This window comes from Oncorhynchus masou, chromosome 20 (assembly GCF_036934945.1).
Source record: "Oncorhynchus masou masou isolate Uvic2021 chromosome 20, UVic_Omas_1.1, whole genome shotgun sequence".
Classification (NCBI taxonomy): domain Eukaryota; kingdom Metazoa; phylum Chordata; class Actinopteri; order Salmoniformes; family Salmonidae; genus Oncorhynchus; species Oncorhynchus masou.
Genome location: NC_088231.1, coordinates 9593107 through 9645468, shown reverse-complemented (window position 1 = coordinate 9645468; position 52362 = coordinate 9593107). Strand labels below are relative to the sequence as shown.

At 42.5% G+C, this 52362-nt stretch overlaps 3 protein-coding genes across 4 annotated transcripts; all 3 read left to right on the top strand.

The window, feature by feature from the left end:
• Positions 1–10494: 10494 nt before the first annotated feature.
• Positions 10495–26158, top strand: LOC135506892 (myoneurin-like). 2 transcript variants are annotated; one of them, XM_064926318.1, is made up of 6 exons: positions 10495–10974; positions 11335–11465; positions 21195–21356; positions 22318–22429; positions 22651–22769; positions 25134–26158. In XM_064926318.1, exons 1-6 carry the CDS (start codon positions 10710–10712, stop codon positions 25908–25910), a joined length of 1566 nt encoding a protein of 521 aa, XP_064782390.1. In that variant the 5' UTR covers positions 10495–10709; the 3' UTR covers positions 25911–26158. The 2 variants fall into 2 exon arrangements, with proteins under 2 accessions (XP_064782390.1, XP_064782389.1); XM_064926317.1 differs by lacking the exon at positions 25134–26158 and having other exon boundaries at positions 22651–24614.
• Positions 26159–30961: 4803 nt separating this feature from the next.
• On the top strand, positions 30962–35024 carry LOC135506888 (zinc finger protein 235-like). Its single transcript, XM_064926309.1, has 3 exons — positions 30962–31487; positions 31852–31982; positions 32184–35024. The coding sequence occupies exons 1-3, from the start codon at positions 31205–31207 to the stop codon at positions 33417–33419; spliced, it is 1650 nt and encodes a 549-aa protein (XP_064782381.1). The 5' UTR covers positions 30962–31204; the 3' UTR covers positions 33420–35024.
• A 6179-nt stretch (positions 35025–41203) lies between these two features.
• Positions 41204–50343, top strand: LOC135506887 (uncharacterized). The gene is made up of 7 exons (XM_064926308.1): positions 41204–41486; positions 44680–44810; positions 44987–45163; positions 46928–47092; positions 47332–47443; positions 47596–47723; positions 48167–50343. Exons 1-7 carry the CDS (start codon positions 41204–41206, stop codon positions 49034–49036), a joined length of 1866 nt encoding a protein of 621 aa, XP_064782380.1. The 3' UTR covers positions 49037–50343.
• The last annotated feature ends 2019 nt before the right edge of the window (positions 50344–52362 follow it).

Genomic DNA, 52362 nt, shown 5'->3' with positions numbered 1-52362 from the left:
ACTTTAGTCAGGGTTGTCTGATGACAGGGTTTTTTCTGCATATATACAGTACCAGTATATATACTGTGAAAATCATCAAGCGCTACGATGAAGCTGGCTCTCATGAGGAGCACTAGAGGAAAAGAAGACGCAGAGTCACCTCTGCTGCAGAGGATAAGTTCATTACAGTTACCAGCCTCAGAAATTGCAGCCCAAATAAATGCTTCGGAGTTCAAGTAACAGACACATCTCAATATCAACTGTTCAGAGGAGACTGCATGAAATCAGGCCTTCATGGTGGAATTGCGGCCAAGAAACCACTACTAAAGGACACCAATAATAAGAAGAGACTTGCTTGGGCCAGGAAACACAAGCAATGGACATTAGACCAGTGGAAATCTGTCTGATGAGTCCAAATTTGAGATTTTTGGTTCCAACTGCCATGTCTTTGTGAGACGCAGAGTAGGTGAACAGATGATCTCTGCCTGTGTGGTTCCCACCGTGAAGCATGGAGGAGGAGGTGTGATGGTGTGGGGGTGCTTTGCTGGTGACACTGTCTGTGATTAATTTAGAATTCAAGGCACACTTAACCAGCATGGCTACTACAGCATTCTGCAGCGATACTCCATCCAATCGGTTTTGCGCTTAGTGGGACTGTCATTTGTTTTTCAACAGGACAATGACCCAACACATCTCCACACTGTGTAAGGGCTATTTGACCAAGACGGAGAGTGATGGAGTGCTGCATCAGATTACCTGGCCTCCACAATCATCCGACCTCTAACCAATAGAGATGGTTTGGGATGAGCCAACAAGTGTTCAGCATATGTGGGAACTCCTTCAAGACTGTTAGAAAAGCATTCCAGGTGAAGCTGGTTGAGAGAATGCCAGGAGTGTGCAAAGCTGTCATCAAGGCAAAGGGTGGCTATTTTGGGTGGCTCACAAATAAAATATATTTTGATTAGTTTAACAATTGTTTGTTTACCACATTACCACATGACTCCATAAGTGTTATTTCATAGTTTTGATGTCTTCACTATTATTCTACATTGTAGGACATAGTAAAATTAAAGAAAAACCCTTGAATGAGTAGGTGTGTCCAAACTTTTGACTGGTACTGTGTACATATACAGTGGGGCAAAAAAGTATTTAGTCAGCCACCAATTGTGCAAGTTCTCCCATTTAAAAATATGTGAGAGGCCTGTAATTTTCATCATAGGTACACTTCAACTATGACAGACAAAATTAGAAAAAAAAAACAGAAAATCACATTGTAGGATTTTTAATGAATTTATTTGCAAATTATGGTGGAAAATATGTATTTGGTCACCTACAAACAAGCAATATTTCTGGCTCTCACAGACCTGTAACTTTTTCTTTAAGAGGCTCCTCTGTCCTCCACTCGTTACCTGTATTAATGGCACCTGTTTGAACTTGTTATCAGTATAAAAGACACCTGTCCACAACCTCAAACAGTCACACTCCAAACTCCACTATGGCCAAGACCAAAGAGCTGTCAAAGGACACCAGAAACAAAATTGTAGACCTGCACCAGGCTGGGAATACTGAATCTGCAATAGGTTGGTTTGAAGAAATCAACTGTGGGAGTAATTATTAGGAAATGGAAGACATACAAGACCAATGATAATCTCCCTCGATCTGGGGCTCCACGCAAGATCTCTCCCCGTGGGGTCAAAATGATCACAAGAACGGTGAGCAAAAATCCCAGAACCACACGGGGGGACCTAGTGAATGACCTGCAGAGAGCTGGGACCAAAGTAACAAAGCCTACCATCAGTAACACACTACGCCGCCAGGGACTCAAATCCTGCAGTGCCAGACGTGTCCCCCTGCTTAAGCCAGTACATGTCCAGGCCTGTCTGAAGTTTGCTCGAGAGCATTTGGATGATCCAGAAGAAGATTGGGAGAATGTCATATGGTCAGATGAAACCAAAATAGAACTTTTTGGTAAAAACTCAACTCGTCGTGTTTGGAGGACAGAGAATGCTGAGTTGCATCCAAAGAACACCATACCTACTGTGAAGCATGGGGGTGGAATCATCATGCTTTGGGGCTGTTTTTCTGCAAAGGGACCAGGACGACTGATCCGTGTAAAGGAAAGAATGAATGGGGCCATGTATTGTGAGATTTTGAGTGAAAACCTCCTTCCATCAGCAAGGGCATTGAAGATGAAACGTGGCTGGGTGTTTCAGCATGACAATGATCCCAAACACACCGCCCGGGCAACGAAGGAGTGGCTTCGTAAGAAGCATTTCAAGGTCCTGGAGTAGCCTAGCCAGTCTCCAGATCTCAACCCCATATAAAATCTTTGGAGGGAGTTGAAAGTCCGTGTTGCCCAGCAACAGCCCCAAAACATCACTGCTCTAGAGGAGATCTGCATGGAGGAATGGGCCAAAATACCAGCAACAGTGTGTGAAAACCTTGTGAAGACTTACAGAAAACGTTTTGACCTCTGTCATTGCCAGAAAGGGTATATAACAAAATATTGAGATAAACTTTTGTTATTGACCAAATACTTATTTTCCACCATAATTTGCAAATAAATTCATAAAAAATCATAAAATGTGATTTTCTGGATTTTTTTTCTCCTCATTTTGTCTGTCATAGTTGAAGTGTACCTATGATGTTTTTCAGCAGCAGGAACTGGGAAACTAGTCAGGAACGAGGGAATGATGAAAAGTACAGAGAGATCCTTGATGAAAATGTGCTCTGGAGCGCTCAGGACCTCAGACTGGGGCGAAGGTTCACCTTCCAACAGGACAACAACCCTAAGCACACAGCCAAGACAATGCAGGAGTGGCTTTGGGACAAGTTTCTGAATGTCCTTGAGGGGCCCAGCCAGAGCCCGGACTTGAACCCGATCGAACATCGCTGGAGAGACCTGAAAATAGCTGTACAGCAACGCTCCCCATCCAACCTGACAGACTTTGAGAGGATTTGAAGAGAAGAATGGGAGAAACTTCCCAAATACAGGTGTGCCACGTTTGTAGCGTCATTCCCATGTAGACTCGAGGCTGTAATCGATGCCAAAGGTGCTTCAACAAAGTATTGAGTAAACATGATATTTTTTTTTTTTTTTTATACATTAGCAAACATTTCTAAAAACCTGTTTTTTTCATGATAGGGTATTGTGTGTAGATTGTTGAAGGAAAATTTTTTTTAATCAATTTTAGAATAAGGCTTTCACTTTCCGAATGCACTGTATATAGTACCTTCAGAAAATATTCATAGCCCTTGACTTATTCCACGTTTTGTTGTGTTACAGGCTGGATTCAAAATGGATTAAATATATTTTTTGGTTTCACACAATATCCCATAATGACGAAGTAAAAACATGTTTTTTGACATTTTTACAAATTAATTTAAAATTATATACAGAAATATCTCATTTACATAAGTATTCACCCCCCTGAGTCAATACATGTTTGAACCCAGTAACATTTAATGTCTTCTGGTAAGCAACTCCAGTGTATATTTGGCCTTATGTATTAGGTTATTGTTGCTGCTGAAAGGTGAATTTTTCTTCCAGTGTCTGTAGGAAAGCAGACTGAACCAGGTTTTCCTCTAGGATTTTGCCTGTGCTAAGCTCTATTCTTTAAAAAAACTCCCTAGTCCTTGCCGATGACAAACATATACAGTAGAAGTCGGACATTTACATACACCTTAGCCAAATACATTTAAACTCAGTTTTTCACAATTCCTGACATTTAATCCTAGTAAAAATTCCATGTCTTGGGTCAGTTAGGATCACCACTTTATTTTAAGAATGTGAAATGTCAGAATAATAGTAGAGAGAATGATTTATTTCAGCTTTTCTTTCTTCCATCACATTCCCAGTGGGTCAGAAGTTTACATATACCAAATACTAATTGAGTGTTATTGTCTTTAAATTGTTTAACTTGGGTCAAGCCTTCCAAAAGCTTCCCACAATAAGTTGGGTGAATTATGGCCAGTTCCTCCTGATAGAGCTGGTGTAACTGAGTCAGGTTTGTAGGCCTCCTTGCTCACACACGCTTTTTCAGTTCTGCCCACAAATGTTCTATGGGATTGAGGTCAGGGCTTTGTGATGGCCACTCCAATACCTTGACGTTGTTGTCCTAAAGCCATTTTGCCACAACTTTGGAAGTATGCTTGGGGTCATTGTCCATTTGGAAGACCCATTTGCGACCAAGCTTTAACTTCCTGACTGATGTCTTGAGATGTTGCTTCAATATATCCACATAATTTTCCTCCCTTATGATGCCATCTATTTTGTGAAATGCACCAGTCCCTCCTGCAGCAAAGCACCCCCACAACATGATGCTGCCATCCCCGTGCTTCACGGTTGGGATAGGTTTCTTCGGCTTGCAAGCATCCCCTTTTTCCTCCAAACATAACAATGGTCATTATGGCAAAACAGTTCTATTTTTGTTTCATCAGACCAGAGGACATTTCTCCAAAAAGTACAATGTTTGTCCCCATGTGCAGTTGCTAGCTGTAGTCTGGCTTTTTTATGGTGGTTTTGGAGCAGTGGCTTCTTCCTTGCTGAGCGGCCTTTCAGGTTATGTCGATATAGGACTTGTTTTACTGTGGATATAGATACTTTTGCACCTGTTTCCTCCAGCATCTTCACAAGTCCTTTGCTGTTGTTCAGGGATTGATTTGCACTTTTCATCTCTAGGAGACAGAACGCCTCTCCTTCCTGAGCGGTATGACAGCTGCGTGGTCCCATGGTGTTTATTATTGTGTACTATTGTTTATACAGATGAACGTGGTACCTTCAGGCATTTGGAAATTGCTCCCAAGGATGAACCAGACTTGTGGAGGTCTATAATTGTTTTTGGCTGATTTCTTTGGATTTTTCCATGATGTCAAGCAAATAGGCGCTGAGTTTGAAGGTAGGCCTTGAATACATACACAGGTACACCTCCAATTGACTCAAATGATGTCAATTAGCCTATCAGCCTATCAGAAGCTTCTAAAGCCATCCTTTTCTGGAATTTTCCAGGCTGTTAAAAGGCACAGTCAACTTAGTGTATGTAAACTTCTGACCCACTGGAATTGTTATACAGTGAATTATAAGTGAATCAAATTAAATGTATTTATATAGCACTTTGTACATCAGCGGATATCTCAAAGTGCTGTACAGAAACCCAGCCTAAAACCCCAAACAGCAAGCAATGCAGGTGTTGAAGCACGTTGGCTAGGAAAAACTCCCTAGAAAGGCCAAAACCTAGGAAGAAACCTAGAGAGGAACCAGGCTATGAGGGGTGGCCAGTCCTCTTCTGGCTGTGTCGGGTGGAACATGGCCAAGATGTTCAAATGTTCATAAATGACCAGCATGGTCAAATAATAGGTCTGGGACAGGTAGCACGTCCGGTGAACAGGTCAGGATTTCATAGCCCCAGGCAGAACAGTTGAAACTGGAGCAGCAGCACGGCCAGGTGGACTGGGGACAGCAAAAAGTCATCATGCCAGATAGTCCTGTGGCATGTTCCTAGGGCTCAGGTCCTCCGAGAGAGAGAAAGAAAGAAAAAGAGAGAATTAGAGAGAGCATACTTAAATTCACACAGGACACCGGATTGGACACGAGAAGTACTCCAGATATACTACACAAACTACTGCAGCATAAATACTGGAGCTTGAGACAGGAGGGGTCAGGAGACACCGTGGTCCCATCCAATGATACCCCTGGACAGGGCCAAGCAGGAAGGATGTAACCCCACCCACTTTACCAAAGCACAGCCCCCACACCACTAGAGGGATATCTTCAACCACCAACGTACCATCCTGAGACAAGGCCGAGTATAACCCAGAAGGATCTCCGCCACGGCACAACCCAGAGGGGGGGCAACCCAGACAGGAAGATCACATCAGTGACTCAACCCACTCAAGTGACGCACCCCTCCTAGGGACGGCATGAAAGAGCACCAGTAAGCCAGTGACTCAGCCCCTGTAATAGGGTTAGAGGCAGAGAATCCCAGTGGTAAGAGGGGAACTGGCCAGGCAGAGACAGCAAGGGCGGTTCGTTGCTCCAGAGCCTTTCCGGTCACCTTCACACTCCTGGGCCAGACTACACTCAATCATATGACCCACTGAAGAGTCTTCAGTAAAGACTTAAAGGTTGAGACCGAGTTTGCGTCTCTCACAAGGGTAGGCAGACCGTTCCATAAAAATGGAGCTCTATAGGAGAAAGCCCTGCCTCCAGCTGTTTGCTTAGAAATTCTAGGGACAATTAGGAGGCCTGCGTCTTGTGACCATAGCGTACGTGTAGGTATGTACGGCAGGACCAAATCAGAGAGATAGGTAGGAGCAAGCCCATGTAATGCTTTGTAGGTTAGCAGTAAAACCTTGAAATCAGCCTTTGCCTTGACAGGAAGCCAGTGTAGGGAGGCTAACACTGGAGTAATATAATACAATCTTTGGGTTCTCGTCAGGATTCTAGCAGCCGTATTTAGCACTAACTGAAGTTTATTTAGGTACCCGGAAAGTAGAGCATTGCAGTAGTCTAACCTAGAAGTAACAAAAGCATGGATTCATTTTTCTGCATCATTTTTGGACAGAAAGTTTCTGATTTTTGCAATGTTACGTAGATGGAAAAAAGCTGTCCTTGAAACAGTCTTGATATGTTCGTCAAAAGAGAGATCAGGGTCCAGAGTAACGCCGAGGTCCTTCACAGTTTTATTTGAGACGACTGTACAACCATCAAGATTAATTGTCAGATTCAACAGAAGATATCTTTGTTTCTTGGGACCTAGAACAAGCATCTCTGTTTTGTCCGGGTTTAAAAGTAGAACGTTTGCAGCCATACAATTCCTTATGTCTGAAACACAGGCTTCTAGCAAGGGCAATTTTGGGCTTCACCATGTTTCATTGAAATGTACAGCTGTGTGTCATCCGCATAGCAGTGAAGGTTAACATTATGTTTTCGAATGACATCCCCAAGAGGTAAAGTATATCGTGAAAATAATAGTGGTCCTAAAACGGAACCTTCAGGAACACTAAAATTTACAGTTGATTTGTCAGAGGACAAACCATTCACAGAGACAAACTGATATATTTCCCGACAGATAAGATCTAAACCAGGCCAGAACTTGTCCGTGTAGACCAATTTGGGTTTCCAATCTCTCCAAAATAATGTGGTGATTCGATGGTATCAAAAGCAGCACAAAGGTCTAGGAGCACGAGGACAGATGCAGAGCCTCGGTCTGATGCCATTAAAAGGTAATTTACCACCTTCACAAGTGCAGTCTCAGTGCTATGATGGGGTCTAAAACCAGACTGAAGCATTTCGTATACATTGTTTGTCTTCAGGAAGGCAGTGAGTTGCTGCGCAACAGCCTTTTCAAATGTTTTTGAGAGGAATGGAAGATTTAATATGGGCAGATTGTTTTTTATATTTTCTGGGTCAAGGTTTGGCTTTTTCAAGAGAGGCTTTATTACTGCCACTTTTAGTGAGTTTGGTACACATCCGGTGGATAGAGAGACGTTTATTATGTTCAACATAGGAGGGCCAAGCACAGAAAGCAGCTCTTTCAGTAGTTTAGTTGGAATAGGGTCCAGTATGCAGCTTGAAGGTTTAGAGGCCATGATTATTTTAATAATAACTTCACTATGCTCAAAGGGATATTTTGCCCATCTACCATCCCTTATTTGCAAGGCATTATATAACCTCCCTGGTCTTTGTGGTTGAATATGTGTTTGAAATTCACTGCTCAACTGAGGAACCTTACAGATAAATGTATTTGTGGGGTACAGAGATGAGGTAGTCAGTCAAAAATCCTGTTTAACACTATTATTGCACACAGGGTGAGTCCATGTAACCGATTATGTGACTTGTTGGAGGTGTCCTTAAGAAAACAAACACAAACTCGGCTAGCAATGCTCCGTTCTGCTCCTATAGTTGTGATTCAGAGAGACTGATGGTGCCTCAGGTTAACCCTCCAACAGGTGCTGCCTTCTGCCTGCCTTCTATAGGATCTATCAACTTGAACATGGACCCTGTGACATCACAGACACTACCTGGCCTTCATCCTCCTCACACTCTCCTGATGTTAAACCAGACCTCAGACAATGCCAGTGCCTCAACACTGAGTGGCTACACAAGCCCATTGACAAATGACAGTAGTGGAGACGGAATGAGTATAGGTGGCAACGCCAAAGAGAAGCGCTTCCTGTGTTAGTTCTGTGGAAAAGCCTTCAGTTTTTCAGGTGGAGATCCACCAGAGAATGCACACGTGGGAGAAATAGTTTGGCTGCCTCCTGTGCCGGACCAGTTTCTCCAACTAGTTTAACCTAAAGAGGTGTCAGAGGGTCCACACAGGGGAGAAACCCTTCAGCTGATCCAAGTGTGAGAAGAGGTTCCCTCGCCAGCACCAGCTGAAGATGCACCTGAAGGTCCACACAGGAGAGAGTTTGTTTGCCTGTACGCACTGTGGGAAAAGGGTCTCAGAGAGGAGCTACCCCAGGATACACCAGCAGAAAATGCACACAACAGTCGTGTATAGTAATGCAGTACTAGTTAGTTTGTAATTAATTCAGTTGGTTTTGGATGTAGTAGGGAACTGGATGAGGTGAACTGAGGAAAATAATGAGTATGATGAGGCAGAGTAGATGATATGGTGATAGTTGGTGTGATGATGTCGGTAAAAATTATTTGATAATGAAAAGTGACAACCTTTTCCTGTTGTTTGATGCTTGTGTTTTATATAATATAATGAGGAGTCGATAGTGCCTTAATTAATGCTTGGGTGGGGGGGGTCTTATAGTTGTCCTGTTTCACTGCATGTACACGTAGGTAGCCTGTAATAGTGTGAAATGTGTTTTGTGCATTTCCCAACTCCCCCTGAGCCTGGGGTCAAGGCCAGGGATCAGCCATTATTGACAGTGACACTGGAGCAATTAGGGTTCGGTGCTCAAGGACACATCAAAATATATATATATTTTTTACCTAACGACCTTTCACTTAGTTACCAAACACTCTTAACCACTAGGCTACCTGCCTACCTCATGTTTACTTGACATGAAATAGTGAAAATGTGTGTAATGTAATGACAAACCTTTTCCAAAGTATTTTACAATTAATTTTATCAAAGCGAGGGTACAAGATTTACAGAAAATGTAAAGTGTTACCATAGTGAGAAAAGTTATTCTACTTGTCACGTATTGTGACAAAAGTACTGTACATCACGTTATGTGAGTGTATGACCATTTTGTTTTTGCAGAGTTTCTGATCTCAGTTGAACCAAAACATCATACTTAATTCTTGAATCAACAAATATATACTTTTTAAATGTTTTATAATTACCTCCAATGGCTCCATATTGTTAGGTACTTGTGTTAGAGATTAGATTGTGGTTAAGATTTTATAATATCATGTTTGTGTGTGTACAGCAAAGATTTTCTTATATAAACCTTTCTTATATAAACCTTTACAGTCTGCAGTCAATGAGGACCTGCTGATATCCAGTGTTGCTGGTGGGAGAGACTGGACCTCACAAAACATGGCCCTGGATCAGAACCCTGGATCAGGAACCGTCGTTCTTCTTTCCCGAGTTGGAACCGGGACCCAACCACGAGGGACAGAGACTCCACCAACACACAGAACACACGCAGTGGACAGGTGGACTGAACAACCTCAGTCCTGGTGGTCATCAGAGAGACAGAGGCTCCAGTCTGCAGCCCAGACCCTTCTCTTCACAGTCTCAGTGCAGGGATGAAGCAGGGCTTGGGGCTGATAGACCCTCCTGTTCCTATCTCTATGATACAAACACTACAGTATCCATGATGAACAGAGCAGGTCACCCTGGGGTTCAGCCTTCACAGAGAGTGGTGGGAGACCCCCCTGGTGGTAGTCTATCAGTAAGTCTGTCTCGTCCTTCTGGATCTCATCTAATTCCTGGTGAATGGGTTAATAGAAGGCCTGGGTCTGGACCAGAGTCTAGTCTTCCTCAGTTACCTCATGGTTATCCCACCAATACAGACAGGGTCAGCATGGGTGTTTACCACAAGTGGTACCTAGCCTATAACACAGCCCATAATCCCAACAAAACCCAAACAATGGCAAGAGGTCAATTAGGGAGCTCAAAGTTGAGTTTTACGCAGGGGATATCTGGAAACCAATTTTTGGCTGACATATTATAGTTATCATGTGAAGTGTCTTGGGGTGAGTGGGGTGAGAGGTAATTCAATTCACACCCCTCATTAGCTTGTTACCTGAAACAGGCTTGTGTAAATACCTGTTTTTTGAGAGACCGTAAACTGAGGCTAGAACAAGGATAGCTTAATATTTACCGTACTGAGGTGATGTAAATGGAATAAGTCATATTACTTTCTACACTATTCTTGTCAATACAGTTATTTTTAAAGAAGTCTGTGGTGAGCTTGAAATATACTGATCATAGTACATTTGATTTGTAATGTAATTAGCAGTACCGTAATTCAAAGAACAGCCCGCAAATATTTTTCATTTAACCACACCCTTTCAGCAACGACGCCAACCAATAATATCCTTTCTCTTCTGTGTAAACAAAAGTGAACAGTGACTTAGAACAATTTCCACATTAGCGTTTTTATTGTTGTTATTTAGAGGTTTATTAACACCCTGTAACTTAAAATATGACTAATTTAACTGCACAACTTCGCATACTTACCCCCAGGTAGTGTTTAATTCATGTTGGAGACAGGACTTGGTTGATAGATGTTATCTAGGTAACGCTAGCTAGCGAACAATGGCTAACGTTAAATGTATGGTTTTTCACACTCAAATAGCCTCTATCATGGAGGTGCTAGCGAATGCAGCCGTGGAAGATATCTGCAAACTCGTAGACGACGATTATGCAGTGTTTCGTTTGGAAATAACTCAAAGCCAGAAAGAAAACCGGGTATTGCGGAGGAAACTACAGGTTCAGGAACAGAAGGTATCACGGGAGCGCTTCCTCTCCAGTCGTCCCAGAAATGTCAAGATCCTTGACAGATACAGAGGAATGGCTAGAGGTAGGCCCGTTCCCCTCTGCGCATGTTTGACTTCAGATGTGTTTACCACAGATATGGTTAACCAGAATTGGGTCTTGGTCAGTTTTGGGATAGTATGCAATAATTCCCTTGATTACTAAACTAACAAATATCATATTCTAACCAGATTCTTTATTTAATGCATTTCCTATTATTTACTCAATGAAAATAATGTGATGCTTGGAACATAATGCATTGATCAATACATAGTATATCAAGAAGTTATAGGAATTGTTACCTTACATCCTGGCCAATTCTAGACAGTGTCAATAGTGTACAATATATCGTTGAGCATTGATAGTAGTTAACCCAACCACCTCTTCTTCCCAATCGCTCTCTCAGTTGAAGGACATCTCACTGGAGGCCACAGGAGCTTTTTGAAGCCAGCGGGACACAATACATGGAGAGATGACCAACCAATCACCGTTGATGAGGGGACTGGAACCTCAACCCAGCACGTTATCATGATAGAGGTTAGTGTAATAGTAGTATATCAAATGTGGCCAGTTTATTTCAGAAAGGCTCACCGCAGCTATTCACTTGCTTACACGTACATCCTTATTTATCTGCCATAGGGGAGCTTGGAGACTTCCCAACGACATTGTAATCCAATTAAACTAATGTACCGGTAACAGATGTGACAAATGTAAAGCATTTGTTAATGTTTATACAGCCATGTTTTAAAAACTAATTTACACAATAAGATAAAAATCCTGTAATGTACAATGCAGATATGGTCCTGCAAATGACCACTAGGGGGCAATGCAGTTCAGTATACCGCAGTCATGGCTACCAAACAGCACTCACCTCACTGCTGTCCCCCACCCACTCAGCAACGATGGTAGTTAATTCCGTTTTTTGGTTCTCTGCTGTGTGCCTCTCCACATATGGACTTGGTATTTTACTAAATAGGGCTACCTTCTGTATACTAGGGCTTTCCAACCCTGTTCCTGGAGAGCTACCCTCCTGTAGGTTTTCGCTCCAAACCTAATTGTAATTAACCTCATTCAGCTTATCAACCAGCTAATTATTAGAATTAGGTGTGCTATAGTACTGTTGTACAAACACCTACAGGATGGTAGCTGTCCAGGAACCGGGTTGGAGAGCCCTGCCTTAGAATGTAAATTGTCATAGTCGAGGCAACATCACCCTGACCCTCAACACAGGGGCCCCATAGGGGTGTGTGTGCGCTTAGTCCCCTCCTGTACTCCCTGTTACCCACGACTGAGTGGCCACGCACAACTCTCAACACCGACATCAAGTTTGCTGGCGACATGACGGTGATAAGCCTGATCACCAGTGACGATGAGAAAGCCTACAGGATGGGGGGCAGTGACGTGTGGTGCCAGGACAACAACCTCTCCATCAACGTCAGTAAGGCCAACACGCCTCCATACACGTCAATGGGGCCGAGAGCATCAAGTTCCTCGGTGCCAAATCACTAAAGACTTAAAAGTAGTCCACTCACGTGCATAGTAGTGAAGAAGACTCTTTCCCCTCAGGAAGTTGAAAAGGTTTGGTATGGGCCCACAAATCCTCAGTTATAGGTACGCTTGTAATTGTTAAGGACTGGGGAGTTTTTCAGGATAAAAAATTAATGGAATGGAGTTAAGCACAGTCAAAGTCCTAGAGGAAAACCCTGTTCAGTGTGCTTTCCACCAGACACTGGGAGAGGAATTCACCTTTCAGCAGGACAATAACCTAAAACACAAGGCCAAATCTACACTGGAGTTGCTTACCAAGAAGACTGAATGTTCCTGAGTGGCAGAGTTAGTTTTTACTTAAATCTGCTTGTAAATCTATGGCAAGACTTAAATGTTGTCTAGCAATGATCAATAACCAACTTGACAGAGCTTTTAAAAGTAATAATGTGCAAATAGTGTACATTCCAGATGTGCAAGGCTCTTAGACTTACCTAGAAAGACTCACAGCTGTAAACTGCCAAAGGAGATTCTAACATGTATTGACTCAGTGATGTGAATACTTATGTAAATTCAATATTTTTAAAGGCACTGTATGTCTAGATTTCTTTGGTTGTGTTGTTTTTATTTCACGTGTGTAGTTCAGTCCTTGAGCTGTTTTGTGTGGTCCCCAGGAAGAGTAGCTGCTGCTTCAGCAACAGCGAATGAGGATCCTAGTAAAATACTATCTGCATTTACCCAATTGAGCTAATCATTAGCTAGATCCCAAATGTGATCTTTTTACTAGTTTGCATCATATAGAATTGTATTACCCAAAGAACGAGCATAAACACAGTGAATATAATGTAGGCTAGTGATGTGCGGGTTGACTCATAACCCGCAGTGCCCGTGGGAGTCCGACCGATATTGATTTGATTGGGCCGCCTAACAAAAGAGATCAAGGACAAAGGAGGGCTATTATTATTATGCATAATTTCTGACAATTTAAAACGGTGTAAAAAATTGGTATTATATAATACCCGAGAGACTGTTATAACAAACAAAAAAGTGTAAAGCTTTTATTACAGCATGGCAAAGATGATAAAACAGGCAAATTTGTAAAATTGTTGCTTGAGACTTGGTGCTCACGGAATGATTTGGCTATTAATTTTAATTTTTTCTTTTACCTTTATTTTACTAGGCAAGTCAGTTAAGAACAAATTCTTATTTTCAATGATGGCCTAGGAACAGTGGGTTAACTGCCTGTTCAGGGGCAGAACGACAGATTTGTACCTTGTCAGCTCGGGGATTTGAACTTGCAACCTTTCTGTTACTAGTCCAACACTCTAACCACTAGGCTACCCTGCCGCCCCAAACAAACACTCAAAGCAGGATCTGTATTATTTCTGTAGAAAGACAGTACCTGTCAAGTTTGGACACACCTACAAGGTTTTTTTCATTATTTTGACTATTTTCTACATTGTAGAATAATACTGAAGACATCAAAACTATGAAATAACACATATGGAATCATTTAGTAACCAAGAAAAGTGTTAAACAAATCACAACATGAGATTCTTCAAATAGCCACCCTTTGCCTTGACATCTTTGCACACTATTGTCTCTCAACCAGCTTCATGAGGTAGTCACCTGGAATGCGTTTCAATTAACAGTTGTGCCTTCTTAAGCTAATTTGTAATTTCTTTCCTTCTTAATGCATTTGAGCCAATCAATTGTGTTGTGACAAGGTAGGGGTGATAGCCCTATTTGGTAGAAGACCAAGTGCATATTATGGCAAGAACAGCTCAAATAAGCAAAGAGAAATAACAGTCAATCTGGAAAGTTAGAAGAACTTTGTAAGTTTCTTCAAGTGCAGTCGCAAAAACCATCAAGCGCTATGAAGAAACTGGCTCTCATGAGGACCGCCACAGGCAAGGAAGACCCAGAGTCACCTCTGCTGCAGAGGATAAGTTAATTGGAGGTACCAGCCTCAGAAATTGCAGCCCAAATTAATTCTTCAGAGATCAACATCAACCGTTCAGAGGAGAGAATCAGGCCTTTGTGGTCGAATTGCTGCAAAGAAACCACTACTAAAGGACACCATTAAGAAGAGACTTGCTTGGGCCAAGAAACACGAGCAATGGACATTAGACCGGTGGAAATCTCTCCTTTGGTCTGGAGTCCAAATTTGAGATTTTTGATTCCAAACGCCATGTCTTTGTGAAACGCAGAGTAGGTGAATGGATGATATCCGCATGTGTGGTTCCCACCATGAAGCATGGAGGTGGTGTGATGGTGCTTTGCTGGTGACACTGTCAGTGATTTATTTAGAATTCAAGGCACACTTAACCAGCATGGATACCACAGCATTCTGCATCAATACGCCATCCCATCTGGTTTGCACTTAGTGGGACTATTATTTATTTTTCAACAGGACAATGACCCAACACACCTTCAGGCTGTGTACGGGCTATTTGACCAAGACGGAGAGTGATGGAGTGCTGCATCAGATGACCTGGCCTCCACAATCATCCAACCTCAACCCAATTGAGATGGTTTGGGATGAGTTGGACCGCAGAGAGAAGGAAAAGCAGCCAACAAGTGCTCAGCATATGTGGAAGCATTCCAGGTTAAGCTGTTTGAGAGAATGCCAAGAATGTGCAAAGCTGTCAAGGCGAAGGGTAGCTACTTTGAAGAATATAAAATACAAAATAATATTTTGATTTGTTTAACACTTTTTTAGTGATTTTAGTGATTGTTATTTCATAGTTTTCATGCATTCACTATTATTCTACATTGTAGAAAATAGTCAAACCAAAGAAAAACCCTTGAATGAGTAGGCGTGTTCAAACTTATGACTGGTACTGTATATGGATGATTCATAAAGCCAGGCACATTTAACAGTTAGGCTGTTGATTATAGACCTAATTAATTTAGTTTCCTCTCTCCTCACATTTCTTAGACGATTAAGTCAAGGGCTTTTTTCTCATCTCCTATCTCTGCTGCTGCCTCCGCCACATTGTTCTCAACACCAATATGCTGGTTAATTGAGCTATTATGCACATACAGTTGAAGTCGGAAGTTTACATACACCTTTGCCAAATACATTTAAACAGTTTTTCACAATTCCTGACAATTAATCCTCGTAAAAAGTCCCAGTCTTAGGATCACCACTTTATTTTAAGAATGTGAAATGTCAGAATAATAGCACACTGTTTTTCTTTCATCACATTCCCAGTGGGTCAGAAGTTTACATCCACTCAATTAGTATTTGGTAGCATTGCCTTTAAATTGTTTACCTTGGGTCAAACATTTCAGGTAGCCAGCCTTCCACAAGCTTCCCACAATAAGTTGGGTGAATTTTGGCCCATTCCTCCTGACAGAGCTGATGTAACTGAGTCAGGTTGGTAGGCCTCCTTGCTCGCACATGCTTTTTCAGTTCTGCCCACAAATGTTCTATGAGATTGAGGTCAGGGCTTTGTGATGGCCACTCCAATACCTTGACTTTGTTGTCCTTAAGCCATTTTGCCACAACTTTGAAAGTGTGCTTGGGGTCATTGTCCATTTGGAAGACAAATTTGCGACCAAGCTTTTAACTTCCTGACTGATGTCTTGAGATGTTGCTTCAATATATCCACATAATTTTCCTACCTCATGATGCCATATATTTTGTGAAGTGCACCAGTCCCTCCTGCAGCAAAGCACCCCCACAACATGATGCTAAAACCACTGTGCTTCATGGTTGGGATAGGGTTCTTTGGCTTGCAAGCCTCCCCCTTTTCCTCCAAGCATAACGATGGTCATTATGGCCAAACAGTTCTATTTTTGTTTCATCAGACCAGAGGACAGTTCTCCAAAAAGTAGGTACCTTCAGGCGTTTGGAAATAGCTCCAAGGATGAACCAGACTTGTGGAGGTCTATAATTTCTTTTCTGAGGTCTTGACTGATTTCTTTTGATTTTCCCATCCCATGATGTCAAGCAAAGATGCACTAAGTTTGAAGTTAGGCCTTGAAATACATCCACAGTTACACCTCCAATTTGACTTTTTCCACATTTTGTTTCGTTATAGCCTTATTCTAAAATTGTTTTTTTTTTTAATCCAAAAAACCTCAGCACACATCGTGCCAAAGGAGATAGCAGCAGTTTTACAGGCTCCTAACCAATTGTGCCATTGTGTGTGTTTTTTGCAAGTTATTTTGTACATAATATTTCTGCCACCGTCTCTTATGACTGAAAGGAGCTTCTGGATAACAGCGATTACTCACCTGGTACTGGACAAATATTTTTTCTTTAACATGTCAGATGCAATGGATTTACTTAAGCCACTGAACATGGCCCAAATCCCCATCATTCGCATGAAGAAGAGATGGAGATATAGGGGACGTAGGTCAGGGATCCTTGTAAGAATCTGACAGCGAGTGAGTAATCCCCCGCCTACCATCAGTCCTATTAGCCAACGTGCAATCATTGGATAATTAACTAGATGAGCTCTGATCAAGACTATTCTACCCAAGGGACAATAACTAATATATCTTATGTTTCACTTAGTCACGGTCGAACGACTGGGTTTTCCTTGGCATTGGCAAGATAGAACAGCTGCCTCCGATAAGACAAGGGGTGTCGGTCTATTTGTCAATAACTGCTGGTGCACAAAATATAATATTCAGGAAGTCTTGAGGTTTTGCTCGCCTGAGGTAGAGTATCATGATAAGCATTATTTCCCAAGAGAGTATCTATATTTTTCGTAGCTGTCTACTTACCACCACAAACCGATGCTGGCACTAAGACCACACTCAACAAGTTGTATATGGCCATAAGTAAACAAGAAAATGCTCATCCAGAGGGAGCACTGTGGCCGGGGACTTTAATGCAGGGAACCTTAAATCTGTTTTACCTCATTTCTAACAGCATGTTACATGTGCAAACCGAGAGAGGGGGAAAAAAACCCTCTAAAATCTGAACATAATTCTATCCTCGTGATTGCTGTTTACAAGCAAAAACTAAAAAAGGAAGTACCAGTGATTCGCTCAATATGGAAGTGGTCAGACGACGCAGATGCGTAACTTCTTATGGCTGCAATCCCGTTAACAGGAGCAATATGACAACAGCCAGTCAAAGTGCAGGGCGCCAATTTCAAAACATAAAAAATCTCATAATTAAAATTCCTCAAACATACATGTATCTCATAACATTTTAAAGCTAATCTCGTTGTTAATCCCACCACAGTGTCCGATTTTCAAATGTGCTTTACAGCAAAAGCACCACAAATGATTATGTTAGGTCACCACATAACCACAGAAACACAACAGTTTTTCCAGCAAAAAAAATTCCAGACAGAGTCACAAAAACTACAAATAAAGATAAGATTAATCACTAACCTTTGATCATCTTCATCAGATGACACTCATAGGACTTCATGTTACACAATAGACATGTCAGATTTAAAAAAGGCTTTTTGGCGAAAGCATAAGAAGCTATTATCTGATGATAGCATAACAGTCAAGAGGGTAGCATATTTCAACCCTGCAGGTGCTACACAAAACGCAGAAATAAAATAAAAAACATGCATTACCTTTGGCGAGCTTCTTTTGTTGGCACTCCAATATGTCCCAATAAACATCACAATTGGTCCTTTTGTTCGATTAATTTCGTCCATATATATCCAAATGTCAATTTTATAAAGCGCGTTTGATCCAGAAAAAAAAGTTTCCAAAATGCGCAATGTGACTACAAAATATTTCAAAAGTTGCCTATAAACTTTGCCAAAATATTTCAAACTACTTTTGTAATACAACTTTAGGTATTTTTAAACGTTAATAATCAATCAAATTGTAGACTGGTCTGTGTTCAATACAGGAAGACAACAAACCATGCTACTTTTCACGTCTTGCACACTCTCAACAGTGTTACCCAGTTCCTAGATGGCCGTAATTCTTCATTGCACAAATGAATAACCTCAACCAAATGCAAAGACTGGTGAAATCCAGTGGAAGCGGTAGGAACTGAAAACCAGTTCCTAATAAATATCGTTTGCCAACGAGAACTCACTGAACAGACAGGGACCTAAAAAAAAGACAATTCTGAACGGTTAGTCCTCTGGGTTTTGCCTGCTACATAAGTTCTGTTATACTCAGACATGATTCAAACAGTTTTATAAACTTCAGATTGTTTTCTATCCAAATCTACTAATAATATGCACATCTTATATTCTTGGCATGAGTAGCAGGAAGTTGAAATTGGGAATGCTATTTATCCAAAAGTGAAAATGCTGCCCCCTATCCCAAAGATGTTAAACAGAAATACTCATCATAATCTGAGATGGGGCTCAGAAGTAAAAATCACAATAGCCGCCACGATGGCGTCAACATAAACAAGAAATTACATACATATTCCCTTACCTTTGATGATCTACATCAGAAAGCACTCCAGGAATCCCAGGTCCACTATAAATGTTTGTTTTGTTCGATAATATCCATTATTTATGTCCAAATACCTTCTTTTGTTAGCGCGTTTGGTATACATATCCAAACGCTCATTCTGGTCAGCGTTACATCGGACAAAAACTTCAAAAAGTTATATTACAGGTCGAAGAAACATTTCAAACTATGTACAGAATCAATCATTAAGATGTTAACATATAGCTTCAATAAAGTTCCAACCGGAGTATTCCTTCGTGTCTTCATGAGCAATGGAACACAAGTGGGTACCATGAGGAATAACCGTGATCAGAAAATGGGTGCTTCTCAGACACCTGATACATTCTGCTCTCATTCACTCCCACAACAACGTGGAAGTCTCATTCAAATTTCTATTGATGGTTGACATCTAGTGGAGCGCCTAGGCAGTGCAACATCATTCATATCTCAAGGGGATTTTCATTGGGGACTTTGTATGGTGAATGCATACAAAGCTCAGATTTCTCACTTCCTGTTTTGATTTCTCCTCAGGATTTTGCCTGCCATATGAGTTATGTTATACTCACAGACATCATTCAAACAGTTTTAGAAACTTTAGAGTTTTCTATCCAATACTAATAATAATATGCATATACTAGCAACTGATACTGAGGAGCAGGCCGTTTACTTTGGGCAACTTATTCATCCATGCTACTCAATACTGCCCCCCAGCCATAAGAAGTTAAGCTACAGGACTGTTTTGCTAGCTCAGACTTGAATATGTCCAGGGATTCTTCCGGCATTGAGGAGTACACCACATCAGTCACTGGCTTCATCAATAAGTACATCTGACGTCATCCCCACAGTGACCGTACGTACATACCCCAACCAGAAGCCATGGATTACAGGCAACATCCGCACTGAGCTAAGTGGTAGATCTGCCGCTTTCAAGGATATGGACCCTAACCCGGACACTTAAGAAATTCTGCTATGCCCTCCAACGAACCATCAAAAACGGCAAAGCGTCAATACAGGAAGGAGTAAGATTGAATCCTACTATACCGGCTCCGAAGCTCGTCAGAGCTTGCAAACTATTACGGACAACAAAGGGAAGCACAGCCACGAGCCACCCAGTGACACGAGCCTACCAGACGAGCTAAATTACTTCTATGCACGCTTGGAGGTAAGCATGAGAGCACCCGCTGTTCCGGACGACTGTGTGATCACACACTCCGTAGCCAATATGAGTAAGACCTTTAAACAGGTCAACAGTCACAAGGCCACACAGCCAGAAGGATTACCAAGACATGTACTCCGAGCATGCGCTGACCAACTGGCAAGTCTTCACTGACATTTTCAACCTGTCCCTGACCGATTCTGTAATACCAACATGTTTCAAGCAGATCACCATAGTCCCTGTGCCCAAGAACACCAAGGTAACCTGCCTAAATGACTACCAACCTGTAGCACTCACATCTGTATCCATGAAGTGCTTTGAAAGGCTGGTCATGGTCAACACCATCCCAGAAACCCTAGACCCCACTCCAATTTACATACCGCACAAACAGATCCACAGATGACGCAATCTCCATTGCTCTCCACACTGGCCTTTCCCACATGGACAAAAGGAACACCTACATGAGAATGCTTTCATTGACTACAGCTTAGCATTCAACACCTTAGAGCCCTCCAAGCTCATCTCTAAGCTAAGGACCTTGGGACTAAACACATCCCTCTGCAACTGGATCCTGGACTTCCTGACGGGCTGCCCCCAGGTGGTAAGGGTAGGTAACAACATATCTGCCACACTAGTCCTCAACACGGGGGCCCCTCAGGGGTGCATGCTGTACTCCCTGTTCACCCACGACTCCAACACCATCATTAAGTTTGCTGACGACAACAGTCTGATCACCGACAATGATGAGACAGCCTACAGGGAGGAGATCAGAGACAACATCTCCCTCAACGTGTTCAAGACAAAGGAGATGATCGTGGACTACAGGAAAAGGAGGGCCAAGCATGCCCCCATCTCATCGACAGGACTGTAGTGGCGCAGGTTGAGAGCTTCAAGTTCCTTGGTGTCCACGTCATATCTGATCTCACCCTATTCTGCATACACCAGACAGCGCTTTATAGCCAATATACACTTACTAAATATACCTCCACACTAGACCTACACACGAAACACCTACTGTACACGTCAAAAAAGTTGTCAAATTTGTCTGATGTTGACGTGACTTATTTTTACCCACATCATTTACGTCCACCATGATGTATTTAACAACAAAGTAATTATGTAACTACCATATAGGACTCAAACGTGGTGGGGATGGGTAAACACTCCATGTTTATTATATGTGTGTATGTACCGGAGGGAGTGTAATCTGGATCACCTCTCTCCTCCAGGAGGAGGGTCCAGAGGTGGTGCTGGTGAAGGAGGAGGGGTGTGAGGAGGGTCTGGGGAACCCTGAGGGGACCATGGTCATGGAGGACAACCAGACTACACCACCTCCTGAACTCACAGAAGAACCAGCTGAGCAGCACAGGACGACACACAGTCTCACTGAGGTGAGCCCACTGAACTACTGTCTGAATGGTTTTAGGTCAGGGCTCGTATCCACAAAGCTTATTAGATCTTGATTAATTCTGTCTTATCAAACCATTAAAGAGTGTCAAGTAAACCAATCAACTAACATGTTTGCATAGCAATTCCTCATTGCCAAATCAGAAGATACTCCATAGCAGGGAGCAAATATAATATTTTGGTAACACTTTACTTGACACCTAGCATCGTAACGTTATAACACGGTCATATCTATGTAATATGTCATAACAGCTGACATAACTTGTCATATGGTCATAACACTGTCATGACACACATTTACACCTGACATATTACATTTTTGTATGGCACATAAATGTAAAAACCCACATTTATTCAACTGTGTTTTTTGCCAAGTTTCTTTTTAAACATTTTCAAACATCCTTTGTCATGTTTTAAGTAACTTGTAGAAAATACACTGACACGGTCATGAGGCATTATGACCATCATGTGTCACTTTACTTGGACTAAGAAAAAACACTGACAAGAAGCTTTATGACCATCAAATAAGCCAGATAGGCCTATCATGTACATGCCCTTATGTCAGTCATTAGTCAAAAACAGGGTGTCTTGTCCTGCTCCTAAAATCTGCTCCTGTATTCATCCCAATCATCAGCAACAGCGCATTGGGGAAGGTGCATGTCTGACATCAATGTGTGCGCAATTACAATAATAATTTAATTTGGTCAATTTCAGAAAATGTTCTAGGTAGGATTTGTGCGTTTTGACACTCGTATGTAGGTGCCATAACCAGCCATAAAATAATGCAATATGTCACAAGAGGTCTAAGTATGTGTTATGACCATAACTTGTCATGTCAGCTGTTATTACATGACACGGTTATGACCGTGTTATGATGCTAGGTGTCAAGTAAAGTGTTACCCAGATTTCTTGATCCAACATCCTCTCACTCTGTATCTCTTACAGTCAATAGACATGGAGGATGGGAAGCCTGATCTGCTGTTAGTCAAAGAGGAGACAATAGAGGACGGACCAGAGAGCATTGATCTTCTGAGTGGACTAAATATGGGGGAGCAAGGTAAGGGAGAAATACATATAGCCTACATACAGTAATAGATCTTCAATGGGAGTAGTGATGCGCCCGGCTATTATTTTTCTTAATTCAAAAAATGAAATCAATACAACTTATGTTTACATAAAAAAACACATATTATAATGTATGAACTTGACAACAAACAAATCCATATGTAGCGTTCTCTTCCATATTTGTAAAGTGTATTTTCGAACCTCTTCCTGCAGGTGATTGGATGGAGGCTAAAAGAGGAGACTGTGCGGCCATCTTCGATTTCCAGACCCAGACTGGTGCAGGCAAGGGCCGAGGGAATGACATCACTGAGCAGGCCAGGACCAGAGGCGAGGTCAGTGGATGGGACAGCGTCCTCAACTCTGGGCTGGGGAACAACACTGTTAACTACAACCAGAAACAGACAGTTGAACACAAAACACCAACTGAATTTAGTCTCCATGACAACAGACTGGTTGAGACCAGGGCGAGGTGTAGATTTGGTCTGCGGGGACAGGGAGGTGTCCGTATGCATCAAAAGAGAACAGACACAGACTCTACTAGCGATGCTCCGTCCTGCTCCTATAGTTGTGATTCACAGAGACTGATGACACCTCAGGTTAACCCCCTAACAGGTGCTACCTTCAGCCTGCCTTATATAGGATCTATCAACTGGAACATGGACCCTGTGACAACACAGACACTCCCTGGCCTTCATCCTCCTCACACTCTCCTAATGTTAAACCAGACCTCAGACGATACCAGTGTCTCAACACTTAATAGCTACACAAGCCCATTGACAAATGACAGTAGTAGTAGTAGTAATGCCATCAGTAGATCTGGTGGCAAAGAGAAGCGCTTCCCGTGTTCATTCTGTGGGAAAGCCTTCAGTTTCCCCAAACACGTGGAGATCCACCAGAGGATGCACACGGGGGAGAAACCATTCAGCTGTAGCCAGTGTCACATGCGCTTTGCCCAGGCTGGCCACCTGAAGAGGCACCAGAGAGTTCACACAGGGGAGAAACCCTACAGCTGCCCCCAGTGTGAGAAGAGGTTCTCCCGCCAGCCCCAGCTGAAGAGGCACCTGAAGGTCCACACGGGAGAAAGGCCATTCGCCTGTACGCACTGTGGGAAGAAGTTCTCAGAGAGGAGCTCTCTCAGGATACACCAGCAGAAAATGCACACAGCCCATGTATAGAGTATAGTGACATGTAATGTAGTACTAGTTAGTTTGTAGTTCATTCTGTTGGTTTAGGATGTAGTAGGGAACTGGATGAGGTAGAATGAGTATGATGAGGCAGAGTAGATGATATGGTGATTGTGTCTGTACAAATGCTTCACTGATGAAGAGTGACAAACTTTGTCCCTTTCAGGTTGATGCTGGTGTTTTATAATAAGAAAATGATAGTGCCTGAATTAATGTTTACATTAAATAAAGAAGTCATGTGTAATGTTAACTTTTCCAACATTATTTTATCAAAGCGAGGTTACCAGATTTACAGAAGTTATTCTACACTGAATGAAAATAAACGCAACACGATTTTACTGAATTAAAGTTTATAAGGAAATCAGTTAATATAAATACATTTGTTAGTCCCTAATCTAAGGATTTCACATGACTCGGAATCAGTGTTGTGTTCTATACCACCTAAATTCAAGACCGGAGAAAAATTGAGTCCAATTCAACACCATGATTGTAATTTTGTCAATCTCCACCATTGTAAGAGTTCAAAATGTCCAGTATTTCTGTGTTCATATTTCAGAAGAACATGTGGATTCTTTAGACATTCAGAAAAGGTGAAAAAATGCATGCAGAGGGAAAATAGAGCCACTCTACAAATTATTACTAACCCAAACAATTAAGATCTTCTACGCCTAAGGATCTCAAGCACTGAGATGCAGCGCCACTCGGGAACCCCAGAGTATTTATAACATATTTTTAATGATAATAATAATTCTAATTACATTATTTTCAATTATATTGATTTAATCTATTACTAAGTAAGCCATTGGCTAGGCTACCAGAAGCTAGACAGAAAGGATCTGCCATTCAACTACATTTTGGCGTGACAGTGGAATCAACCAATCACATTTTGAATTGTAATGGGTTTACAAAAAAACATGGAAACGTCTGCCTTCTCAAAGGCCAGCAGGTCACTGCGGAATAGGGAGCAGTAGTTCTCAGTCTAGCCAGCTATATTTTGTTGTAGGCTAGTTTGCAGTGGCTGCAGCATTGTTATTGAAGATGTTGTTGCTAATTTGTTAGCTTCTCACTTATCAAGAATAACTTTCAACAAAAAGTTAAGTTTCAAATGATCATCAACTGGTGAGTGGGACAGTTTTTTTATTGGAGCTCACTTGCTTTTCTTAGACATTTCTTTGAAAATAACTTGTGTGTGAAACATTGTTGCATTTAAACTCACCGGTTACTTTGTGTGTTAAATGTTTTATGCAATGGGAAGTAGTAGTTGTAAATTTCGATTAGGAAATACTTTGCCTAATGGTTGTGTTTTTGTACTCTTATGATTGGGAACTACTAGCTTATTATGTCAGTGTGAATGGACTGCTTATCTTTAACATCATGCTATGTGCGACTGCTGTCTTTTCATCGGCCCTATGTAGTGATGCCTGGAGAAGTGGGTATCCTCAACACAAATATTCAGCAAGAGTTTCTTATATCAACCTTTTATTTGCTCTTCTGTACAATTTGTGTTTACAGTCTGCAGTCCATGAGGACCTGCTGATGCCCAGTGTTGCTGACGGGAGAGACTGGACCTCTAAAGCACCTGGTCACAAACCCTGGCCCCGGATCAGAACCCTGGATCAGGAGCCGTTGCTCTTCCTTCCCAAGTCAGGACCAGGACCGAACCACGAAGGACCGAGACTCCACCACCACCACACCGAACACAACCAGTGGACAGGTGGACTGAACAACCTCAGTCCTGGTGGTCATCAGAGAGACAGAGGCTCCGGTCAGGAATCCAGTCTGCAGCCCAGACCCTTCTCTTCACAGTCTCAGTGCAGTGATGAAGCAGGCCCTGGGACTGATAGAGATAGACCCTCCTGTTCCTACGATACAAACACCACAGTATCCATGATGAACAGAGCAGGTCACCCTGGGCTTCAGCCTTCACAGAGAGTGGTGGGAGACCCCCCTGGTGGTAGTCTATCAGCAAGTCTGTCTTCTCCTTCAGGATCTTGTCTAATGCCTGTTGAATGGGTTCATAGGAAGCCTGGGACCAGCCTTCCTCAGCTACCTCATGGTTACCCCATGAATACAGACAGGGTCAGGATGGGACGGATTAGGACAGACGCCGACAAGCCGTATGCCTGCCCCACGTGTGGGAAGCGCTTCGCTGAGGCGAGCTATGTGAAGAAGCACCAGACAGTTCACACCAAGGAGAGGCCCTTCAAGTGCAAACTATGTTACAAGAGCTTCTCCTTCCTGAGTAACCTTATCAGACATAAGAGTGTCCACAATGGGGAGAAATCGTAGCAGTGTGGCTTGAGATGTACACAGGGGATATGAGAACCATTCTTTATCTGACATATTATAGTTATCATGTGAAGTGTCTTTGGGTAAGAGGGTAATTAACCACATACCCTTCATTAACTTGTCATTTGAAATAGGCTTGAGTAAATCAGTTTTTAGAGAGACAGTAAATCTAAGCTATAATAAGGATAGTTGAATATTAACCTTACTGAGGTGATGTAGATGGAATAAAGTAATTATTTTCTCTTCTATATTCTTGCTAACACACTGTTCTTTCTAAAAGAGTCTGCACTCAGCTCGAAAGATAGCAATAATAGGAGATTTTGTGTAATGTACACTGAACAAAAATATGAATGCAACATGTAAAGTGTTGGTCCCATTTTTCATGAGCTGAAAAAGATGTTCCATATGCACAAAAAGCTTATTTCTATAACATGTTGTCCACAAATTTGTTTACATCCCTGTTAGTGAGCATTTATACTTTGCCAAGATAATCCATCCACCTGTCCAGTGGGGCATATCAAGAAGCTGATTATCATTATTTTCTCTTCTGCTCTATTCTTGCCAACACTGTGTTCTTTAGAGCGTTGGACCAGTAACCGAAAGTTTGTTGGATCGAATCCCCGAACTGACAAGGTAAAAAAAAAATCTGTCCTTCTGCCCCTGAGCAAGGTAGTTAACCCACGGTTCCCTGAGCACGAAAGACGTGGATGTCAATTAAGACACATTTCAGTTAAAGGCATTTACTTGTACAACTGAGCCGGTATCCCCCTTTCCCTTTGTAAACAAGTTGTCACAAAACTTGGCGAGGCAGTCAAATTATGTAAACGTCGCGCACATATACATTCAATAATGACAAACAGTCCCTTTGCAAGTCAGAATGTTTAATAAACTTAATTTGAATTTAATCCGTGGTGTTCGTCCTTCTGTTGGTATACATTTTAGACAAAATATCAACAGGACAGTGTTATTAACCCGACTTCAAAACACGGATCTTTGTGTGTGGCAATCAAGATTTTTTTTTGCCAGTACGGAAGTACGTGCACACGCGACGTTTTCATGAAACTGAAGTTTACATGGTTTTGTGCACGTGCCAGGTGATCATAATTTAAAACGGCAGTAATGGTGCTCTAAAAATTCGGGTAAACCATACTTTCCTGTGGATAATTTGTCTCGAATTTCGAGCAATTGAAGGACAAACCGCACAGATCACCGGTGTAGAGTAAGTTCAAATGTAATTATATTCAATATTCTTGCTTGTAAGGAACATTTGCACAATGTTACATTCGTTTCGGGCTGTATTTCCCAATTGCATGGTGTATTACAGCCTAATGAAATCAGACAATTAACAAGTCTGTTCTCGTTATTTAGATTAGCGTCCCGGTGTTGTGCCGAAAATCTCCTCCTGGCAGAACCCCCCCACCCCACACTCAATTCTTCATTCCTGCGACTTGGTTGCTATTTGACATTTCTGCACTTCACTCCGTTGTCAGTTTAGCCTACATGTCACTGATCTTAATAGCAGAAAGCATTTTTATTTGTGTCCTTCAAGGCAGCTGTCAGTGATCACGTTCGACCGCATTTGATTTGATTTTGTATGGAGGTTTGATCGCGGGGTAGGCACTAGTAATGTCTGCAGTTTTCGGTTTGGCTATTTGTTTCAAGTGTATTAGTCTATAAATACATCTCTGCCATAATTCGTCATCTGTCCCATGTCTTATTCGACTAGTTGTTCTGAAATGTTTATTGCTTGTCTACATTTTACTCCCTCTGTCTAATATAACACACATATTTATTTCGGTTGCCTACGTGAAGTTTGTTCTATAGAAACTATATGTGGGCCACATAAAGTATTTGACTCTAGTGACAAATTAAGGAGATTCATTTTGTCCCCTCAGTCATTTTTTGCAGCTTTGTATAATGTTAAAGTATAACTACACAGTGGTGACCCGTCGTTCATGGCAGGTGAGGCAGAGCTGTTTTGAGCCCCACCTCATTATATACTGTATAATGCTACAGCATACCATATGACATTCTAGACAAGTGGCTCTCAACTGGTTTTGCCTGGGGACCCAAAATTGACAATGGCAATTCGGTCCCGAATTAATATTATGGACTGTTGATGATTACATTTTGTGATGTTGTATTGCAGCTGCCTTCTTGGGCAGGCTTCACTTGCAAAATAGAGTTTGTCTCAATGGGCTACTATTAGAGTATTAAAGAAAGACATTACACAGCCATATTAACCGAGAAAACATTTATTATAAATTAAAGTGAATTTCTAAATTACATTATAAATTAAAGTGAATATGCCCTTTTAATTAGGAGCCCACGTATTTGACTCTAGTGACAAAATTAAGGCGATTAATCATTTTTGCAGCTTTGTATAATGTTAAAAATTATGTTTAAAAAAGTATAACTACTCAGTGGTGACCCATCAGGAGTGGGGTGTAATAGGAGTGGGGTGTAATACATTATCAGACTCAGAACATGACATTAAAACCAGTCCAATAATGTTAATGAACAGTAACACATACCAGTTTTTAAAATAGAAAAAATAACAATCATTAGGATTTCATAATCACCAATTACCATGTGAATAGTTTCACAACCTAGAAAAATGTTTTAAGGTGTCTGTTTTTAACCAGTTTAATAAAATGTCAGAATTAATTAACCTACTGAACAATAACTCATTAACCTGTTTATTTATTGTGTGTGTGTGTGCGTGGCCTATCAGTGGGCAAACTGGGGGTGTTTTTTCAGTTTTATACATTTATCGAACTCTGAGATGATGGTTGACAGGGCAATTCAGAGGTCATGCTGGCTGTCCAGTTTGTTTCTGCTTTTAGTTTTCAGCACGGCCATAGCAGAGAAGACACTTTCACACAGATCGGTACTGCTGAACGGTAGCATGATTCTAATTGCATGACAGGCGAGGGCAGAATGCTCTCCCACTACACTGCACCAGAACTTTGGCAGTGTCATTTCCCGGGACGTGCATGCTGAGTCCGCGGTCAAATGACATCTCCACCAGCTGATCCTCTTTGTTGCTTGGCAGCGTGATTCTTCCCATCTCCACTCGGGGTCCTGTACCCAGTCGTATTGTTTCCTGTTCTCCTCCAGGAAGTATTCTCAACTTTCCCTGCAGCTTAAGATGTTTAACAGCAATCTCTGCTTGAAGCGCATACAAGCGACCCAACACTTTACCCTTGGAAAGCCAGCGGACCTCTGCATGATAAAGCACCTGCTGGTGCTCGCCCCTCATATCCATACAGAAGGCCTGGAAACACCAGTTTTTTGTGGAACTCTTTTTGATGTAATTGACACACTTGATCACATCCTGGAGAGTGGTGTGGAGCTCATGAACCATGTCCTTCGCTGCCAATGCCTCCCTGTGTAGGAAACAGTGGTTCCACGTCACACTCAGTGCTCTCTCCAGTATCCGCTTTACTTCTCCGGAGAGCTTTCCCTTCATGGCAGCTTCCCAATCAGTGGTCACACTGACGCATCCAAGCCCAGGCCAGTCCCACAGAGCCCAGGTACATATCCAATGTGTTAAAGACAGTAGTGATGGTGGGCAAATCAGCACTAAAAAGGAACTGTTCCTCAAAGTTATTATCCCAGGCATGTCTGACATAGACCATTAGAATTGCATGGTTAGCCACATCTGTGGATTCATCAAGCTGCAGTGCACAATGGCCATTTGCACTGATGCGCTCTGATGTCTGATATGTCCTGGATTCTCCTCCTCACGGTGTCATTGGATAGGGGTATGGTTTTAAGTTTGTTGGCGACTGACTCTCCCAAGATTTCAGTGCACATATCATTCGCAGCAGGGAGTATGAGATCCTCTTTGCTGGTGTAGGCTTTTTTGCACTTAGCAATGTGCTGGGCCACAAGGTATGATGTGCAAAGTGCCTTTTCTTGTACCGTGCATACGTTCTTCAATGAATCTTCTGAGGCCTCCAGATATTGACATTGGCTTTTTTTAAAGTCAGCTGTCTTGTCTTTATTGCTTGGATGCTTGGTGTTCAGATGCGTTTTCATTTGAGGGTTTCATGCTCTCATTAGCTAACAGCTCATTGCATAGAACACACAGCGGTCTACACTCACCCTGCCTGTCTTTTCTATACAGTACCAGTCAAAAGTTTGGACACACCTACTCATTCCAGGGTTTTTCTTTATTTTTATTATTTTCTACAGAATAATAGTGCTCGCAAGCAGAGATACGTGCTGCCACCTGGGTGTCAGAAGGGGGGGTGAAAGTAGTTTAGTGTTATTCGCATAGCAATGATAGAAGAGACCATGTGAGAATATGAAGGAGGCGAGTGATTTGGTGTATACAGAGAAGAGGGCCTAGAACCGAGCAGTGGGGTACACCAGTAGTGAGAGTATGCGGTGCAGACACAGATCCTCTCCATGTCACCTGGCAAGAGTGGCCTGCCAGGTAAGATGCATTCCAAGAGTATACAGAGACTGAGACGCCCAGCCCTTAGAGGGTGGAGAGGAGGATCTGATGGTTCGCAGTGTCGAATGCAGAGGATAGATATAGGAGGATGAGAACGGAGGACAGCAGTGCGGAGAGCCTCCGTGACACAGAGGAGAGCAGTCTCGGTTGAGTGACCTGTCTAGAAGCCTGACTGGTTAGGGTCAAGAAGATTGTTCAGAGGGCGATAACAAGAGTTGGTCTGAGACCAGAAGATAGTGTCTTGTAATATAAGGGAGGAAGTTATGTTGTGCAGAATGAGATTGGGGCATACGGGATTGAATCCTTCTTTGAAATTAATCGGGAAACATGGTACTGGAATGTGTGATGGGTGTATGGTAGAGAAGGGTTGAATATGTATTATGATGTAGAAAGGGAGAGTTTATTTGATAGGGTTAGAGAGGTAGGTCTGAGATGGGGATTGGGTGGTATTTTTTGTTTTAGAGGGGGGGGGGTAGTGAGGTTTGTAGGGAATTTTATTAGAAATTCAAGAGTTATAGGAGTAGGGAGACCGTGACCGTCCTCACACTCCACTACGGTAGGTGGCGGTATAAACACATTTCAGTTGGTTGCGATTCGCCAATGGAAATGTAAAGAAGAAGTAATTGGAAGTGAACATGACCAAGAACAATTTCCACGATAGCGTTTTTATTTAGATATTAACTCCACAGAACTCAAAATGACTAATTTAACTGCACAGCATCACATACCTGCTCCGGGTAGTCATTAATTCGTGTTGGAGACAGGACTTGGTTGATAGATGTTATCTAGGTAACTAACTAAGCTATATAGCAGTTAATGTTAGCTAACAATGGCTAACTGTATGGTTTTTCACACTCAAATAGCCTCCGTCATGGAGGTTCTAGCGAATGCAGCCGTGGCAGAGATATGTAAACTCGTAGACGACGACTATGCTGTGTTTCGTTTGGAAATTTCTCAAAGCCAGAAGGAAAACGGGGCATTACGGAGGAAACTCCAGCTACTGGAACTGAAGATGGCACGGGAGCGCGCAGAGAGGACAAGGCGAGAGCGCGTCCTCGCCAGTCCTCCCAGAAGTGTCAATATTCTCGACCGATACAGAGGATTGGCAAGAGGTACATTTTGCTGAGGGGCGCGTCGCCCCGTTCCACTTTGTGCATGTGTCACTAGATTTGTTACACACATGGTTAACCAGAATTGGGTCTTGGTCAGTTTTTGGACACTATACATTAATTGCCCTGATTACAATTTACCTACCTAACTTTCGATCTAGCACAGACACTTTCTTATTTTAACCAGATTTTTGATTTACTGCCTTTTCTATTATTTACTAATTGAAAACAAATAGTATATAAAGAAGTTATACGAAGTGTTACCTAACATCCTTTCCAATTCTATACAGTGTCAATAGTGTACAATATATACTGTTGAGCAGTAACAGTATCTAACCTAACCACCTCTTCCCCCAATCATTCTCAGGTGAAGGACATCTCACTGGAGGCCATAGGCGCTTTGTGAAGCCAGCGGGACACAACGCGTGGAGAGATGACCAACCCATATCTATAGATGAGGGGAGTGGAACCTCAACCAGGCACGTTATCATGATAGAGGTTAGTGTAATTGTGTTGCATTAAAAAGGAGAGTTTGTAAATCAAATGTGCAACATTTATTTCAGAAGGGCTCGCCTCAGCTATTCACTTGCTTACATGGACTAATTTGTCTGCCATAGGGGAGCTTGTGAGACTTCCCTATGACATTGTTATCCAATTCAACTCATGTACCGGTAATAACCTCCTCTCTTCTTGTATCAGTCTGCAGATGCAGAGGCTGCAGGTCCTGGGGTCAAGCAGGAGACGTCTGAAGGAGAGGAGGACCAACGGCACAGCAGAGACATCCAGACTGGAGACCCTACCATCGCTCCAGCGCCGCCCAGGATCCAAAGCAGCATCACGGAGGTCAGTGGAATGCCGAACGCCGTCCTCAAGTCAGAGACAGACACGGAGACTTTAACTGTACCACACAGGCTCTTACACACAGGATCTGACCACAGATCAGACCCAGTGGGGCTTGAGCGACTGGGCTGTCCTCCTGCTCCTGGCTCAGAGTATTTACCGGTATTTCACCAGAGCGAGAGGAAGGTTAATTCCCGTGGAGATGATGATGGTGACACGTTAGACACTGGTGGTGATTCATCTTGTTCTTACGCTACAGAGATGGACCCTGTCAACATATCTTTGGGTTTAGAGAGACAGGCTGATCTGTCTAGAGGGGACTGGAACCGGTACAGTAGTAGTGTATACTCTGAAGGGTGCCTAGATAAGAAAGGGGAGGTTATGGTGGTAGATGAGGTGAAAGTGGAGGGCAACGCTCCTCTGGCATGGAATGCAGATGAGACTCACTTAGAAGGACACTCACAAGGCAGAGATTTCTTAGATTACACAGAGAATTTAGAGACGACCCACTCCCCTCCACATGCTTTCAGGGATCGCAACCCAGTGTCCACGTCAATGGGGCCTTCCGATTCACACAGCCGGGTCCTTTTCGATCAGGTATTGAACTCAAACGACAGGGCTACAGCCCAGACTCAGGGAGGAGGAGCCACATCAGGCAATATCAAAGAGAAGCGGTTCCTCTGCATGTTCTGTAACAAAGGCTTCAGCTGCCCCCAGAAGGTAGAGATCCACCAGAGGATCCACACAGGGGTGAAACCATTCAGCTGTACCCAGTGTCACATGCGCTTTGCTGAGGCTGGCAGCCTGAAAAGGCACCAGAGGGTCCACACAGGAGAGAAACCCTTCAGCTGTACCCAGTGTCATATGTGCTTTTCCCACTCTTTCAGCCTGAAAAGGCACCAAAGGGTCCACACAGGCGACAAATCATACAGCTGCCCCCAGTGTGAGAAGAGTTTCACCCACCAGAACCAGCTGAAGATGCACCTGAAGGTCCACATGGGAGAAAGGCCGTTTTCCTGTACGCACTGCGAGAAGAGGTTCTCAGAGAGGAGCTACCTCCGGATACACCAGCTGAAAAACCATTCAACTTTATAATATAGAAAATACCCACTCCACTCGATTGCTTCTAACTTTTCGATCAAACCTTGCATTAAAGACAGATTAATTTTCATTGTCTGCAGAAAAGATCCGCAGATGCATTTGGAATAATGAAAGTAACAGATCTGTGTTGAATATTCCTGGGTAGAATATTGCATACAGACATTGTTTGATATATGACATATACACCCCTTACATTTTTGTAAATATTTGAGTATATCTTTTCATGTGACAACACTGAAGAAATTACACTTTGCTACAATGTAAAGTAGTGTGTACAGCTTGTATAACAGTGTAAATTTGCTGTCCCCTCAAAATAACGCAACACACAGCCATTAATGTCTAAACCGCTGGCAACAAAATTGGGCCCAAAGTGTCAATATTTTGTGTGGCCACCATCATTTTCCAGCACTGCCTTAACCCTCTCGGGCATAGAGTTCACCAGAGCTTCACAGGTTGCCACTGGAGTCCTCTTCCACTCCTCCATGGAGCTGGTGGATGTTAGAGACATCGCACTCCTCCACCTTGTTTGAGGATGCTCAACAGATGCTCAATAGGGTTTAGGTCTAGATACATGCTTGGCCAGTCCATCACCTTTACCCTCAGCTTCTTTAGCAAGGCAGTGGTCGTCTTGGAGGTGTGTTTGGGGTCGCTATCATGTTGGAATACTGCCCAGCGGCCCAGTCTCCGAAGGGAGGGGATCATGCTCTGCTTCAGTATGTCACAGTACATGTTGGCATTCATGGTTCCCTCAATGAACTGTAGCTCCCCAGTGCCGGCAGCACTCATGCAGCCCCAGACCATGACACTCCCACCACCATGCTTGACTGTAGGAAAGACACACTTGTCTTTGTACTCATCACCTGGTTGCCGCCACACACGCTTGACACCATCTGAACCAAATAAGTTTATCTTGGTCTCATCAGACCACAGGATATGGTTCCAGCAATCTACAGTGGGGCAAAAAAGTATTTAGTCAGCCACCAATTGTGCAAATTCTGATTTAAAAAGATGAGGCCTGTAATTTATCATAGGTACACTTCAACTATGACAGACAAAATGAGAAAAAAAAATCTAGAAAATCACATTGTAGGATTTTTAATGAATTTATTTGCAAATTATGGTGGAAAATAAGTATTTGGTCAATAACAAAAGTTTCTCAATACTTTGTCATTGCCAACAAAGGGTATACAACAGAGGTCAAACGTTTTCTGTAAGTCTTCACAGGGTTTTCACACACTGTTGCTGGTATTTTGACATTCCTCCATGCAGACCTCCTCTAGAGCAGTGATGTTTTGGGGCTGTTGCTGGGCAACATGGACTTTCAACTCCCTCCAAAGATTATTTTTTTTGGGGGGGGGAGCGCAATGTGGTTTAGTGAGGAATGGGGCTGGGACAGGTCGGGTCACATTAAGGGAGAAGGAACAGTTTATTACCCACATCACTGAACTTCCTGCCTAGTAATAAAGATGTCATGTCTAGAGGAAAGGAGGAGACTTCACCTAAATTGGGGTATATATATTTGTGCTGGTGGGAACATGTCTGTCTCTTCAGCTGTCTGACCCATTGGGTGAATAAACTTGGTTTTAGCTTTAATAATCATCTGTGAGTTTTTACTCGGTTCATTTAGAACAGGCCTGGGCAACTCCAGTCCTCGGGGCCTGATTGGTGTCACACTTTTGCCCCAGCCGCCGCTAACACACCTGACTCCAATAATCAACTAATCAAAATGCAATTATTTTAAAATCAGGTGTGTTTGCTAGGGATGGGGGGGAAAGTGTGACACCAATCAGGCCCACGAGGACTGGAATTGCCCAGACCTGATTTAGAACCTAACAGTATATATTATGGTACCACGTCTGATCTCATTAATATGCTACCTAGTAGGGATGAAATGGTTACCTTTTCACGATAAACCATGGTAAAACCATGGTAAATGGTAAAATTCCCAATGGTTGGTATTACCATTTCAAATTATAATTATCATTAAATCAGTAAATACTGTCCAGCATCAACCAAAGTTAGCAACAGTCTGACATAGGCGCAGCATGCAACGTGGGTTTTGATTTGTGTGAAAACATGGCGGGAATCAGTGACAGCGCTCGAGAGATTTTTCAGCCTTCTAAGAGGACCAAATCTGAAGTTTGGTCGTATTTTGGGTTTAACAAGAATGCTGAGGGAAACTTAATCGAAGATGGTCACCCTACCTGCAGAACATGCAAAAATCAACTTCAAATCAACACTTCAAATATCTTGAGTCATCTTCGTGACCACCACCTGCTACTTTATAGCAAATGCAAGCTAAGTTAACTTTTAGCTCAATGCATGATGTGGTAACTTCGGAATGGGGGAAAATGTCATGGTTTGTCTGTCTAACTTGCTAATAGCTTGTCAATAATGTAAACTGAAGCTGTCAGTGTTACCTACTCTTTGAAAAACACTTCACGTTGTTCTGCTGCTGTATGTGTAGTGTGTCTGCAGACTCTATTCGCCCATTGCACACGATAACATGTTATGTAGTTTAGTTACCCAACCAACATATTTTGTGAAGTTAAAATCCAGCAGTCGTCGACTTGGTTGTAAAAGTGTTCCAACGAGAGCGACTATAGACTCCTATACAAGGCTCCTGTATTTGTCAATTGTTGGACTCATTGCAATTACTGTCACTGTCTTCTTAAGGCTCATTTGTATTTATGTAAATTGTGCATGGGGGTCATTGCATATACTCATGCAACACAGAAGATGATAGACTGTGTGAGTGAATAATAATTATAATGTAACAACTAGTGATGCACCAATATTAAATTTTTTGGCGATACCGATATTTTCCTTGCCAAAAAAAAAACAACCTAACCGATATAAAAACAAATTAGCGGCCTTTTTAAGCATTCTATTACAGTTAAATAGTTACACACACATGGATTCAGCGGTCCAAAGCACTGTATCTCAGTGCAAGAGGTCACTACAGTCCCTGGTTCGAATCCAGCCTGTATCACATCCGGCCGTGATTGGGAGTCCCATAGTACGCCGCACAATTGGCCCAGCGTCGTCCGGGTTGAGCCGGGGTAGGCCTTCATTGTAAATAAGAATTTGTTTTTAACTGACTTGCCCAGTTAAAGGTTACACACACACCACACAGACCAAAAAGTTATTTTGTTGGCATTTACATATGTCCCCATTAACAGTAAAACATAATCAAAACCTATTTATTTCACTACCTTGCTGTGCTGTTTCGTTTTTTAATTGTTCAGTCATTTCATTCTCAACCAGGATTTCTATGGAACGCCGTTGGGGTCTTGGCATGTCAAAAAATATACATGTCAAATAAGCTTGTTGACCAATCAGGACCTGAACACGACTGCATGTCACAATTTAACGCTTTAATTAATTTTTACGTAGTTATTACACATTGATTACACTATCACTTGTATTTCATAAGTCACAACGATTCTTCGATACGTATGCTATGATGGTAAAGTTGTCCCACGCGCCTACAGTGCTGGTCAAAACAAATCTAGCTAGCTCATGGAAGCAAAAAAATGTCTTCCCCAAAAAACTCTAATGTGCTCGTCCTCTTGCTCAGTTGTGCACCGGGGCCTCCTATTCTGGTTAGAGCCAGTTTGCGCTGTTCTGTGAAGGGAGTTGTACACAGCGTTGTATGAGATCTTCAGTTTCTTGGCAATTTCTCGCATGGAATAGCCATCATTTCCCAGTACAAGAATAGACTGACGAGTTTCAGAAGAATGTTCTTTGTTTCTGGCCATTTTGAGCCTGTAATCGAACCCACAAATGCTCATGCTCCAGATACTCAACTAGTCTAAAGATGGCCAATTGTATTGCTTATTTAATTAAAACAGTTTTCAGATGTGCTAACGTAATTGCAAAAGGGTTTTCTAATGATCAATTCCAAGACTGAATCCTAAGCCTGTACAACCAGGTAAAAGCTGATGTTGAAATTTTTTGGGCTCAAGGCACATGGTTTGCTGCAACTACTGACCTCTGGGACCAGTGAAAGCAGGAGTTGTCTCAACCCTACATCAGCTTCACTATCCATTACCTCACCCCAGACTGGCAACTGGAATCAAACTGCCTGGAAACACAGTTCTTCCCAGAAGATCACTCAGCTCACAATATCAGGGAGTTTTTTGAGAATATGCTGGAAGAGTGGGGGATCAACAAGAAAGACCTGGTCTGCATAATCACAGACAACGCAACAAACATGATCAAGGCTTTTAAAGAGTTCCCAGATCTGTGGCTCAGGTGCTTTGCCCATAATTTGAACCTGGCCATCTGAGTTGACACAGCAGTCAAGGCCTGCCTTCATCTGGTCCAAGTCTCCTCACAGAACCTGGATTTCTGCATAATTTGATCTGATCTTTATCTAAGTCACAACAATAGACAAACAGTCTGCTTAGTCTAACAACACACAAACTATTATACGTTTTCATGTCTTTATTGAACACACCATGTAAACATTCACTGTGCAGGGTGGAAAAAGTATGTGAACCCTTGGATTTAATAACTGGTTGACCCTTCTTTGTCAGCAATAACCTCAACCAAACGTTTTCTGTAGTTGCGGATCAGACCTGCACAACGGTCAGGAGGAATTTTGGACCATTCCTCTTTACAAAACTGTTTCAGTTCAGCAATATTCTTGGGATGTTGGGTGTGAACTGCTCTCGATCATGCCACCACATCTCAATCGGGTTGAGGTCAGGACTCTGACTGGGCCACTTCAGAAGACATATTTTCTTCTGTTGAAGCCATTCTGTTGTTGATTTACTACTGTGTTTTGGGTCGTTGTCCTGTTGCATCACCCAACTTCTGTTGAGCTTCAATTGGTGGACAGAGAGCCTTAATTCTCCTGCAAAATGTATTGATAAACATGGGAATTCATTTTTCCGCTGATAGCAAGCTGTCCAGGCCCCGAGGCAGCAAAGCAGCCCAAACCATGATGCTCCCTCCATCATACTTTATTTGGGATGAGGTTTTGATGTTGGTGTGCTGTGCCTTTTTTTCACAACACATAGTGTTGTGTGTTCCATCCAAACAACTCAAATGTAGTTTAATCTGTCCACAGAATATTTTGCCAGTAAGCATTGTGGAACATCCAGGTGCTCTTTTGCAAACTTCAGATGTGCAGCAATGTTTTTTTGGACAGAAGTGGCTTCTTCTGTGGTGTCCTCCCATGAACACCATTCTTGTTAAGTTTTACGTATTGTAGACTCGTCAACATGTTAGCATGTTCCAGGGATTTCTGTAAGTCTTCTAGCTGACACTCTGGGATTCTTCTTAACCTCATTGAGCATTATGCGATGTGCTCTTGCAGTCATCTTTGCAGGAAAGCCACTCCTAGGGAGAGTAGCAACAGTGCTGAACTTTCTCCATTTATAGACATTTTGTCTTACTGTGGACTGATGAACATCAAGGATTTTAGAAATACTTTTGTAACCCTTTCCAGCTTTATGCAAGTCAACAATTCTTTGTCTTAGGTCTTCTGAGATCTCTCTTGTTCAAGGCATGGCTCACATCAGGCAATGCTTCGCGTGAATAGCAAACTCACATTTTGTGAGTGTTTTATATTGCAGGTAAGCTCTAACCAACATCTCCAATCTCATCTCATTGATTGGACTCCATGTTAGCTGACTCCTGACTCCAGTTATCTTTTGGAGAAGTCATTAACCTAGGGGTTCACATACTTTTTCCAACCTAATAATGTTTAAATTATGTATTCAATATAGTCAAGAAAAATACAATATTTTGTGTGTTATTTTAAGCACACTGTTTATTGTTGTGACTTAGAAGGAAGATCAGAATTTTTTTTGACCAATTTTATACAGAAATCCAGTTAATTCCAAAGGGTTCACATACTTTTTCTTGCAACTGTAGCTACCGTAGGTAAAACTGATAGCTGTAAAACACAGCTAGTTAGCTAGATAGCAATTGTCTGTATTTTAGCTATCTGGATGCTTAACATGCTTTGCAGGACAACATGACATTCTTCTCGGTTCAAACCCTTATGGTTACAGCAGCATTGATTTTCTCAAATTTCCAATGTTGATTTTTATTTTATTTTTTAAATCAATGATGACCACAAACCAGGAACTACTGCTGCTCGTAATCACATAATTCTACACAAGTATTGACAGATTCTCGCCGTTTAGACATGAATCTGTCCACGAGAGGTTACCCCACAAATACAGACAGGATCAGGATTGGCATTCACCATGAGAACATATAAGGAGAACCTAGCCCATAACACAATCCCAACAACACCCAAACAATGGCTTGAGGAGGGAGCTCAAAGACTCAGATGGTGGTTAATGCTTCTACCTCCTCAAGTGTCATTGGGTCACAATGTGGGAGGCTGAGCGATATGACGTACACCTGCCCCACGTGTGGGAAGCGCTTCGCTAAGGCAAACTATGCCAATTGTAGCAAACATTGCCAGTCAACAATTGACTTACTCAGCCACACACTCAAAGTTGGCTGTATTTATACTGTCACCATGTCACTGTGTTCATCACATTTTTATATTTAAGTAATTTAGCCACAAGGGTTCCCAAACTTTTTCACTCCGCCCCAACCCCCACCTCCCAGCATTGGCGAACATCCCGCGCCTACCCCACATCTATTTCTATGGGTACAAGCACTGTTTATGACAGACTGTTCACACCCCTCTTGTTGGCGGAGAGAACATTTTGCCTCTTCAAAGCTAATTTTCTTGCAATTCTATATATTTTGCCATGTCTAATATGTATTTGTGAAATTTGAGTGACTCAAACATTACTACACAATCTATGGGCTAAAAATTGTTAGCTGACATGGCTTACTTGATCTGGACATTTCTGACAAGTTCTAAATAGCTGTCTACGGTATGCAATGACTAACATGACGAGGAATACTGATGATGCACTACACAATTTGAAAATTTCACCTTGTGCATTCTACTATTACAACTTTCAAAAGTATGTTGAAAGCCAGACTGACTGAGCCCCACAGTTTAGGAACCACTGATTCAGCAGACGCTCTTATGAAGAGCGACTTACAGGATAAATTAGGGTCAAGTGCCTTGCTCAAGGGCACATCGACAGATCTTTTCTCCTATTCTGCTTTGGGATTCTTTCTGGTTACTGGTCCAACGCTCCTAACAGCTAGGCTACCTGGAACAACGACCAAAAACATGCTCAAGTCAAGTCCCTCTTCACTGTTTTGTTATTTAAAAAAGAAAAGCTTGTGAACTCAGTTATCTAAATCTTTAATTTGTGGTTTGAGATCTTTACAAACAGTCCTTGACCTCAAGCTGTTTGCAGTAAAATGGCATGAAGGCTTCAGGGCTTGTGATAACTGGGGTAAAATATTAAACATGAATGCATTTGCACCTCTAGGACTAAATAGATTTAAATAGTGGAGTTTTTTTTGTTATTGTAGTGTTAGATGGTAGTGTATTTGTTGTATTATTATTATTAAACCATTTTTTTTCAAGCGAAGTATAAGGGAGTTATACTCCAGTCTTGTAGGTGGCGGTAATGCAACATTTATTGGATGTCAACTGCCGTTAAACGTCATCGAAGAAGTGGTAGTAAACGGAAGTAAACAGTGACCAATAACCATTTCCACGTTAGCAGTTTTATTGTTATTTAGACGTTTAACAAAATCCTGGAACTCAACATGTGACTAAGTTAACTGCACAGCATTACATACTTACCCCAGGTAGTCTTTAACTCGCCTTGGAGACAGGACTTGGTTGATGCTAGGTAATGCTAGCTTGGTAGCCGCTAATGGCTAACTGTATGGTTTTTCACACTCAAATAGCCTCCGTCATGGAGGTGCTGGCGAATGCAGCCGTGGCAGAGATCTGTAAACTCGTAGACGACGACTATGCAGTGTTTCGTTTGGAAATGTCTCAAAGCCAGAAAGAAAACAGGGGATTGCGGAGGAAACTACAGCAACTGGAACTGAAGGTGTCACGGGAGCGCGCAGAGAGGACCATTAGAGAGCGGGTCTTCGCCAGTCGTCCCAGTAGTGTCAAGATCCTCGACCGATACAGAGGAATGGCAAGAGGTACATTTTGCATAAATTGTCACGTTCCCCTCTGCGCATGTGTTCAGATGTTATCCAGAATTGTGATTTGGTCAGTTTTTGGATAGTATCCAATATACGCTTTGGTTGTTTGAGAGTTTTTCCTGGTCAGGTAAAATTCTGTCTCCTATTCGTAGGCTATGATAAATGATTGTTATAGATAGCTTCCCTTTTCATCTATGTTATGAAAATAATACCCCCTTTTCATTAAGTATATTTCATTGAATATGACTCATTCTATTGCACTCTATTCTAACCAAACCTGCATTACCAATTCATATCAGTAAGTTGGAACCGGTTCAGGGAACAGAACAGAACCGGAAAATAACGAAATTATATTTCATAGGTTTAAAAATGAACAGAAAGGAACTATATAATCGGGTACTACTTGGGGTCGAACCGGTTCAGTAATTTATTTTGCTGGTCTATGGTTCTAAATGACTTCGGGTTCAACCCTTGGTCACGATGCACGTGACTAGCTCGTTGAAAAAGACTTGGCTGCCTGTCTCTGTATTTGAGAAAGTTATTGTGGTGCTAGAATCCATAAATTCTCTATTTCTGCATTAGCTATCCATCTGTTATGGTTGGACAAATGTGTTCATATTGTCTGTGTAGAATGCTATGTGGTGGAATTTGTATGTTTTTTACTTTTAAGACGGGAATTTGCTCCAGAAACATAATAATAAATAAAACAATATGCCAACGAAGTTTACTGGATTAATAAACTGGCTGACTAACCCTTTCAGGAACTTGAGTATCCCTACGCCTTGGGTAGCAGCAGCAGATCGTTTCATCTTCTTTACCTGTGCCAAACACATTTATTCAGTGAGTCTAAATCAGGGGCGCAACTTTCACTGGTTAAGGGCTTGGAAGTAGGCATTTCACTGTAAAGTCTACACCTGTTGTATTCGGCGCAATTTGATTTGGAGTGTATCGGACTGGATTAAAAAAAAGGCTCCCCCACTTCTAAAAATCAATATTAACGTTAGCTGCTGGCTGCATAAACATATCTAGCTAATGTTATCTAGCTAGTCTACTATAGCTACAGATTGGATCGTTGTACCTAGTTTTGGACAACGACTAAACACATACTCTTGTTTTCCATGAAAATGTGTGTTCGCTGTCTTGAGGCAGGCAGAAGACTGTTTACACTAGATAACACAGCCACAAAGTCAGGTCCCACAGAACGTGAGCGAAGACCGGGGAAAATTGCGAGTCAAACAATGGCTAGTGCTATCCGAAATCATTGGGACATCCCGAGCCTCAAGTCCTAACCATTTTAACTTTCAACTTTAATGGGGGTAGGGCCGTCCCAATGATCCATGATAGCAAGGACAGCCAAACAACGAGGTCAGAGTTTCTTAACCGAGACGCTACATTGCGAGACTTCCGGGAACCCTTGCGAAGCAGACCAAACAGACCAGGCCGGGGTTTGAGAATTCGATTAGAGAACAAACACAACTTTAGATCAAAGTAGTGTCTTTGATTTGACAGCGCAAGACCACCGTTAGAACCGATGACATGTTTCTGTGCATGAGTAAAGTTAGCCAACGTTGCAATGACATCGCCTACAAGCGTGATCAGGGATTTCTATTGGAGAAATAGTTTCTGCCTATCTTCATACTGTAATGTCTTTGACTAGGTGCTGGTGCAACCAGACGAGTTGTTGAGAGGCGTGGTTGATGAGGCTCTGTAGGCTGTAGCTAGGTGACCACTGTGACTGACAGGTGAATCCACCTGTCACAGCAAGTGTGGGGGCTACCTCCTCACTAGACAAACGGGGAAAATATGCTGAAATTGGGGGAGGTACTATGTAAGCTTGTCCAATAAACGGCTGCATTCTTTTCAGTTGAAAAACATTTTTCTATGACATAAACTAATGAATATGTCTGGTTAACGCATTTGTTGCTGCTGCTTGGAAGGTGTTGAAAAGTATTGGAGCAAATGCTGTCTCACCACACGTTTTCCGACGGGTCGGGCTGGCCCTAGCCTTTTGGGGGCCCTAATTTCCTGCAAATCTACACATTTTGCCAGGGGGGGGTATATAAAATGTTTTCCAGATGCATACTCTATACATACAAAATGCCTCCAGATTGCAAAGTGGTGTGTGCAGCGCTGATGAAGCCTGCCTTTCCTGTTGTCACATTTTGTGGTATACCTCATAACCTGGCTGGTGAGTGTCTTCAGAATGTATTCATACCCCTTGGCTTATTCCACATTTTGTTGTGTTACAGCAAGAATTTAAAATGGATTTAATTACAATTGTTTCTCACCAATCTACACACTACCACATAATGACAAAATGAAAACATGTTTTTAGAATTTTCTTTTGTTTCTGTACAAGCTTCCTTCTTTTCACTCTTGTCATTTATATTAGTATTGTGGATTAACTACAATGTTGTTGATCCATCCTCAGTTTTCTCCTATCACAGCCATTAAACTCTAACTGTTTTGAAGTCACAGTTGGAGTCATGGTGAAATCCATAAGCGGTTTCCTTCCTCTCTGGCAACTGAGTTAGTAAGGACACCTGTATCTTTGTAGTGACTGGGTGTATTCATACACCATTCAAAGTGTAATTAATAACTTCGCCATGCTCAAAGGGATATTCAATGCCATTTTTTGTATGTTGGTAATGGAAAACCTCCCTGGTCTTTGTGGTTGAATCTGTTTTAAATTCACTGCTCGACTGAGACCTTACACTTATCTGTATGTGGGGTACAGAGATGAGGTAGTCATTGAAAAATCATTTTAAACACTATTGCACACAGAGTGAGTCCAAGCAACTTATTGTGATTTGTTAAGAAAACTAGTGGCCTCCTAAGCAACTACTTATGTCACTTATGCCCTGGGCCGGGCCTGATGTAATAGTTCCCCTATTTACTTAGCTATCTTGCAAAAAATGTTTATTTACCAGGCAGGTCAATTAAGAATACATCATTCTAACACAAAGACACAATCATATTCTAACCAGATTCTTGAGTTACTGAATTTACTATTGTCATACTCAATAAAAAATTGTGATGCATGGAACACAATCAATTAATAAATTGTATATCAAGAAGTTATAAGAAGGGACATCCTTGCCACTTGTAGACAGTGTCATGTGTACAATATAGCATTGAGCATTGACAGTAGTTAACCTCACCACCTATTTTCCCCCAATCACTCTCTCAGGTGAAGGACATCTCACTGGAGGTCACAGGAGCTTTGTGAAGCCAGCAGGACACAACACATGGAGAGATGACCAACCAATCACTGTTGATGAGGGGAGTGGAACCTCAACCCAGCATGTTATCGTGGTAGAGGTTTGTGTAATAGTATTACATCCAAATTACAGTTAATCAAATGTGGCCCATTTTAATTTCAGAAAGGCTGCCCTCAGCTATTCATTTATTTGCCATAGGGGACATTGAGACTTCAGTACCACATTGTTATCCAATTCAACTCATGTACCGATAATAAACTCCTCTCTTCTTGTCAGTCTGTAGATGCAGAAGCTGCAGGTCCTGGGGTCAAGCAGCAGATGACTAAAGGAAAGAAGGACCCACGGCACAGCAGAGACATCCAGACCGAGGCAGTGGCTGGAGTGGTGCCCCCTGTGGCCACGGAGGACCTCTCCGCTGTGCCCCAGGCCAGGACCATACGCAGCATCATGGAGGTCAGTGGAACGCCGAACGCCGTCCTCAAGTCAGAGACAGACACCGAGACTTTAACTGTAACACACAGGCTTTTACACACAGGATCTGACCACAGATCAGACCCAGAGAGACTGGGGCTGTGGAGACTGGGCTGTCCTCCTGCTCCTGGCTCAGAGTACCCACCGGTATTTCACCAGAACCAGAGGATGGGTCATTCCTGTGGAGATGGTGATGGTGACATGTTAGACACTGGTGGTGATGATGGTCTGTCTTGTTCTTACACTACAGAGATGGACCCTGGCAACATATCCTTGGGTTTAGAGACAAAGACTGATCTGCTTAGAGGGGAATGGAACCGGTACATTAGTAGTGTATACTCTGAAGGGTGCCTAGATAAGAAAAGTGAGGGTTCAGTCGTAGATGAGGTGACTGTGAAATTGGAGGGCGACGTTCCTCCCACATGGAAAGGTCACTTAGGAGACAGACACTCGCAGGGCAGAAATTTCTTAGATTACAGGGAAAGCATAGAGACAAATCCAAATGTCGCCACCAACTCCCTTATACACACGTTCAAGGATCACGACCCAGTGTCCACTTCAATGGCATTTTCCGATTCTCACAGCCACATCCTTTTCGATCAGGTATTGAACTCAAACGACAGGGATAGAGTCCAGGCTCAGGGAGGGGGAGCCACATCAGGCAATAGTAAAGCGAAACGGTTCCTCTGCATGTTCTGTAACAAAGGCTTCAGCTGCCCACAGAAGGTGGAGATCCACAAGAGGGTCCACACTGGAGAGAAACCCTACAGCTGTACCCAGTGTCATGTGTGCTTCGCTCAGGCTGGTGACCTGAAAAGGCACCAGAGGGTCCACTCAGGGGAAAAACCTTACAGCTGCCCTCAGTGTGAGAAGCGGTTCTCCCGCCAGGACCAGCTGAAGAGGCACCATATGGTCCATACGCGAGAGAGGCCGTTTGCCTGTACGCACTGCGGGAAGAGGTTTTCAGAGAGGGGCTACCTCAGGATACACCAGCAGAAAAAACATTCCACTCAATAGCTTCTGACGTTTACATCAAACCCTGTATTAAAGACAAATGTACATTCTCACGATTGTCAGCAGAAAAATCCACAGATACATTTGGAATAACAAGAGGAACAGATTTCAGGGTAGAATATTGCATCCAGACAGTGTGTGATATATATATATATGCCTAAACAGTATGTTACATATTTTGTTTGTACTGTGTAGGCTATATGATGTTCACAAATGTCTATTTCATTACTTCTAATTAAACTACAAAATGTTTTTCCAATACATTTAATGAGAACATGTATGAAAGTTATCAATTTTGTTGTTGAGACGTGTACATGTGGTTTTCATATGGTGTACTTAAAACTTATTTGTTTAATAAACACAAAATGGGACTTTTTTTATTCTGAGACTTTCATTGAGACTCCCTTTAGTATATATCTCATCTGATATCACCCTATTCTGCATACACCCAACAGCGCTTTATAACCAATATACACTTAAATATACTTACACACAAACAAAGTAGTTACAATTCAGAATCGGTTAGTTTGTCTGATGATGACTTGACTTATCTGACTCACATTTATTTCCACCATGATGGGTTTAACAACAATGAAGTCATTCTGTAACTACAGTATAGGACTCAAACGTAGTAGGGATGGGTAAACACTCCATGTTGAAAGTGTGTTTATCTGTGTGTACGTACCTGAGGGAGTGTATGTCTGTGTAATCTGTATCACCTGTCTCTACTAGGAGGAGGAGGGTCCAGAGGTGCTGCTGGTGAAGGAGGAGGGGTGTGAGGAAGGTCTGGGGAACCTTGAGGGGACCATGGTCATGGAGGACAACCAGACTACACCACCTCCTGAACCCACAGAGGAACCAGCTGAGCAGCATAGGACCACACACAGTCTCACTGAGGTGAGTCCACTGAACTACTGTCTGAATGGTATTAGGTCAGAGCTCGTATCCACAAAGCCTCTCAGAGTCGGAGTGCTGTTGTCTTATCAAACCATGAAAGTGTGTAAAGTAATCAAAAACTAACATGTTTGCATAGTACTCATAGCAATCCCTCATTGCCCAATCAGATGATACTCCACAGCAGGGTGCACATATCAGATTTCTTGATCCAACATCCTCTCACTCTGTATCTCTTACAGTCAGTAGACATGGAGGATTGGAAGCCTGATCTGCTGCTGGTCAAAGAGGAGACGATAGAAGACGGACCAGAGAGCATTGACCTGCTGAGTGGACTAAAGATGGGGGAGCAAGGTAAAGGGGAAATAATTACAGCATAGAGCAACTTATGTTTGCATACAAAAACACACATCTTAACTTGACCAGGTAATTGACCAAAGAAAAATCCATATGTAGCGTTTTCTCTGACACGTTTGTAAAATCTATCTTCTAACCTCCTTCTGCAGGTGGTTGGCTGGAGGCTAACAGAAGAGACTGGGTGGCCATCTTGGATTTCCAGACCCAGACGGGTGCAGCCAAGGGCCCAGGGGACAACATTACTGAGCAGGCGAGGACCAGAGGTGACATAGTGGAGGTCAGTGGATGGAACGGAGTCCTCAACTCTGGGCTAGGGAACAACACTGTTAAAAACAACCAGAAAAAGACAGTCTAACACAAAACAACAACCGAACCTAGTCCTCATGACAGCAGATTGGCTGACAGCAGGGTGAGGTGTAGATTTCATCTGCAGGGACAGGGAGGTGTCTAGGTGCGGGGGGGAGAGAGAACGTGTAGCTGTGCTGACTGACTTTGTTATTTTTGTATTATTGCAGAGACCGAGTTTCCCTTAACTCAGTTGAACCAAAACACATTTCATTCTTGAATCAACACATATGGACATTGTTTCATAATAAACTCCAATGGCTCCATATTGTTAGGTACTTGACTGTGGTTAACATTTTATAATATGTCATGTTTGTGTGTACAGCAGTTTCTTATATAAACGTGTATGCTTTTCTATTAAATTTGTGTTTACAGTCTGCAGTCCATGAGGACCTGCTGATATCTGGTGTTGCTGACGGGAGAGACTGGACCTCTGAGGTGGGTGGTCACAAACCCTGGCCCCGGATCAAAACCCTCGATCTGGAGCCATCACTCTTCCTTCCCGAGTCGGAACTAGGACCCAACCGTGAGGGACAGAGACTCCACCACTACACAAAACACAACCATTGGACAGGTGGACTGAACAACCTCAGTCCTGGTGGTCATCAGAGAGACAGAGGCTGCAGTCAGGGATCCAGTCTGCAGTCTGGGGCTGATAAAGATAGACCCTCCTGTTCCTATGATACAAACACCTCAATATCCATGATGAACAGATCAGGTCACCCTGGGCTTCAGCCTTCACAGAGAGCGACGGGAGCGCCCCCTGGAGGTAGTCTACCAGCCAGTCGGTCTTCTCCTTCAGGGCCTCGTCCAATTCCTGGTGAATGGGTTCATAGAAGGTCTGGACCTGAGTCTAGCCTTCCTCAGCTACCTCATGGTTACCCCACCAATACAGACAGGGTCAGGATGGGCGTTCACCATAAGAGGTACCTAGCCTATAACACAGCACACAATCCCAACAACACCCAAACAATGTCTAGAGGTCAAGGAGGGAGTTCAAAAACTCTTGCTTCTACCTCTGGTGTCATTGGGTTACAATGTGGGAGGCCAAGCATTAGGATGGACGCCGACAAGCCATATGCCTGCCCCACGTGTGGGAAGCGCTTTGCTGAGGCAAGGTATGTGAAGCAGCACCAGACTGTTCACACCAAAGACAGCTTCAAGTGCAAATTATGTCACAAGAGCTTCTCCTTCCTAAGTAGCCTTATCAGACATAGGAGTGTCCACAATGGGGAGAAATCGTAGCAGTGTGGCTTAAGATGTACACAAGGGATGTCTTTATCTGACATATTATAGTTATCATGTGAAGTGTCTAGGGATAAGAGGGTAATTAACCACATACCCCTTATTAACCCCTTTAACTTTTAATTTGAAACAGGCTTGCGTTAATACCTGATTTTAGAGAGATAGTAAACCTAGGCTAGAACAAGTATAGTTTAATATTCTCTGGTCTGTTGAAACCAAGATTGAACTCTTTGGCCTGAATGCCAAGCGTCACGTCTGGAGGACACCAGGCAGGGACTGTCGGGGACTGGGAGACTAGTCCGGATCGAGGCAAAGATGAACGGAGCAAAGTGCAGAGCGATCCTTGATGACAACCTGAATGTTCTTGAGTATCCAGCCAGAGCCTGGACTTGAACCCAATCAAACATTTCTGGAGAGACCTGAAAATAGCTGTGCAGCTACACTCCCCATCCAACCTGACAGATCTTGAGAGGATCTGCAGAGATGAATGGGAGAAACTCCCCAAATACAGGTGTGCCAAGCTTGTAGCGTTATACCCAAGAAGACTCAAGGCTGTAATCGCTTCCAAAGGTACTTTAACAAAGTACTGAGTAAAGGCCCTGAATACTTGTGTAAATGTGATATTTCAGTTTTATATTTTTAATAAATTAGCAATAGTTTCTAAAAACCTGTTTTTGCTTTGTTAATATGGGGCATTGTGTGTGTGGATTGATGAAGGGGGAAAAACGATCTAACACATTTTAGAATAAGGCTGTAATGTAACAAAATGTGGAAAAACAGGACATTGCGGAGGAAACTACAGCTACTGGAACTGAAGGTGGCATGATGGCACATCCCCGCCAGTTGTCCCAGTACTGTCAAGATCCTCGACCGATACAGAGGAATGGCAAAAGGTACATTTTTGCAGAAGACCGAGGCTGCGGGACCAATTCCTGACAATTAATCCTAGTAAACATTTCCTGTCTTAGGTCAGTTCGGATCACCACTTTATTTTAAGAATGTGAAATGTCAGAATAATAGTAGTGTGATTTATTTAAGCTTTTATTTCTTTCATCACATTCCCAGTGGGTCAGAAGTTTACATACACTCAATTAGTATTTGGTAGCATTGCCTTTAAATTGTTTAACTTGGGGTCAAACGTTTCGAGTAGCCTTCCACAATAAGCTGGGTGAATTTTGGCCCATTCCTCCTGACAGAGCTGGTATAACTGAGTCAGGTTTGTAGGCCTCCTTGCTCGTACACGCTTTTCAGTTCTGCCCACAAATTGTCTATAGGATTGAGGTCAGGGCTTTGATGGCCACTCCAATACCTTGACTTTGTCCTTTGGCCATTTTGCCACAACTTTGGAAGTATGCTTGGGGTCATTGTCCATTTGGAACCAAGCTTTAACTTCTTGACTGATGTCTTGAGATGTTGCTTCAATATATCCACATAATTTTCCTACCTCATGATGCCATCTATTTTGTGAAGTGCACCAGTCCCTCCTGCAGCAAAGCACCCCCACAACGTGATGCTGCCACCCCGTGCTTCACGGATGGGATGGTGTTCTTCGGCTTGAAAGTCTCCCAATTTTTCCTCCAAACGTAACGATGGTCATTATGACCAAACAGTTCTATTTTTGTTTCTTCAGACCAGAGGACATTTCTCCAAAAAGTACGATATTTGACCCCATCTGCAGTTGCAAACCGTAATCTGTCTTTTTTATGGTGGTTTTGGAGCAGTGGCTTCTTCCTTGCTGAGCGGCCTTTCATGTTATGTCGATATAGGACTTGTTTCACTGTGGATATAGATACTTTTGTACCCGTTTCCTCCAGCATCTTCACAAGGTCCTTTGCTGTTGTTCTGGGATTGATTTGCACTTTTCACACCAAAGTACGTTCATCTCTAGGAGACAGAACACGTCAATCTCGGGTGGTTTGATGGCTGCCTGGTCCCATGGTGTTTATACTTGCATACTATTGTTTGTACAGATGAACATGGACCTTCAGGCATTTGGAAATTGCTCCCAAGGATGAACCAGACTTGTGGAGGTCTACAATTTTTTTCTGAGGTCTTGGCTGATTTCTTTTGATTTTCCCATGATGTCAAGCAAAGAGGCACTGAGTTTGAAGGTAGGCCTTGAAATACATCCACAGGTACACCTCCAATTGACTCAAATTATGTCAATTAGCCTATCAGAAACTTATAAAGCCATGACATAATTTTCTGGAATAAACTTCTGACCCACTGGAATTGTGATACAGTGAATTATAAGTGAAATAATCTGTCTGTAAACAATTGTTGGAAAAATTAATTGTGTCATGCACAAAGTAGATGTCCTAACCGACTTGCTAAAACTAAGAAATTTGTGGAGTGGTTGAAAAGAGTTTAATGACTCCAACCTAAGTGTATGTAAACTTCCGACTTCAACTATGTGAGATGAGTAATGCAAAATATGCAAACATTGTTAAAGTGGCCAGTGATTTCAAGTCTATATAAATAGGCAGCAGCCTCTAATGTACTAGTCTGGTGGCCTTGAGATAGAACCTGTTTTTCAGTCTCTCGGTCCCAGAATCGAGAGCCCTGCGATTGCGGATGGTGCAGTTGCCGTACCAGGTGGTGATACAGCTCAACAGGATGCTCTCAATTGTGCATCTGTAAAAGTTTAGGAGGGTTTTAGGTGCCAAGACAAATTTCTTCAGCCTCCTGAGGGTTGAAGAGGTGCTGTTGCGCCACCTTCACCAGACTGTCTGTGTGGGTGAACCATTTCAGTTTTTCAGTGGTGTGTATGCCGAGGAACTTGAACCTTTCCACCTTCTCCACTGCGGTCCTGTCGATGTGGATAGGAGGGTGCTCCTTCTGCTGTTTTCTGAAGTCCACGATCATCTCTTCTGTTTTCTTGACGTTGAGTGAGGTTATTTTCCTGGCACCACACTCCCAGAGCCCTCACCTCCCAGTAGGCTGTCTCGTCATTGTTGGTAATCAAGCCTACTACTGTTGTATCATCTGCAAACTTGATGAATGAGCACTTCATGATGACAGAAGTGAGCGCCACAGGGCGATAGTCATTTAGTTCAGTTAACTTAGCTTTCTTGGGTACAGGAACAATTTTGGCCATCTTGAAGCATGTTGGGACAGCAGACTGGGATAGGGAGAAATCTAATGTGTCCGTAAACACATCAGCCAGCTGGTCTGCACATGCGGCTAGAGATGCCGTCTGGGCCAGCAGCCTTGTGAGGGTTAACACGCTTAAATGTCTTACGTCAGCCACGGAGAAGGAGAGCCCACAAATTCTTATTTACAATGACAGCCTACTCTGGCCAAACCCGGACGACGCTGGGACAATT

Excerpts from the sequence above, each read along its gene's own strand:
- LOC135506892 (XM_064926317.1), top strand. The coding sequence starts at position 10,710 with ATGGCTAACGTTAAATGTATGGTTTTTCACACTCAAATAGCCTCTATC. Across the intron at positions 10,975-11,334 it reads ATACAGAGGAATGGCTAGAG|TTGAAGGACATCTCACTGGA; the intron begins GTAGGCCCGTTC and ends TCGCTCTCTCAG. Across the intron at positions 11,466-21,194 it reads AGCACGTTATCATGATAGAG|GAGGAGGGTCCAGAGGTGGT; the intron begins GTTAGTGTAATA and ends TCTCTCCTCCAG.
- LOC135506888 (XM_064926309.1), top strand. The coding sequence starts at position 31,205 with ATGGCTAACTGTATGGTTTTTCACACTCAAATAGCCTCCGTCATGGAG. Across the intron at positions 31,488-31,851 it reads ATACAGAGGATTGGCAAGAG|GTGAAGGACATCTCACTGGA; the intron begins GTACATTTTGCT and ends AATCATTCTCAG. Across the intron at positions 31,983-32,183 it reads GGCACGTTATCATGATAGAG|TCTGCAGATGCAGAGGCTGC; the intron begins GTTAGTGTAATT and ends TTCTTGTATCAG.
- LOC135506887 (XM_064926308.1), top strand. The coding sequence starts at position 41,204 with ATGGCTAACTGTATGGTTTTTCACACTCAAATAGCCTCCGTCATGGAG. Across the intron at positions 47,093-47,331 it reads CCACACACAGTCTCACTGAG|TCAGTAGACATGGAGGATTG; the intron begins GTGAGTCCACTG and ends TATCTCTTACAG. Across the intron at positions 47,444-47,595 it reads ACTAAAGATGGGGGAGCAAG|GTGGTTGGCTGGAGGCTAAC; the intron begins GTAAAGGGGAAA and ends CTCCTTCTGCAG.